The sequence below is a fragment of the Sorex araneus genome, chromosome 1 (assembly GCF_027595985.1).
Source record: "Sorex araneus isolate mSorAra2 chromosome 1, mSorAra2.pri, whole genome shotgun sequence".
NCBI classification, from domain to species: Eukaryota; Metazoa; Chordata; class Mammalia; order Eulipotyphla; family Soricidae; genus Sorex; species Sorex araneus.
In genome coordinates this window covers 126,133,480-126,194,427 of record NC_073302.1, presented here as the reverse complement: position 1 = coordinate 126,194,427, position 60,948 = coordinate 126,133,480, and the positions used below count along the sequence as shown (strand labels likewise).

The 60,948-nt window shown below is 40.4% G+C and overlaps 1 protein-coding gene across 1 annotated transcript; it reads left to right on the top strand.

Moving 5' to 3' along the window:
* The first annotated feature begins 211 nt into the window (after positions 1 to 211).
* C9 (complement C9) lies at positions 212 to 47,345 on the top strand. The gene is made up of 11 exons (XM_055146353.1): positions 212 to 333; positions 16,733 to 16,838; positions 17,345 to 17,489; positions 17,922 to 18,069; positions 27,540 to 27,678; positions 29,728 to 30,225; positions 32,821 to 33,061; positions 34,705 to 34,830; positions 37,218 to 37,393; positions 44,594 to 44,824; positions 46,996 to 47,345. Exons 1-10 carry the CDS (start codon positions 257 to 259, stop codon positions 44,807 to 44,809), a joined length of 1,872 nt encoding a protein of 623 aa, XP_055002328.1. The 5' UTR covers positions 212 to 256; the 3' UTR covers positions 44,810 to 44,824; positions 46,996 to 47,345.
* Positions 47,346 to 60,948: the final 13,603 nt, after the last annotated feature.

Genomic DNA, 60,948 nt, shown 5'->3' with positions numbered 1-60,948 from the left:
TTTTTTGTTTTTAACACAGCACTGAGCCAATCTGAGCCAATGAAGAATTCAAAGACTTGTTAGTATAAGAAAACAGTAGACCAAGAAATTACACAACAACTCTTCTCTGATTGGGTTTCCTAAGAAGCTCAAATTAACAAAAATTCAAATCAAAAGCAAACAGTAATTGTCCCCCAGTCCTCTGGCCCTTAACATTTGTTTAGCCAATCCACCTGGCCATTCCACTTGGAGCTGGGGGCTGACTAACTAGAGCGACATGTCTGCCAGCCAGAGTTTTGCCTTTGCCATTTTCATTTTAGAAATAAGCATTCTGGCAGCAGGTCCTACTCCTAGGTGAGTTGCTTTTGTTTGTTTCTGAAATCTCACTCTGTGTGTGTGTGTCTGTCTGTCTGTCTGTCTGTCTCTGTATGTGTCTGTGTGTGAGCGTGCACAAGTGGAGAGTGGGGGCTGTTGATATTTTAAGGTCTGCTTCTCAGCAGCAGCAAAATTAGATAAACACTGTAATCCACATTGCAATGAGGTCTCAGAATTGAGACTTTGAAAATAGGGAAGACAAAATATAAGATGTGTCTGAAAATTTTCTGAGCAAACCAGATACTCTTTCTTTAAAAAAAAAAAAAAGGGAAAAAAAGGTTAAATGTTAAGGCTGAATTGTTCCTTCTCTATTTGGGGGAAGTAAGTGTGGTTCATTGAGGGTCACACCTGGCAGTGTTTCAGGCCTATGTTCCTTGCTCTGTGCAATGCAGTGACCCTATGCAGTGCCAGGAATGGGGTTGACTACAACACAGGGCAAGCACCTTATCCCCTATATTATCTATCCAGCCCCTACATGTACTTTAAGTCATCTAGATTATGAGATAATGCTGGATTTTTACCAGAGTATGGAAGAAAAACCTCGCCTCTTCAGTTTCTAACATCTGAAGTTTAAAATTAAGGAAATTAACCTTCTTCGCATTCCATCTTAATGTACAACACTCTCAACTATCGGTTACAGCTCCTTTTGCCCTCACATTAGGCAAAAAGGAATCATTTTGCTTCTCCTCACTATCCTAAGATGTGTCTAGAAGTCCAACTTTGTTCCTGTGTTTAAAGTTCTGTTTCTTTCACTTAAGAACCTCCATGATATGGAGGGTAAGAAGCAGGATGGAATAGGGTAAGGTCAGGGTAGGGGGACACTGGGACAATGGTGAAGGGAAGCTGACATGTTGTTTGGGGGGTGATTCTGGAATCTTTTATGCATGAACTTCTACCCGTAAGTATTGTGAATCATAATGGCTAAAGTAAAATTAAAATAAGAAAGAAAAATAAAAACTCAGAGTACAGGACTATTGTCCATGCTTTCAGCAAAATCTCTTTCCTTTTGCTATGGTCCTAATTGGAAACACAGAGTCCAGGTGAGGCCCAGACTTTAGCAAAAATAAACTCGAGACTCACTCATGCTGACTTTGAATATTCACACTGTTCCCAGCATTGCTGGGGAACACATAGACCTGAGTCATCCCATAAGACGCGGTCCCATCGCTGGAAGAATATCCACCCAAATATAATTCTGCTTTGTGGACAATTGTGAGCTGCAACCTGATTTCCTACTGGTCATTTTCACTCTTTGTTTAGCCAATTTTCTGTTTTGGATTCTAGCATCCACCTCAAGCCCACCTTCCCCTTCTTCTCCACTGCAGCAGAAGAGATGACTATTCCCCAGGTGCCACTCTAGGCATATGGTTTCCTCACTGGCCTCTGACTTATAGGAGAAGGCACAAAGAAGGAGAAAAGTCCACACTGGTACCAGCCCCGGGCCAAGCTCTTCATCCAGGCTCTCCTTCCCATCACTTCCTCTTCCTGTGTTATCCATAACTACCCCTCAACTTCTTCATATTTGAGGACCTGTGCCTTTCCCCTGTACTGGTCCATAGAGCAGGTAGACCAGAAGTTTCAGCCTTTCTACACTGCAGATTTCTATCATGTTGTGGTTGAAGACCACTGATCTAAGAAACATGACTCCATTCAGCAAATATTTCCATTTACTGGGCAACAGATACAGTGGGGACTTGGGAAGGCAGTTAATGAAAGTTGTTTTAGCCCTCTGCACTTGTCTGACCTTTTCTTAAGCTAAAAATAATAATAATTTAACCAGCCCGCATTCCTGGACTGGGACAAATCCTGCTGATCAAAAATGAGAAACTATGGAAAAGGCTTATGTTGCTTTGATGCCTGTACCCCCTGAGTCCTGGCCATGGCTAGCTGTCTCCAAAAGATGAGAGACCCCTGACTGAGCCCCACCCTCAGTCCTGACCAGCTATAATACTAAGCCAGATTGGACTTCATGTGCTCGCCAGTTTGGGGAGCTTATCCTACTCTGAGCACTCCAGGCTCTGTCCCTTGAGACAAAATTGAGGTCAAAAAGGATATTCAGGTTGGTCAAGAAGTGAAACACATCGTTCTGCCAAAGAACTGAGGTACACAAATGATTTTTTAAATATTTTTTAACTATAAGCATGATATATATAAATACCGACAAGAATCAAGTTTGCTTTTGGTTTGTTTTTTAATAAAGTTTTATTGGCTTGCTGTTTCCTTATAATACTATGTAAGGCTGCGGGATAGTTTCACACCTAGATGTATGTTCATAACATGTCATACCCACCACCAAATTTCTAGCACCTCAGACTGCCAAACTGATCCCTGGACCTTTCTTCTTTGCCCTTTCTCTCTGTAACCACAATCCTTTTCTCAGCATCTCAGAGTCATTGTTGTAGTGTTTTGCTAGGTATTGTTTGTTGATAAACAAAGTGAGGCCACCTGGCATTTGCCTTTCACTTTTTGTCTTACTTCGAACAGCCTACTCACCTTGAGTTCAGACCATACTGTCACCACAGGCAAGATTTCATCATTTCCTAATAGCTGAAAAGCTTTGATCGTAACTGAGCGCTCTTCTGGAACGAGGCTCCCTGAGCTCAGGTCAGGACGCCGTTCCTTTCTAACCAACCATGTAATCTGAGCAAATTGCTGAAGCTCTCTGTACCTTGCACTCCCCTCAGCTATAAGAGAATGACTGTATTCATTTCTCAGTACCACCGACTGGGAGACTTTAAATAGCAGAAACTGAGTGTCACAGTTCTGGAATCCGAAGCTGAGGGGTTGGCAAAGTCGTACTTCCTCTGAGTCTCTGCGACCAATCCTTCCAGATGTCTGGTGGAGGCCAACAATCCTTGGCATGCCTGGTTGGCTATGACATTGCTCTCATCACTGCCTCTGTCTTCTTCAATCTCATGGTTAACTTCACATCATCTTCCCTCTGGGCATATTAGCTTGGCTCCAAATTTCCCCTTTTATAAGGACACCAGTCAGACTGGATTAGGACTGTTCTAATAACCTCGTTTTAATTCTATAACCTCTGAAAAGTCACATCCTGAATGAAAGGAATTAGAACTTCAGAATAATTTGGGGGGAAAACAGTTAACTCTGTGATGATGAACAATAATTGCATCTAGCTGATAGGGTTTGCAGTGAACAATGAATCATGATAAATGTAACATACCACCTCTGTGTTTTGCACATGGTAAGAACTCAGTCAATGTGATTTTTTTTTAAATAAAAACTTATCTGTTACTTTCAATTTTCTATGCTTTCTGGTTTAGAAGGTTTGGGGATGCAGTGAGCTTCAGAGAATGTCACCTTTCATCTTTTTTGTTTTTTCTGTCTTTTTGCATCACATCCAACAATGCTCAGGGGTTACTCCTGGTTCTGCACTCAGGAATTACTCCTGGTGGTGCTTGGGGGAACATATGAGATGCTGGGGATTGAACCCAGGTTGGCCAGGTGCAAGGCAAACACCCTACCCGCTATACTGTCACTTTGGCCCCTATACCTTTCATTGTAAGTCACAGTAATAGTGCTGCTACTGTTGAGGGATTTTGATGATCACTCATTTCCAAATATGTATGTACTCTGAGAGAAGATCAGGAGTGGCCCTCACCTTCTGTGTCTTTCGAGGTAGCAAAGGAATGTTGAAAACCACTGAGTCGGTCAAGTGATAGTTCAGAAGGTGGATTCTGGAGACAGGTGGCTGGAGTCTGATTCCGGGATCCACAACTGACTAGCCATGTAACCCTGGGCAAATTCCTTTCCTTTTTGAAACCTGTTCCTCATTTGCAAAATGGGCATAAAAATGTGACCAGCTGTGAGAAATCCCTGAGCTTATAAATGCAATGTGCTTAAAAGCAAACTGCCTAAGGGCTCTGTGAGCGTAGCTATCATTATATTTTACTTTTAGTTTGTAACTAATAAAATATTATGTGGTCCAAAGGTTAAAAAAATAGGAGAAGTCTTGCTTTCCCCACTCATAATTTTTCATGATACTTATGTTATGATGTGAAAAGTACTTGGAGTTTTATCACTCCTCCCTGTTCCTCACTTCTTTGATAGTCACCTTTATAGTTTCCATGTGTATGCCACAATTATTTTTCTTTCTTTTTTTTTTTCTGTTGTTGTTTGGGCCACACCTGGTGATGCTTATGAGATACTCCTGCCTCTGCACTCAAATTACTTCTGGTGGTGTTCAGGGGGCCATATGGCATGCTGGGATTGAACCTCGGTCAGCCATGTGCAAGACAATTTTCAGTGTGGATAAAGTAGTCATCTAAGTATCAGATCTTTTCCTTCCCCTTCCACATTTTTTTTAACTCTCTATCTCATACTTTTCTTTTTTCTTTTTCTCTTAGCAATATATCCTGGAAACTTTTGTACACTCCTATGGGAAGAACTTCCTCATTTCCCTACAGTCACCCCACATGTAATATCCCATGATGTACCTGATGGTGTTCAGATAACCCATCTCCTATTGAACTGTATGGTTATTTTCTACTTTCTGTTCTATAAACAAATGTTGCAATGAGTAGACTTATTCACATATCCTTTTGCAAGTGCATTACTGAATCTCAGGAATTCCCAGAAATGACGTAACAGGGTCAAAAGGCGTTCACCTTTGTGACTTTACTCAAATTACTCCATGGCCCAGTGGAGTTCGTATTATTTTACATTTTGCCAACAGAGTATGTGACTGTCTTTCCACCAGGTCTAACCAGCAGAACTCTAGCCTGACTCTTTGATAGTTACCAATCTCATAGATGAGGAATGGTGTCTTGGAATCATTTTGACTTGCCTGTCTCATTAAGTCAGGTCACACATCACCTCATATGTTTTAACACCACTGCATGTTTTTCTTTGTACACTGTCCGTGCCTTTGTACATTTCTCTACTGAGTTTCCTCTTTCTCTTATGGATTTCTAGACTCACTTACTAACTCAGATTTTTGTGTCAGATGTGAATTGCCAATGTGTGTTCCTCAGGGGCTGGAGCGATAGCACAGCAGTTAGGGCATTTGTCTTGCACACGGCCGACCTGGGTTCAATTCCCAGCATCCAATAGGGTCCCCCAAGCACTGCCAGGAGTAATTTCTGAGTGCAGAGCCAGGAGTAACCCCTGTGCATTGCCGGATGTGACCCAAAAAGCAAAATAAAACAAAATAATATGTTCCTCAGTTTGTCACTCTTTGGCCTATAAATGTGTTGTGTATTTGTTTAGCTGTAATGTTCATATTTATTTTATTCTTTTTTTTTCAAATAGTTTTTTTTTAAAAAATTATTTCTAGTCTGGGTGTTAGAAGTGTTGAAAGTGGCTCACCAGATGGGCTCTAGAGAAAAACAGCTTGGTTTGGAACCCCAACTCTGGCATCAAATAACTGCAGAAGAAAGGTACTTCTGTCTCCATAGTTCCGTCCTCTTCTTTAAAGTGTTACCATATTAGTAGCAGCTAGAGGGCTGAGGTAAGAATCAACTGAGATACTTAATGTAAGGTTTACAAGAGCTCATAACTAAGCACTCATAAGTGTTAGGTTACTTCATTTACTTTAATTATGTTTATCTCAGCAATCTCCAAACATTTCCAAACATTCCAAAGGGAAATATTGGGTTTAACTAGTAAGTTCAGCATCTCAGTTTCTTCTTTAAAAAAAAATTTTATATATATATATATATGTACATATATATATATATATATATATATATATATATATATATACATCACGAATCACAAAATCCCTTTGATTGTCGAATTTCTCAAGCGGTCTCAGTAACATCTCCATTCGTCCTATCCCTGAGATTTTAGAAGACTCTCTCTACTCGGCCTTCCCAATGATGCTGCATTGGAGGCTCTTTCAGGGTCAGGGGAATGAGATCCAGCTTGTTGCTGGATTTAGCATATGAATACACCATGGGAAGCTTGTGAGGCTCTCCCATGTGGGCAGGAAACTCTCAGAAGTTTGCTAGTTTCTCCCAGAGCGAGAAGTAGGTTATAAGATATCACTTCTGGGAGCTTGCTTTTAAGTCTCTGGATGTGGGGCGTTGATGGGATTACACACACCTGGGTTCCTCTGCCGGTACCTTCATGTGTGAGGCCTGTCCGAATGTGTGGAGAGGGGCCTCGAGCATGACTGTGGCTAGGTTCTGGAGGTCTTTGGCCACTGGTAGCTCTGCTTGGGGCGGGGAGGGAAGCTGGAGCCCATCCCCTCCGAGGGACCCCGGGGAAGACAGCCAGGCGTGCGGGCAAGAGACTCTCTTCCTGTGGAAGGATCATATATATATATATATATATATATATATATATATATATATATATAGTTTCTGCCTGTGTTTTTACATCCATGTCCAATATGTTAAAAATATTTATTTTGACTAGCAGCAGCCATGCATGGTCATTTGCTTATTCACCGCTTACTACAGCAAGTATTTATTAAGTTTGCAACATGGATTCGCTGTTATTTCAGGACCTGCAGTATAAAACTGCGTACATCAGCAGAGTCTTGGCTCTCACTGAATTTATATCTAGTGAAGAATATGAAGAAATAACTGGGGATTGCAGTTCAGCCACATTCTCTAAGAGAAGCCCAGCTAAGGAACCCACAGTCCTGTGGGCTTTCTCATAGGACTTGCTGACTTAAGGCTGCATCAAGGATTTGCTTCATTAATTCTGTCCCTGCTCTCCCACATCATCCTCATCTCTTTTAGGCCCAACTCTTTCCTGTCATGTAGAGACATACTGTGATGTATTTCCATGTCATTTCTTTTCAAAGTTGACTCAGTCTTCAGTCAAAAATCCAAACCTCCCAGGAAAAGGCAGCTTAGATAGAGAAGGGACCACCAAGTACTGGTTGCCAAGAGGGCCTGCTCGGGTTGGGAGATGCAGGCTGAAAGTAGACTACAGACTGAACATGATGCCATTTAATACCTCTATTGCAAACCACAAGATCCAAAAGGAGAGAGAGAGCAAAAGGGAATGCCCTGCCGCAGAGGTGGGGTGGGGTGGAGTGGAGGGGACAGGGTGGGGGTGGTGGGAGGGATGCTACAACCATTAGTGGTGGAAAATGGGCACTGGTGGAGGTATGGGTACTCAATCATCGTATGAATGAAATGCAAGCACGAAAGTTTGTAAGTCTGTAAATATACCTGACAGAGATTCACTAAAAAAAAAAAAAAAATTCAAAACTCCCAAAACTCGTTGTTTCCCAAAGTGGATGTCCCCTAGAGGGGTGTGCTGAAATAACTGGGCAGGAGTAGGGTTGAGGTGGATCGTGCGTAGTGGCCTCAGGTGCAATTGTATAACTACCTGTTAGCTGACTTAAAGAAGGTAGATTTTCAGGTGTACAAAGTGACTCTTTTGTTTTTTCTTAAAAGGGGGAGAGCAGACCATGAAAGTCTGGAAACCTCTGATGAACACACTGACTCATATTCAGTTTCGTGGTGTGAATACCACTTACATTCTAACAACTTTCAAATCAGTTATGGTGCCCATCTCTTCCCTAAGTTCACTGTCCAGTTCCTAGATCAACATCTCTTCTTGAAACTCTAACAGGTACCCTAAACTCTTCAGTCCAAAACATAGCTATGGATTTCTCCCTTTGTATGAAATAATCATTCATTAATTTCTTCTTTACATAATCTGTACCATTGATTCCCTGAACTATCCAGGAAAAACAATAAAGGAATCATACTGACTTCCCTATTTCCACTTGCAATAGAACAGCAAGTGTTGTTGGTCACAAATTACTCTTTATTATTATTATTATTATTATTATTATTATTTGCTTTTTGGGTCACACCTGGCGATGCTCAGGAGTTGCTCCTGACTCTGCACTCAGGAATTACTCCTGTTGGTGCTCAGAAGACCATATGGGATGCTGGGGATTGAACCCAGGTCGGCCGCATGCCAAGCAAATGCACTACCCACTGTACTATTGCTTGACCCTGTATTATTATTATTTTTTGAATCACCATGAGATACAGTTACAAAGCTCTCCTGTTAGAGTTTCAGTCATACAGTGATCAAACACCCAACTCTCCATCACCAAAAACCCCAGTATCCCTGCCATCCCAGCCCTCCCCTTTCCTCTGTGGCAGACAATCTCCTCCATACTCTCTTTTGCATTGCTTGTTTTGAATAGCATATGATGTCATGCGGCTTCAAGAGTGACCGCGTGCTTCTGAAACTACAAAATTCCAGACAATTAGGGTCTGGAGAAATCTCTGCAGCGAGCTGCTAAGTCCAAAGATTCTTTTGTATGTCTCTAGATCATGGCTGCCAAGGAGCTTAAGTAGCAGCCAGAGGCAATTTGTGGGCATGACCTCCAGGGTCCCATAGAGACAGGGGGATGAGAAGGACTGGCCCATCCCCCTATCCCTTGGAGGCCTGGAGTTTACAGTCACTGAACTGGCATACCCGCACTTCTCATTTGGTTCTGGAAGTTGGCAGCTGCTGGGGAGTTTTAGGCACCCTAGTGAAGTCAGCATGGCTTGAAGTCTGGAGGCATCTCTGCAGCAAGCTGCTCAGTTCAGAGATTCTATTGTGCATTTCTGGATCATGATCCTTGTGTCCATCTTTTCCAGAGAAATAAACTATTGGCACATGCCCTGCAGAGCGTGCCCACTCACCCCTCAGTGTGCTGCACTGCATCTTGCCGCTAGCCCTAACTGCGGTTTTTGATCTCATTCGAGATTTATGGATCTCTGAAATAAGGTCAATAAATGAGCTTGTATAGCTGAACCGGAGGTGGTTTGTGGGTGTGGCTCCCACATACCTAACTTTTGGCTTTTTGACTTCTTGGTAAACTTGGACCCAAGTTATTGGGGTCCAGCCAAAGGCACAGCGGCAATTTTGGGGTATCAGGAAGTCCGAAGGCATCATCAGGCTGATGTTGCACTTGCCCCGAAGGTACAGGTTGACCTGCTGGTGGCACCATACCCCTGGCAAATCACTCTTTTCTGGCCTGTATGTCCATTTCTGTACAAACACACACACATACACACACACACACACACAGTTTGCTATCCACCAACTAGAGCAATCTTTTGAAGAACATAAGTCTGAGTATTACCTCTACGTCATACTCCACTAGGGGTTCCCATCAAGCTCAGAATCAAATGTAAACTCCTCACAAGCCTACCAGAGCTGCTTCAAGCCTTTCTCTGAGAGCATCTGCCGCTCTCCTCTTCATGCACTCTGATTTGATATACCTGTTATGTCTCCAATATGACACCACAGGACCTTTGCACTAATTTTCCCTTGACATTCTAAAAGAACATTCTTCTTTTAGAAACTCATATAGTTTGTCCCTAAATTCATTCAAACAGCGAATTAAATACCACTTCCTGTTCTGGCCATTTTTGCTGTGCAACAAACCACTTCAAATCACTATAGCAACTAAAATAATGACACTTATTTCTTTGATTTATGAATTTTTGAGTTAACTGGAATCCATTGAGCATAGTCATGGTTCCCACTGAAATGCTGTCAGGTAGTGAGTGGAGTTGAGGCAAAAATGATGGTCTTTTTATGTATCTGTCTTTCACCTGAGCTGGGAAGACCCAAACAGCTGGAGTTATAGAATAACTTCTCCTTAGGAACTTCTTATATATCTTTACTGATATTGCATATTACATTTTCAAGTAGACTCATATTTATTAGATCTCACCCACTAGAATGTTGGTCATGATGGTCCTAGCCACCTAGTTTCTAGGACAATTCCCAATGATAGAGAAGACCTTCCATAGAGATTGATGAACAGAGCTCTTCACTAAGATGGAAAATCAGGAAAGGTCCTAAAACAAAATTAGAGTGTTAAACATCATTATTATATTTTCATCTAGATGAATCACCTAAACTAAACAAACACACAGATTCATGGGTTAAAAATGCAGTTTTATTTCTCCACTCAAAGGACTCACATGATATTATTTGTTGACAAAGCAGATTCCTTCCTAGAGCAATTGTTTTCCCGCATGAGCCCATGACAAAATGTCCTAGAGTGTGAGCAATGACTGAGGTTGTCTTTTTTTCTAAACATAGGAATGTCTCTTCCTGGCAGAGTGATGAGACCAGGCGTACACCAATGACCCTTCATTTCATGCATTGCTGACCCAGAGTTATACCTCCTGCTGTGTCACTTTGATCTAGAAAGTGACTGCAGTTGAGATGAAAGCACTTGTAGATTAGCTTTACTTAATAAACACACTTCATTTAAGTATCCATAAAGTGCTTTACAAATACTTTTTCACTTAGTCTAATAGTTCAGCAGGGTAAAGGACAGGTAGTAAGTATTGTACATACAAAGTCCTTGAGCTGCAAAGTATTATATGCCTAGTTAGTTAAGGGGACTAGAGTGGAGGTGTTGGACTTGAAAGGACCTAAGTTCAGCTATCATCTTTCTTAATTTGGGGGCTGTGCATCATTTCACTAACACATTTTATTGCATTATCTGTTTTTTTCTCCTAGTAATTCTGTTAAGTCCTGCTTTATTTAGTTTCAAAGTATATGTAATGCATTGTTTTGAGAATTTAGAAGTTTCATTTTTATGACATTTTAAAAATTATTTTTTATTGAATCACCTTAAAATACACAGTTACATTATTGGTTAGGTTTCATCATTCATGGTTAGGTTTTGGTGGCACAATGTTCTAACAACCATCTCTTCACCAGTGTACTTTTCCCACCACCAAAGTCCCCAGTTTGCCTTCATTCACTCCCCACTCTTAAATTGCTTCTACAACAAATAATTTTCTTCTCTTTATCTCTTGCTCTCTTTCTCACTTTTCTGTTAGACATTATAGCTTGCGATGCATGTAATACATTTTTAACTTGTCTTTTTAGATGACTGAAACTCTGATCAAATCTTCTGATTTTCTGCAGATAGAAGGCAAGCTCAGAAAAATTCATGTCTCTAGACTTGCCTTACTGACAATCAACTGTGCAAATATGATGTGAGTGGTTCAGTAGAAAATCATCACCTAGAGAAACATAGACCAAGTCTGTCCAAGCACACATTGTCAAAGACTTCCTTCCTCTTATTACACATTTTCATTTATAAAACATGTACAAAGCACTTACTATGTTTCAGACATTTGATATGCAGGCTGAGCAAGACTGAAAATTGTCTTAGCTCACCAATGTTTTGGGTTTGTTTCCTTCTCATCTGGGAGCCTTACTACTCGCTGTGACTCAGGGAACAATCCTGGTGAGCTCAAGGCATCATTCGGGATGCCAGGGATCAAACCTGGGTCAGCCGAGTGCAAGGCAAGTTCCCTACTGGCTGCACTATTTCTTTGGCCCTTCATTGACATTTTTTTATATTGAATAAAGAGCTCTGTTAGTTTGGAGCTCATGCTCTTTGTTTTACTTTATTTCACTGTTTTGTACATCATCACTTTCCCTAGAATATATTGCCTAGAAAATAAGAAATACTAAATGCTTGATAAATGAATGTATGAATAAGCCAATAAAACAAAAGTGCTTATGATATGGGGGATAACAGAGTGTAAAAAAAATTACCTAAAGACTAGAGAGATGATACCACACAGGTTAAAATATTCGCCCTATATTCAGACCTACTACAGTTTGATCCCTAGAACTTTATATGGTCCCCTGAGCCCTGTGAAGAATGATCCCTGAGCACAGTGCTAGGAGGAGACTTTGAACACTGCCAGGTGTGGCTCACATTTAAAGAAAGAAGGGAGGGAGGAAGGAAGGAAGGAAGGAAGGAAGGAAGGAAGGAAGGAAGGAAGGAAGGAAGGAAGGAAGGAAGGAAGGAAGGAAGGAAGGAAGGAAAACTGAAAAGTAATAACATGAAGAGGTTAAGGAAGACTCTAAGAGAAATAAAGAATTATATCCAAGGTAAATTTATTGTGGTGGAGAAGGAAAAATAGGTTGAAAAGCCTGATGTTAGAGGGGGAAATGGCTTGGGAATTCAAAGTGAATTTACTTGGATGGAGTAAAGTACATAAAGTGGGAGAATTAGAAAGGAGGTAGGCTAAGTGGAATACTCTAGGTCATGTGTTTTAATTTCCTCTAACAAATATAAAAATTTCCCACAAATCATCCACGAAAATAATGCAAACTAATCTGACAGTTCTATAGGTCAGCAGTCTGAAGTAGGTCTCACTGGAGGTAAAAATTAAGGTGGTATCAGCAGGACTGAACGTTCTGGAAGCTCCAGGGGAAAATTCATTTTCTTGCCTATTCCAGCTTCTAGTGGCTGCCGCATTCCTTGGCTCCTGGCCTCCTTCCATTGTCAGAGCCAGCAACAGTTGGTGGTGTCTTTTTCCGTGCTTTGAATTTCTTCTGCTTCTTCATTCTTCACATCTTTCTGATGCACAATTCTGCTTTTAAAAGCATAAATGATTGGAATGGGCCCACCCAGATAATGAAGTATAATATTTTATTAATCATATCTGTCTTATAGTCTTTTCTGCTGTGTAAGGTAATAATCACATACTTGGGACATTAAGTCAGAGACATCTTTGAGAATCATTTCTGCCTTTATCTATACCATACTAGAAAATCTGGACTTCATCTGAAGGACAATGGGTGGTTCCTAAGATGGATATAAATGATCAAATTTATATTTTCTAAAAGAGCCCTCTGAATGATCTTTACAATCTAAGTTAGAAATATTTGACATCTAAGAGAAAGGCAGTTTGGGTATAAATCAGAAGAATGCCTGGAAAACGTGAAACATGAATGGATTTGAGAATCATTTACCAGATTACAATAAAAAAATTTAAGTGGGAGATGAACATGGGTGATGCAAGATAAGACAAATAACGTGCAAGTCTCTGGCTAGAATGATTGCATAAATGGAAATGCTATTTTGTAAGATGGTAATGCAGGAGTAGGAACCGTTTTTGGAAGGACTGCTTTTGTTTGGGGAATACTACATTGTGTTCAATGGGCCGTGAAGACATCCAAGTGCATAAGCTCAGCTGAGAGTTATTTCTAAGTGTTTAAAGTTCAGGAGAGCTGCCTGGACTGCAACCTTATCTCAGGATGTCATTAGCATATACTTGGATACCAAAGCTCCGGGCCAAGTTTGGAAAGTAAGAAAAATTCAAAGGATGGAACGCTGAGGGAAAATAGCATTTTAGAATCTATCACAATAGACTAAGAGAAATGGGCAGACAAGATAAAAAAACATGAAAAGTTCTAATACTGATTAGTCTAAAGGAAGAGAGTGTTTTAAACAGCAAGAGTGTCAACCCCATTGACTCCTGAGAAGATACAGTAAAGTAGAATAGAAAAAAAACCAAATGAACCACGTGGCAATCACCATTGGATTTGGCTAAAACCATAATTTTGAGGGTGGCAAAGTAAGAAATAGAATAGGATGCCAATTAATTTTCACAGAAACATAGTTACAAGATGAACATATTCAGGATGTGGCTAAAGGGGCATGTAAGATTGTAGAGGTTACTAGCAGGACATGTACGTTTATAAGGTTGATTTTTGGATGAGACAGAAATATATACTATATAGTATTTAATTAAAATATATCTATATATTTAATTAATACATATTATTAATTGTATATTATTGTAAACAGAAAGTATTATTGTGAAGAACAGAAGTAAAATAAGTACCTGGGAAGAAATGTAAAATTTAGAAAGTATTTTCTTTATCTTACTTATGTACATATAAGATCCAAAACTTTGTACATATGGTATATGACAAATGGAAAGGAATAGTGAGGACACTTCATTAATTTTTTTGGTTCTTGCGCCACACTCACTGATGCATAAGGATCACTCCTGGCTCTATGAAATTAATCCTGGTGGTGCTTGGGGGACCATATAGAATGCAGGAAATAAAACCCGGGTCAGTCACACTTAAGGCAAGCACCCGACCCACTGTACTATCTCTTTAGCCCCAGTAAGGACACTTTAACACGGGAAAGATATTTAATTGACCTAAGTAGAAGCTGGGGAGGGAATGACCATCTCTTTGGAGTAAGTAGCTACTCTATTAAAAGGATAGGTGCCACTTCGGGGAAATTCATAAGATACTTATTTGGTAGCTTCCTTCTGTCTCTGAATGAGACAGTAATTCAAGGCAGTGTTATAACTGGAAACTACTCACCAGTCAACCAAGAGAGAAAGTAAAGTTCAAAGACAAGAAAAGCACTGCTGAGCATTGGGTTTGGAATGGGAGAGAAGACCAAATGTGCCAAAATAGATGATGTTGAAATTCAGAAAGATGAGAAATAAGTCATGAAGTGGTAACCTTCCAGTTGAAGACATACAAAATGCAGAGGCGGAAAAACTTGATTTATGAGGTGATTCTTATAGGAATGGCGGTGCCAGCTGGCTAAATTAAATTTGCAAGAGAGTCAGGCCCCTCAAGCTTTGCCAGACTTGCTGGGGAGGGGGGAGAGAGAACAAAGGGAAGCAAGATTTCTTTTTTGTTATGATTTCTTTTTAAAAATTTTACACATGGAGATTTATGATACTATTAATGATAGTTGTGTGTACACAATGAAACAGTGAATACCCACAGAATGTCCTCTTCTCCTGCCCCATGCCCCCTGTCCCCTACCATGGTAAGATCAGTTCTATAGACCACTTCGAAGGCTGTTGCCTTTGGCATTTGTTATTTCTTCATTGTATTTGTTGCATCCCACTTAGGAAAGAGGTCATGCTGCATCTGTCGCTCACCTTGGGATTGACTTCACTCAGCATGTTACTCTCTGATCTGTAGGATCAGGGCTGAGTGTAACAGAGACATTACTGGTGCCCGCTTGAGTAAATTGATGAACAAGGGGATAACAGTGATGTAGGAAGACAGTTAAAAAGACAAGCCTGTGGCTTGAGAGTTGATTGACTCCAGATAATATTATCTCCTGGACATTTGCTTTCTCTACTTAAGCCTCAGTTGTCCTTACTTCCTAGATCCACAAAAGCAGGGTCCTGATGAGGGACTGGATGGAGCCAGGGCAAGCAGTGAGCGAGGCATCAAAATTGGCCTGACCAAAGTGCCAAAATGCTTAACTATAAGTTAAGAGCTTAGTCATGAACAAATCTGTCATGATCCAAAAGTAACAACTAAATTTAGACCCTGCTGGGGTTAGAAGTGATTGATCTGGCCTGAGCACTGTAGTCTGGGTCTGCGGTGAGATGTCCCCAGGAGAGTCACCCTACAAGCCTAAAAGTGTCTATTGCTGAGTCTGTACAGAATGGTAAATATTAAGAAGGAGAATTAAAGATGTTAATTAAGTTGCTGGTCTAAGGAGAGGAGAAACACATTTTCAGAACTGTTTTGCCCTCGTGGGCTGCAAGTGGTCGTGAGGACTGAAAAAAAACATTTTGATCGCACTTCCTGTGGGGAGGCGTGATTGGGGAGGTGTGATGAGAGAAGAAAAAGAGCAGCTGTATGGAAGAAGAGGAAGGGTGCTGCGGGGGTAGAGAGAGGAAAGAGAGAGAGAGACAGATAGTTACAGAGAGACAGACAGAAGAGGACAGGAGATTGCGAGAGACACTGAATTAGAAAGAAGACTGAGAGCTGAGACTAAGAGTGGCTGGGGGGATGTTGGAGAGGAGTCGGAGAGAGTTGTAGAGCCAGTTAGAGAGAGGATTGCAGAGAGCTGGGAGAGATGAGAAGATTTAATGAACAGCAACTAATCAGCAATCAGCTTGGCCCTTGTTCTTCCTTCATCCAAGGCAACGAACGTCCGGGTGGGGAAGTGGTTTGAGAGCACCTAACGCCAGTGGCGAGAAAGAGAAAGCTGCCCTGAGAACCCTTGAACACCCTTTTAAGTGTAATCCCTGTGCGAAGGCGTTTGCAGAACTCTGCATGAGGGAATTTCACACTGACCCATCAAAGTCACAGCAGAAACAAGATTTATAACTTAGTTACAACCATAGACTAGTTAGAATTTTAAGATTGACCAATATGAAACATCTAGCAGGGTGGTTACTCGCTAGTTTTCCTCATCGCTAGCATTATATTGAAAAATTACAATACAGTTTGGGAAGTTAAAAAAACTGTAGTAAAGTGAAATTTATTAGTTACACAGGCGGGGGGGGCTTAGGGTGGGGGAGCTAGGGGCGTGGGGGGGGTTGGGGTGTGAGGGGGCGGGGTGGAGGTATACTGGGATTCTTGGTGGTGGAATATGAGCACTGGTGAAGGGATGGGTATTCGAGCATTGTATAACTGAGATTTAAACCTGAAAACTTTGTAACTTTCCACATGGTGACTCAATAAAAAATTTAAAAAAAAAACTGTAGAAAATACAAAATGGTATGTGGTCAGGCATCAAACTAGAGCAAAAGGATGAGTGCTATGATTTGGAAGAGGGAAAGTTTGGAAGCAAGCACACAAAATTGTTGTTAAAGGTTGACATGTTCTACTCTCTTAGTTATTCGACCGAGCCAGGAGGAAACGGAGGCACTCCAGCGCCCATAGACTGCAGGATGAGCCCCTGGAGCGCATGGTCAGAATGCGATCCTTGCCTCAGACAAATGGTAAGCATTCCTTGCCCTTGAAGTCCCCACATGGAAAGTCTAATGTCAGTATTGTGAGAAAGGAAGAAGAAAAATATTGAAGTGAATATGCTTAAAAAAAAAAAAGGAGGGGGGGAAATCTAGGGACTGGAGCGATAGCACAGTGGGTAGGGAGTTTGCCTTGCATATGGCCGACCTGGGTTCAAATCTCAGCATCCCATATAGCACCTCGAGCACTCCCAGGAGTAATTCCTGAGTTCAGAGCCAGGAATAACCCCTGTGCATTGCCGGGTGTGACCCAAAAAGAAAAAAAAAGGGGGGGAAATCTAAATGTCACTAGTCTACTATGAGTGTTACCGGAGCATATAATACAGAAGAACCTGCCAACCCAGGAATATGAATCTGCCTTTGTAGGTTTCATCCATTGACCTAACAGGATTTGAAAGGTTGCAGTGGTGTGGATGCAGTTTGGGATCATATACTTTATGGCATTAGAACAATCTGATGATTTCATTGGTTTTGTGCAGTTTCGTTCACGAACCATTGAGGCCTTTGGACAATTTAATGGGCAAAAGTGTCTTGATGCCGTGGGAGATAGGAAGCAATGTGAGCCCACTCGGACCTGTGAAGACCCTGAGGACGAGTGTGGAAATGACTTCAAGTGTGGTACAGGTAATCCTTACACTCTTTCTTTCGTTGCAGGTGAATGTGAGCACTGATAAGCAAAAAAGCCAAAGACTCACCCTTTTCCAAGTGATAACAGAGGGGCTAGAGAAGTATTACAGGACCCAATATGGTTGCCTTACTGGCTGCCGTCCTGGTCCAATCCCTGGCACTGCATGTGGTTCCCCAACCATCGGAAAGAGTAATCCCTGAGCACCAACAGTCATGCCCCACCCCCAAAACTCACAATCAACTATGAAAGGCACCCCAGAAAGGATTATCTAATCAATCCTGTACAAAAGAAGTCAAGTATAATATGTGTGTGTGTGTGTGTGTGTGTGTGTATTCCCTCCCCCTGCAGAATCAAAGTGTGTTTAAATTCTTCAGAAAGAGAAAGAGGCTGTTCAGCAAGATACAAGTATCCCCTGATTGTGATTGCAGGCAGGTGTATAAAGAAGCGTCTTCTGTGTAATGATGACAATGACTGTGGAGATTATTCAGATGAGGATAATTGTGAAAAGGATCCCCGGCCCCCTTGCCGAGAAAGGGTAGTGGAAGAGTCGGAACTAGCCAGGACAGCAGGCTTTGGGTCTGTATTCACCTGAATCTTTCTATTTTATGTTTGTTTTGTTTGTTTGTTTGTTCGTTTGTTTGTTTTAATGAATCATCGTGAGGTACAGTTAGAGACTTACAAACTTTCATGATCATGTTCCAGTCATACAATGATAGAGAAACCCCCTTCCACCAGTGCCCATTCTCCACCACCAATGTTCCCAGTATCCCTCCAGGGGAGGGCTGGGGCACATCCCTCGATGCTCAGGGCTTACTCCTAGCTCTGTGCACAGAGATTACTCCTGACAGCTCAGGGGACCATATGAGCTGCCAGGAATTGAACTCAGGTATGTGCATGCAAGGCAAGAGCCCTACCCACTGGACTATCACTCGAGCCCCACCACTTGAATGTTTCTAAGTGAAAAAGCTTGATAAAGATCTCAAGTTCCCTGCCCTGACAGAAAGGTAGAGATTCTGAGCTGGTACAAAGAATAGCTTTTGAAAGGCTATTTTGTTTGAATTGCATTTGAGTTGAAAGAAGGTAAGTGCTGAATAAGTATTTTGAGAGAGGGTAGACAAACAGTCTGTGCAGGAGAGGTCTCTCTTGGGTGTATTAGACAATCAGGATGTTAAATTACTTCTAAAACCTTCTCACTACTAAACCCTGGGAGACTATTACAATATTGACATGACTTATTAACATTTGAAATGAAGTTGCCAGTGGTAGTTCTGACAATCTGGTTAAAATATTTGACTTTTCAGAAAGACTGCTTTCCATTGGAATGCCTCTTGAACTCTACCTGGTCATAAATCCTCAGGAGATTCCAGCATTCTAAGGTTGAGTTCTGATGCCAGGTGTTAAATGGGCTAAAATGTTGGTTCTGCTGACTATTGAAGTGTCTCTTTTTATTTTTTTTTCCAAATACAAGCCATGGATGTATAGTCACAACAGGGTGATTATATATGCATAGTCAAAACATCTTCACATATCTCATATATACTTAACAAGTAAGCATATATGAGACATCTCAGGCAGTTTAGAATTCAGGATTATACAGAGCAGACTATTTTCAGAGATCTGCGTTCTTGGAGTTAGGAAAATATCTTAGGTCTGAGGTTCTGTTATGCTCTGCTTCACAGAGAATTTTCCAGGGATATATATATATGTATATATATATATATATATATATATATATATATATATATCACAGTCCCCTGTAGGATAACATGGGGTTTGAACTGTTAGCCTTGCCACAGGGAACTTAGTTTACCTTAAAGCAATGTCCTTTCTGTATGGACACAGGAAGACAGTTAATGTTATGCTTTGTAACTTGGGAGCCGATTGACTCCAATTATATTTACTCCCGGGCATCTGCTTTCTCAACTCATTTGCCCTTAGATCCTAGCACCCCAAAAGCAGGGTCCCAATGAGGGATGGAATGGACTCAGGGCAAGCTGTGAGCTACCTTAGCATCGAAATGGGCCAGGCCAAAGCACCCCAATACTCAACTATAAGTTGAGAGCATGGTCATAGACAAATGCTGTCATGATCCAAAAGTAATGGCGAGACTAGGACCCTGCTGGGGTTAGGAAGACTAATATGGCCTGAGGACTGTGGTCTAGAATATATAGTGAATGTCCTCAGGAAGAACCAAACTTTATGTCTGATATATCTCTTACTGTGCTCATACAGAATGACATTGCTAGAAATATTAGAAGTAAATTTACTGTAACTGTTTAAGCGGATTACTAGCTGAGGAAGAAAGAAAGGGACACACCCTGACACACCCTTGTTTGGACCCCACCCTTGAATGGATCTCCTAGTAATCTCCTTAGATGAGATTTTTTTTTTTTTTTTGCTTTTTGGGTCACACCCGGCAATGCACAGGGGTTACTCCTGGCTCTGCACTCAGGAATCACCCCTGGCGGTGCTCAGGGGACCATATGGGATGCTGGGATTTGAACCCGGGTCGGCCGCGTGCAAGGCAAACGCCCTCCCCTCTGTGCTATCGCTCCAGCCCCCCTCCTTAGATGAGATTTTGTTAATTTCCTCGAGAAATGGTTTTACCCTTCTTTGTTGATTTGTTAATGTTCACCCCACCTTTGTGTTACCACCCTATGGAATTTGCTATATAAACTAAGACTGTGGGGAAGACGGGGGAGACAGAAGAAGAAGACAGAGAGAGACAGAAGAAGACAAGAGAGACAGAAGAAGAAGACAGGGTAGACAGAAGAAGAAAACGACACAAGAGAAGACACACGGGAAGACACAGAAGCAAAGGAGACAACACAGATAGAAGAAGACACAGAAGCAGAGACAGAGAGAGGTCGGAAGAGACCAGAGGAGAGACTACAGAGACAGAGACAGAGAGATAGACAGAAGAGAGCACAGCAGCACACACAGAAGCAGAGCACAAGGAAGAGCCATCCTGATCTGGTCCTTACACAGCGGCTCGAGAACACGAACGTGAGCAACACGTGTGAGAGAGAGAGCTGCCCCGAGTGCCTGTGAACAACAGAACAACACAACACATCATTGTGTCTCCCCCTCCCATGTGTGCCGTCTTTGTGATTTTCCACAGCTCCCACTCACTATTATTTTCCTTTTTACATTTGGGAGCCTTTAAGTGTTTACTCTTGGCTCTGTGCTCAGGGATCACTCTTGTCAAGGCCCAGGAGACTATAAGACGTTCCAGTGATCAAAGGTTAACTGAATGCAAGAAAAGTGTCCTACATACCGTACCATTGCACCAGTCCCTTCTTAGATGTTTTCTCTAAAGGGCCCTTCAAAGCAGAGGGGAAGGATGAAACTGCCAGACATCCTGGCTTGGCTCCTCCCAGCCCCAGTCCCAAGAAACGGAAGCAGCACAGCATCTGGGCATTCTGTGTTCCTCAAGATCAGCATTTTGCTCCCTGGTTAGGAAGTCTGCAGAGGTGCAGCCAGGCACTTCTTCCCCTCTTTGTATCTCACCATGAGCATACAGAGACAACCTAACTCTAATCTAATGGCTAGGCGTAGCCATGCAACAGCATACAAGAAACACCTTCGGCTGCAAAAGTCGCAATGGGGAAGCAATACAGAACCTCACCACTCTTAGTGACTAAAGATGGTAGCCCTAAAGATTCAACCAGTAATAATAGCTATAGAGCCACTCTAATAGCTTTGGAGAAGAAATGTTGAGGATGTTTAAGGAGCTCCAAGAAACAATGGAACTCACTGCCAATAAAACAGAAGAGAATATGAGAGCAGAAATGAGAAAACTAGAAACAGAATTGACAAAACTGAAAATCCTGGTAGGTGAAATGAAAAACTTACCAGATGGCCTCACCAGCAAAGTAACAGCTTCTGAGGACAGAATCAGTGAGCTCTAAGATAAAATACAGAAACTCCCCACACAACAGCAAAAGATGGGGGAGGGGAGCCTCAAAATAAACAACAGTTGATAAGAGAACTTTGGGGTGAATTCATTAGGAACAACATAGGGATCTTCAGTGTCCCAGAGGTCTAAGAAGGCGACCCTAATGAAGAAGCACCAGGCAAAGCCATCCATCATTGCTGAGAAGTTCCTATGGCTGGAGAGCACATGCACCCAGACCCAGGAGGCCCAAAGGGGATCAGCGAAAAGAGATCCCAATAAAAGTTACTCCAAGACACATCCTAATCTGAATGACGAAAGTCAAAGATAGAGGTAGAATACTATAAGCAGCAAGATTAAATAAGGAAATTATAGGCAAAAGGCCATCCATATGATTTACAGCAGATTTATCAAATAAAATCCACTGAGCCTGAAGGCAATGGTTGAAAATAGTAGGAAGAAAGAAAGAAAAGAAAGAAAGAAAGAAAGAAAGAAAGAAAGAAAGAAAGAAAGAAAGAAAGAAAGAAAGAAAGAAAGAAAGAAAGAAAGAAAGAAAGAAAGGAAGGAAGGAAGGAAGGAAGGAAGGAAGGAAGGAAGGAAGAAGGGAAGGAAGGAAGGAAGGAAGGAAGGAAGGAAGGAAGGAAGGAAGGAAGGAAGGAAGGAAGGAAGGAAGGAAGGAAGGAAGGAAGGAAGAAGGGAAGGATGGAGGAGGAGGGAAGGAAGGAAGGAAGGAAGGAAGGAAGGAAGGAAGGAAGGAAGGAAGGAAGGAAGGAAGGAAGGAAGGAAGGAAGGAGGAAGGGAAGGATGGAGGAGGAGGGAACGAAGGAAGGACGGAAGGAAGGAAGGAAGGAAGAAAGGAAGGAAGGAAGGAAGGAAGGAAGGAAGGAAGGAAGGAAGGAAGGAAGGAAGGAAGGAAGGAAGGAAGGAAGGAAGGAAGGAAGAAGAAAAAAGAAATTTGTAAAAAATCTCAATGAAATTAATGTCTTACCAACAATATTTTACCCAGTAACATTCTCATTCAGATTGAAGGAATGATATACAACTTCATGAGATATTTCTGTAAAGGTACATTGGGTGGATTTATTAAAATATTGTCACAATAGAAATACCCTCTTCTCCCACCCACTGTCCCATTCTTGGTCATGCAGTGCACTTCATCATCTTCATAATTCTATAGTCTGGTTTTCAGTGAGAAACAACATTTTCCTAAAATACTGTTTATTGGAATCAGGTAAGACTAAATCTAGGAGCCTGGAAAGAAATTCAGATTCAGGATTGAAGATCTGGAAATGGGGATGGGAAAAGGAAAAAAGATAATACTGGAGTGAAGGGAAGAGCAAGGCTTCTGAAGGAACTAAGGTTGTAGTTCTCAACCAGCAGTGGGTTTCCACCCAGGGATACATCTGCTGGTCCCTGGAGAGGGTTTTTGGTGGTTACAACTCTAGGATGTGAAGTGGAGAGGCTTAGAGAACCCGAGCAGCTCTGCTGACAGCCAGGGGTGCAGCGGGCCTGAATGATGACCAAGCATCCTACAGTGCACAGGGCAGCTGGACCCAGACCTTCTGTCATGCTGAGGTTGAGAAATTTTCAGTACAATATTGGCCCTTTTCTGAGATCACTTTTATATTAAGTTTGACAAAAAAAAAAAATGGAGACATTTCCTCACTCTTCACCCCATGAACATTCCACTCCTTTAAAAATAAGAAGAAAAACTTCTAAGATAGTAAGAGTTATGAGCCAGATAAAGCATTTTACACATTCTTTACTCAGTTTCATAAAAATGTTGTCTGAATAGTTCAAGGTTTTACAATTGTTTCCCACAGTGCCTTTGACTAACACTAAGGTAAGAATTCTAGCCTAAAGGTAAGAATTCTGAATTAAATGAATAGTCTTGGCTCCCAAGCCCAGCATAGACCCTCTTAATACTTGGCAAGAAGCAGAGTGAGTATTGCCCAAAACTTTATAAATAGATCAGTGGCTGGCTTCTGACTCTCCTTGTCATTTTTATCATGAAGAACTTATAAGCGATGGTAATTACCATCATGCCTTTACCTGGCTTCATAATTTTCCTCCTAGCCTAAATAAAGGGGGTTTTCACAATGCAAGTTTACCTTTGTTTTATAGAGAAAGATGCCTCATGCCCAAGTTTTTGTCCACTTAACCGGGGAAAAAAATTATTCCTAACATATTAACTTTATTTGTTCATGGAGGGGGACATGTTAGTTAGAATTATTTGCAAGAAAATGTCACAGTGTGGTTCTGGCCAAGACTCTTGAAATCCCTCTCGCTTTCCCACAGTCAGGGCTGGTTTGGGGAATCTCCCAGGCTGAGCCCTCAGGTCGACAGAAGAGGGAATGTGCATGGGGCACCACCCTAGAGGAAAGTCAGATGAAGAGGTGGGAAATGAGCTAAGCACTGATAGAATTAGTCCAGCAACGATTTTTATTAAATTTTCCATGGCACTGAACAGCAATCTTTATTTACTTCTTATCGAGTTCTCTGGCAACTTTTTGTCTGAATGCTTTGGACTGTGCCAACTTGTTTGTTTGCTTGGTTTGGTTTGGTTGTGGTGTGGGGGGAGGGGTATACCTGGCAACAAAAAAAAATTTGTGGATGTTTAAGAAGCACAAAGAAACAAGGAACTGGAGGCTGGTGCTATAGTAAAACAAGTAGGGCTTTTGCCTTGCACACCACTGACCCAGGTTCAATTCCCAGCATCCCATATGGTCCTCGAGCACCACCAGGGGTAATTCCTGAGTGCAGAGCCAGGAGTAACCCCTGAGCATCACTGGGTGTAGCCCAAAAAGTGAAAAAGTAAAAGGAAAGAAACAAGGAATTACTCCTGGCTCTGCACTCAAGGGTCACTCCTGGTAGGCTAGAAGGGCTATATGGGGTGCTGGGGATAGAACCTGGGTTAACCACATGTAAGGCAAGCACCCTATTTGCTGTACTATCACTCCAGCCCAACAGTTTACATATTTTTTGCACTTATATTTATATTCCTTCCTCTTTAGGAACTCATAAGAACCTGTGAGATTATTAGGGGCAGGAATGTTTTCACTGTTCAGACAAAAACTGAGTGAAAGAAATAAAATATTTCAGCACATCCATTTCTAGCAGTACTAATGCTCACATTTCTCTGACTTAAATTTAACTTTTCTTCCTCACCAGGACATCTTATCTTACTCCCTTGCCTATTTCACTCCCCTCATATTACTGCAGACCCCAAAATTCAGTATCATTTGCTTCAAAGCAAAATGAGAGTGAAGGGAACTCCTAAAATATTTATTATCCAATTAATGGAATTAAAAGTACAAAAGGCCTTATTAGACATACAATATTCTTCATTACCGTTAACATTACATATATATTTACTAAACATCGCCATGGTACTTAGCTGAGATAAAGGGCCTGTATTAAAATAGAGGTTACAGACACATCCTACAAACTGCTTCTATAAAATCCAATCTGTCATACCTCAGCAGTCACACACAGATTCTCTTAAACATCAAAGTAACAAACACTTCTGGTAATTAATTTATGCTCTTATTCGTTTGACTTACTCTGTCATTAAATTCTTAACACAAGATTGTTCAGCTATATCAGAAGTGCTTTAACTTGTTCTATAGATTCTGAGATTCTCCAGAAGTGTTTAGGGAAATCCCCAACCCATCTTGCATTCATTGTAAAAACATAAGTGCAAACTGGCTGCAATGGTGTACAAGAGACACGGAATGCCATTTCTGTGTGATCTAAGCATAATATCACTTCTGTGGCAGGAGCTTTCTCTTTAGTTCACCTGGTAAATTGGAAGTTTCTGTGGTTCTAGATGCAGGTGTGGAAACAGCCATCTCTGTGCTTGGCCAAAGAACACATGTTTTTTATTTCCCAGGCGATGACATTCCATCCATGAGAAGTTTTCATGTTTCTTGGTGAAAAAAAAATTGGCTCATTCTAGACTAGACTGGCTGTCTCTTTAGCAGTGGAACCAAGTCAAAATTTTGAAACATTTCTTCCTTACTTGTGCTTTAGACTGTAGATCAATTGCATTGTAACTTTCCAGTTGGATCTAGCCAACAGGTCAATTTGCTGTTCTGCAAAATAAAAGCTTTCCAACTGGGATATTTGCCTGTCATAGGGTGCAAAAAAACATTCCAAGGAGGGATTGGCAAGTTTTAGGATTATAGCTAGGATGAATATTGCTTCACCAACTAATAGTAAAAACCTCAATCTTTATGTATAAAATTTGCAAAAAAATCCATGAGCCTGGTGACTTGATGGCATTTAGGATTTGAAACCTATTCTCCTTTGTCTTCTGCTCTTTATGGTCATCTAACTCCCATTTCTAAGAGAACACCCCTCACCCATCTCAACTTTCACTGTGGGATGTAACTCCAAATATTGGTACACAATTATACTCTAACATTTGTACATAAAGTAGCCTCCATTTTTTTTACCAAGTACATTGAACGATTTTCTAATCGATTGTCAGAAAGGATTATAAAATTATTTTTGCAATGGAATACTATGCAGCTGTTAGAAAAGATGAAGTCATGAACTTTGCATAAAATGGATTAACGTGGAAAGTATCATGCTAAGTAAAATGAGCCAGAAATGGAGGGACAGGCATAGAAAGATTGCACTCATCTGTGGAATATAAAACAACAGAGTAGGAGACTAATACCCAAGAATAGTAGTATATAATACCAGGAGGTTGGCTCCATAGCTTGGAAGCTGGCTGGCCTCACACGCTGGGGGAGTGTCATCCCAGACAGAGAAGGGAACACCAAGTAAAATGTGATTGGAGATCCTGCGAGGGGAGGGAAATGCGTGTTGAAAGTAGACTAGAGACTGAACACGATGGCCACTCAGTGCCCCTACTGCAAACCACAGCACCCAAAAGGAGAGAGAGAGAACAAACTGGAATGCCTTGCCACAGAGGGGGTGGGGTGGGAGGGATGGGATGGGGGCGTGGGAGGGATACTGGGTTCATTGGTGGTGGAGAATGGACACTGTTGGAGGGATGGGCTCTCGAACATTGCATGAGGGAAAAACAAGCACGAAAAAGTGTGAATCTGTAACTGTACCCTCACTGTGTACACTCACTACAAAAAAATTTAAAAACTTAAAAAAATTTTAAAAAAGTTTTGATTAAAGATCAAGAAGTGACTTATCTTTTGATATAAAACTTTGCTCAAATAATAGAGCAAACAAGAACAAATCCTATCAAATCCTAGTTCTGAAACTGTTGGTGATGCACCAAAAGATGATGATCTTTCCCTCCTAGAAATTTGTATAACACTTACCTTTGGTAATCATGTGACACATCTATATTCTTTCTTATACTATTTCTTGAAGTTGGTGATTGAATATCTAGCTCTCTACCTTGAATACATTTGTTGCTCCATTTTTTAAAATCTGCTTCATAAAAAATGAACTGCTTCTTGCTCATATATTCTTTTTAAACCTAAAAATCAAATGTAACATTCTTGAAGTGAAACAAGATTCCAAATACTGAATCAAACCTTGCCAAATAAAGACATTTTTTGCAAGGAAAAAAAAAATGCCGAACTTTTAAGAATGTCTTGTAGGAATGCTGAAATGTTTGTGTTCTTCTTAGTAAGTATAAAAGGAATAATATAAAAACCTAGAGGAATGTGGTTCTTGACAAGCTGTGAGACAGCTGGAGCAAAGGGCTAACGTATAGAGAGAAAGTGGGAGGGGGGGCGGAAAGAGCCACCAGGTTGTTTCACAAATTGAAAATTTCATGCATGTTATACTGCCCCTTGAGATGCAATGTTCTTAAATTATTTAAATGGTTGGTATAACAACATTGGCTCTTAGTTCTACTCAGGGACGTTGTCTAACAGTTACAGCAATGGAATTTAGTCCTTGGGAACCAAATGGTCCCTTGCTCCTGCGTTACTGCATTTTTTTCAATGTGGTTTCAACTGTGCCCCACATGGCTTAAAACAGCATGCTCTTTGCCAGAGACCAGCCCATGTGCATAGGCTCTCTCCTGATTGTGCTGTGTGTCTGTTGGACAAGGAGGACATGAACTCCTGTAGCTGCCTCTCTCCTTAGCCTCTGAGCCCTGTCTTGCATGAGCTCCTACGAGCTTCATACCTGGTGCTTCTCTCTTCGTTCTCAGCTTAAACATTTTAGGGATGGATCCGCTCTCCACCCCTTTTGACAATGAGTACTACAATGGTCTCTGTGACCGAGTTCGAGATGGAAATACTTTAAAGTACTACCGGAAACCTTGGAATGTGGCAACTCTGGCTTATGAAGTAAGTGTCCTCAGATGACAGTACACATTCGACTTGTTTTTGTTATTGTTTGTCCTCATTTTGTTTGGGCGTGGAAGCTCCTAAACATTACTCCAAAAGCCCTGGGTCCTCTCCTGGCACTGCTCAGTCAGGTCCAACGGTTCAATGCTAGGGTCCAGTATTTCAGTACTAAAAGGGCCCAGCAGAACTGGAGGCAAGTAGGGCACACTCAGTGATACTGGGGTGAGCAGATGTATCCTGGGCTGGGCATCAAATTCCATGCCTTTGCGTGCTTACCTGTATATTACTGAAACCCCCAGATGAATTAGTAGTAGTTTCATCACATAATCAAACACAGTATTTTTATAGGAAAGTAGTAGAAATGAAGATACAAATAACTTTTTATCACATAAATGGCCCAAGTGAGTTTCATTCCTGAGTGTTTTTATATTTTTTTAAAGCAGGGGTGAGGGGAATCATAGACTTGAATATTTTATTTGGTATCAATTGAGGAAAAGGCTGAAAAGTCGTGCTGGGAGAGAATGGTGCGTCGTGGCCTTGAGCAAGGCAAGTGACTTACTCAAGGTATTAACTCGTGGGTCCTTCTTTTTTTAAATGTACTTAATAACAGGCTTAGCTACAGGTGCGAACACAATTAGTATACACTTTGTAGATCAATTAGATCAAATTTACTGACCACTTAAAGTCAGAAGTAATGGCAAAGAATAACTGAAGCTTATGATTACGTCTTTTCAGCAGTGATGATCATATATATGAACTAATTCCTTTTTAATTGTGTTTCTTTGGTTCCCCCAAGCACATTTTAATTGCTGAAAGAATTCAAAAATGTAAATGATATTTTAAGTTTTTATTGTATTGTTTTAAACATGTATTTCTCTTAAATTTTGAGGGGTCTGGAGATATAATACAGGAAATAAGTCACTTGCCTTTCATATGGTTGCTTCAGCTGGCCCTAATTTGATTGATTTATGGCACCACATATGATCCCCTGAACACCATAGTATGTATCCCAGAAACAATAATAATAATAATAATAATTTTATTAAATTTATATTTGAAAAGTCAACAAAAATTTGTAAATTGTGCCCAGATTATAATCATCCTTTGGTCTCAAATCCTGCAAAAATTTCAACTTTTCTATCATATAAACTGCCAAAAATTTCTTGCTGCCTTCTTAATTTCCTATATCTAGTCTACTTAATAGAAATATCTCTAGATAGATACTAGAACTTCTGTTCATTAAAACTATGTTGCTCCTGGAATCCAACATTCAATCCCACCTCACCCAACGTGCACCCTTATTTATAACCACTTATATATTTGGATCCCACCTATATATCTGTTTCTTTATAATCCATTTATCACTTAATATCACTTATTCCTCCATGCTTTTATTCCTCTATCACTCTAGAACCATAATATAATTAATCTTGATTATATTATCGGTCTTCTTGCTTTCTGGTCTCGTATAACCCATGCTTGTATCAGCATTGTATGTTGTTATTTCCAAGGGACACTATATATGCTGTGCTTGCAGAAACTTCTTCTGCCTAAAGTATAAATGTTAGAAAAACTAAAATTCTGACCATTTTACTTAAGTTAACATGTATAAAATACAGTGCCCAGCCCTTAAAGACTTGGATATACATTTTTTAATAATTTTTTCTTTAATTACAAAAATGCAAAGTAAGATATAACGTGTATTTGTTATTCAAATGACTTTCAATTTTAATAACTTTTGAAAGCTTGTTCTTTTCTGTCCTTTCTATGTATCATATCATGAAATCCTCCTAATCTTTTGGTCTTGATAGATGTAGTGAGTCTAGCACTTACATAAAGTCATATGAGGCTCAGGAATAAGATCAGTCAAGAAAGATTATTGAGGGATAGCCTCAAAGTTATGGCGCCCGCACGTTGAAGCCCAGAGGTTGACTCCATTACCTTAACTCTTCAGTTCTTTGCTCTATGGCTTTTCAACTAATTTCTTGATTTTTGCTTCTTGCTATTTATTTTGGATGGACTTTTAACTATACTATTATTCTATTTCAGACCAAAGCTGATAAAAATTTCAGGACTGAGTTTTATGAAGATCAGATTGAATCATTCAAAATGTTTGTCCGAGAGAAGATAAAAACTTTTAATGCAGGTTTTAATCTGAAATTCACACCTACTGAAGCACTTAAACAGCTGAAGAAACAACAAGACTCTCCTGCAAACACAGTCTCCTCTCCTGCAAACACAGACTTCTCCCCTAATGACACAGACTCCTCTCCTGCAAACACAGACTCCTCCCCTAAAGACACAGACTCCTCTCCTGCAAACACAGACTCCTCCCCTAAAGACACAGACTCCTCTCCTGCAAACACAGACTCCTCCCCTAAAGACACAGACTCCTCTCCTGCAAACACAGACTCCTCCCCTAAAGACACAGACTCCTCTCCTGCAAACACAGACTTCTCAATTCCTTTAGGGTTTCAGAGTAAACTTCAATTTTCATATTCCAAAAATGAGACTATTCGAAGGTTATTGTCATATTCTTCTCTGACGGTAAGACTAAGCACTTAATCTAAAGAATATAATGGGATATTACAAACTCACCTAACCTTGCTTTATAAATTTAAATGTCTAGAGCAGAGAGGGATAGATCATAGGAAGAAAAGAACATTCGACAAATCCTTCTCAGACATGTCATCAAAAGGTCATAATGAAATAATGAAACTGAAGAAAAGTTTTGACTGAGAGTTAATAATAGACTGTTTATAGGATCCTTTGAATTATAAAGGAGAATGTAAAGAATTTTTCTAATTGTTCATACTGTCTTAGAATAATGACTACTCAGAAAGAGAGGGACAGGGGCTGGAGCGACAGCACAGCAGGTAGGGGCATTTGCCTTGCACGCAGCCGACCCAGGTTCGATTCCCAGCATCCCATATGGTCCCCTGAGCACCGCCAGGAGTAATTCCTGAGTGCAGAGCCAGAAATAACCCCCGTGCATCGCCAGTTGTGACCCAAAAAGAAAAAAAAAAGAAAGAAAGAGAGGGACAGACATAGAGGGACTGCACTCATTTGTGGAGTATAAAATAACATCACATGAGGCTGAAACCCAAGGACAGTAGATACAAGGGCCAGGGGGATTGCCCCATAGCTGGAAGACTGCTTCATGAGCAGAGGGGAGAAGGTAGATGGAATAGAGAAGGAATCACTAAGAAAATGATGGCTGGAGGAACCAGTTGGGATGGGAGATGCATGCCAAAAGTAGATAATGGACCAAACATGATGATCTCTCAGTGTCTGTGTTGCAAGCTATAATGCCCAAAAGTAGAGAAAGAGTGTGGGGAATATTGTCTGCCATAGAGACAGGGGGAGGGTGGGAAAGGGGGGGGGTTACCCGGGATATTGGTAGTGGGGAATGTGCACTGGTGGAGGGATGGCTCTTTGATTATTGTGAGATTGTAACCCAAACATGAAAGCTTATAACTATCTCACGGTGATTGAATGAAATTAAAAAAATTTTTTAAAAGAATAATGACTACTTATCACAGAGGATTTCTCTAAAGTAATGATGCCATGAAAGCATATTCTTGTCTCAATTTAATAATAATTCAAGGCCAGGAAGTTATCTCAAAGGCTGGAGCACGTTTTGCATGCAGAAGCTCTGATTTTGATCCCATGAACCGTGTCTCCTGAACTCCAAACTGGAGAAGCTCTAAGCACAGTTGAGTGAAGTTCAAAAAATAAAAACAAAAGCAAAAAACCCAGAAGAGAGCTCAGAGAACATGCTCTGCATGCCGGAGACCCAGGTCCAGTCTGCAATACCATCTGGTCCCCTGAGTTACTCCAGGAATAGCCCCTAGCCCCAAGTCAGGTATGGCCTCAAAGCAAAAAATAAATAAGAAGAATTCATGGAGCTGGAGTGATAGCACAGCAGGTAGGGCGTTTGCTTTGCACGCGTCCGACCCGGGTTCGATTCCCAGCATCCCATATGGTCCCCTGAGCACCGCCAGCAGTAATTCCTGACTGCATGAACCAGGAATAAGCCCTGTGCATCGCCAGGTGTGACCCAAAAAGCAAAAAAAAAAAAAAAAGAATTTATTCAGTTATATACAATTATTGCTAATTTCATAATTATTTTATGTTTCTTGACATTGCCTCTATATTCACACGTGTATTCATGATAGCATAGATATGGGTAGAAAATTCTTAGTCAATAAATATTTGTGGATTTACTATGTGTTTTTAGTTTTTAGGTCTTTGGGTTTTTTTTGGGGGGGGGTTGGGTTTTTTTTCGTTTTTGTTTTTTGTTTTTTTTTGCTTTTTGGGTCACACCAGGCAATGCACAGGGGTTACTCCTGGCTCTACACTCAGGAATTACTCCTGGCGATGCTCAGGGGACCATATGGGATGCTGGGAATCAAACCTGGGTTGACCGCGTGTAAGGCAAACGCCCTACCCACTGTGCTATCACTCCAACCCTGGATTTACTATGTGGACAGGCACATTGGTCTATTCTAGCGATAGAATACATTAGGGAACCATTCCCATGAAGTCCATTTCCTCATGACCTGAAAATTAAGTTGGGTACAGAGACAAAAATGATAAACTTGAAGCTATATAGTCTTTAGAAATGAGTGATAAGTGCAATGAAATAAAAGGAAACAGAGTAATAAAAGAAATAGAGCTGGAGGAGATATGGCAGTATTAAAAAGGAAGCTCAAAGGCCTGAGAGATAATTCAAGAGATAACCTTGCAGACCTAGATCAAGTCCACTGCACTACACATGGTCCTGCAAGTAGTACCAGGAGTCACTCCTCACCACAGAGCCAGGAATAGTCCTTGATAGAACCATGATAAACCATAAGGAAAGTACCTTAACCCTCATACTCTCTAGCCCTTTGGTGATACTTTTTAGTATCTTTTACTAGATAGCCCATGAGATATTGGGCTATCTCATGGTTAGATAGCCCATGAGATAGCCCATGAGATATTGGGCTTATCTTTTTAGATAGCCCATGAGATATTGGGCTATCTCATGGTTACTTCTGAAAAATATTTCTGCCTTATTCAAATTCTAAATGTTCCAGGTGTGTAATGTGAAACCATGGTAATGAAACTCTTGTTTCTCTTCTATGCTTTACAATAAAGGGGAAAGTATTTCTGCATGTGAAAGGAGTAGTTCATCTAGGAAGATTTGTGATGAGAAATCGGGATGTCATGGTGACAACAGCTTTCTTGGATGATGTCAAAGCTCTTCCAGTTACCTATGAAAAAGGAGAATATTTTGCATTTTTGGAAACCTATGGAACCCACTACAGTAGCTCTGGGTCTGTAGGAGGACTATATGAACTAGTATATGTTTTGGATAAATCTACCATGCGAAGACAAGGTATACCTAGAAACAGAGTTTCCAACTTCTGATACTGCTTTAACCAAACTTCGTTCATATTACTAACCTTTTACACTGCTTAAAGGCTTTAGACAGACCTGTAAAGAGCTCCTTGGAGGGAATTTTCTTCATGACCTTTGCATCTGAAATCCTATCAAGTGGCAAATTGACTTCTGCTTTCAATGTAATGATTTAGTGGTGTACAACTCAGCAGCATTCTGAAAAGTAAAAGGCAAATAAAAATTGCATTATAACATTATTATTTGATGATGCTGTTTTTAATAGAAATGCTGTTTAAAGGTTGATAGAAGATGTGAGCAGATAAGTTACATAACCTAACTTGACTCAGCAGCCTGATTTGATAATATGAATGACCATGTTCTTCTAAAGTACTTTCAATATTAAAAGGGAAATATTGTTCTGAATTTTCTTTGCTTTTTTTTTTTTGCTTTTTGGGTCACACCTGGTGATGCACAGGGGTTATTTCTGGCTCTGCACTCAGGAATTACTCCTGGTGGTGCTCAGGGGACCATATGGAATGCTGGGAATCGAACCCGGATCGGTTGTGTACAAGGCAAATGCCCTACCCATTGTGCTATCGCTCCAGCCCCCTGTTCTGAATTTTCAACTGAGAGGCAATATGAGTATTTTATGTGTAACATATTTTTTTTTAAAAGGGGGTAGAAAATTACCTTTACCTCATCTCATGACAATTCTAACCATATGGTGGTAATTTATTTAAGTCTGTGTTCAATACACTCCTGGTCACACTTAAAAGTGTATTTTTTGGTATTGACCAAGAGGGGACGAGAGAAATAATACAGCAATCAGGGCACTTGACTTGCATACAGCTGACCTGGGGCTCCATCTCTAAACTTTATATGGTTCCCGCAAGTTCAACAGAATGATCCTTGAGCACAGAACCAGGAGTCAGTCCTGAGCACCACCAGGTGTGGTCAAAAGACAAATAAAAAATCACTAGAAAGAGGATTTTGGTAACACACCAATGTCTTTTATATGTACAGGAGAGGTTTATGTCCTACAAAACTTCCTGACTCTACACAATTTATTAAGTTTGTAAAAATAATGTAAATATAATATGTCTATTAATACATTTTAATTGTTCATTCTGTAAGTAGTAATTACTAATTTACTGTATAATTACTAATTATTACCTCAAGAGGATATAAATAATCTTGTCTTCTCTCTTCTTCTGTTAGTTTTGGAGTACTTCTCTTAGGCTTAAATTTTTTTTTTTTGTCAAAAAAAAAAAAAAACACCTTTTTTTGTTGTCTCTGTGCTAGGAGCTAAGTCCTGACCAGGCTCAGGAGACCAGGAATTGAACCTGGGTCGGCTGCATATAATGCAAGAACCTTACCAACCATACTATCTCTCTGGCCCTTTATGTCTTTTTAAATAAGGAGTAAACTTTTATGCCCTTTTGCAACCAAGTTGATAAGTAAAGTAAAAAAGGAGGTCAATAGATTCTAATATGAAGATTCTAATATGAAGATAAGACCTTGTGTTTGAGTCTAGTAGTACTGTCTAGACATGTAAAAAATATCTATTTCTTACAAAATAATAAAACTGAAATGTATGAGTGAGGTTGATAGACAGTATGTCATCCTTTTCAACTAATACAGGTATTGAACTAAGGGATGTACAGAAGTGCCTCGGATTTGATGCAGGAGTTTCTGTAAGTTTTGGATTTGAAGTCTCAGCAAATATTGACGGCAAGGCTTGTCAAACGGAGGGTGAACGTAACCAAGGTAAGTAGTGCATAGCTTCTCAAGCCAAAAAAGTCCAGTCCAGGAAAGAGGTCAGTGAGAGCTCAGTTCTTTCATTCTGTACCCTCTTTGTTGTTGACCCTCTTTATTGGGAAAAAAAAAAAAACCTAAAAGTGCTAGAACTTTGTATGCATGAAATCCTATGGTGAACAGCTTTGTAAGTGATGGTACCTGACTGGGAAAAAAGTAAAAATTAAAATGGGAAAAAGATAAAGAAAGAAATATCTGAGAGCATTCTCAGAAATACAAATGTTTGAGAACCACTTTTATGTTTCAGTTTTGATCTTGATTTTGAGGCCACCCTGGCAGTACCAAGGGCTTACTCTTAAGTGTGTTTAAGGGTCACTCCTGGCAATGCTCAGGGAACTAGATGTGGTGAAAGGGTTGAAATCGGAGCTAGTCATGTGCAAGGAAAGCACCTTAAGCCTTGTATTGTCTCTCCAGCCCCTTAGAATCATTCGTAAAAAATCAGATGGTATCAGGGAGGCAACGAAGTGGACAGGTTGGTATTTCTAAAAGCATACTAACCATCAGTCTGTGACTACAGCTGGAAACCACCAATGAAATGACAAGAAAATGAAACATAGTTAAATGCCATGATTTTAATACTTCATTCTTAAGTTAACTGTATGATTTCATGCTAGTCATTTCATCTAAGTCTCCATTTTCTCATAATAAAAAAAACCTTGGAAAAATCAAACAAAAGCATCCTAAAATTCCTTCCCAGTTCTTAAAATACACAGCTAAAATATTCACCAAAAAGATTAGTATTTTGTAAAGAAAAAGAGATGAACAAGAATTTATAGTAGGAAGAAATTTTGAGGTTTTACTTTATTCTTTTTATTTTTATTACTTTTAATTTAAAACTTTTAAAAACTTGCAATGCCAGGTATCAAACCCAGGTCCCAAGTATGCAAAACCAGTGATCTACCACTGAGTCGCATTCCCAGCATATAAAAGAATTTTCTTTTTCATTTTTTGGATTTTGGCCCACACAGACTTCTTATGGGCTTACTTAACCCTGGCTCTGGGCTCAGTGATCACCCCTGCTGGTCCTGAGGAAACATATGTGGTGCTGGCAATCAAACCCAAGTTGTCTGCATGCAAGGCAATCCCCTTAGCAAATGTACTGCCATTCCAACTCCTTCTTTTCTTTTCTTTTATTCTCTTTACTTTTCCTTTCTTATTATCTTTATTTTTTGTGTATGTGATGCTGATGATCAAACCTACGTCCATGTATGCAGGCTGTGTGTTTCACATCTGAGTCACTTATCAGTTTTTATGCTCCAGCGGATTATGTTAATCTAAAGCAAGCCTATCCAAAATATCATTATAATATGATTTTTTATAAAATGATAATATATAAGATTTTTGGTTTATATAGTAAAATAAAATGTCTATTTATAGACTTTATATGTAAATATGCTTATTTGCAATATAAATATATATTTACATAATATATAATATACATAAAAATTTCTGCAATTTGAAAAATATATAATATGTACAGAAGTAACTTAGTTCACAAATATGTGAATATATGATATACAAGGTATCTAAATTCCAAGCTATCTAAATCATTCTATCATTTAAATTTTATCAGAAAGATAATTGAAATCTACAATTGATTACTAATGAAAGTTATCTTTACAAAGCTAGAAGTAAATTTTCATCTGTAACTTTTATGAACAACACTGGATAATTGGGTTTAACGAATTTTTGTCAAATATCACAGATTTTAGTTACTATCCTTTTGTATGCTTGATAATTTCTTTGAGAGTAAAACTTAAATGTTCTCATCATAACAACTATAACAAATAGTATGGTTATTATGTGAGGCCAAGAACATAAAACCTGTTAATTAATTGTGGTAATTATTTTGCACTAAATGTATACAGTATGAAACAGTAACAATGCAAATTTATGTAGTATTTTTGTCATAATGTACTTTGTCATGGGCTGAAGCGATAGCACAGTGGGTAGAGAGTTTGCCTTGCACGCGGACAATCCGGGTTCAATTCCTCCGTCCTTCTCGGAGAGTCTGATAAGCTACCCGTGGCATATTTGATATGCCAAAAACAGTAACAAGTCTCACTTCGTGTTCCTGGAGCAAGCAGATGCCACTGGGCTACACTAGCACACAACAGGGACAAATGGAGATGTTACTGGTACCTGCTTGAGCAAATCGATGAACAAGGGGATGACAGTGCTACAGTACTTTGTCATACTTTGACATTATGTATTTTATCATAAATATAGTACATAACTACAAAGTTAAAATCTGAGGAAAACGTAAAAGTAATTAGACATGTAAAATATATTTTTAAAAAATCATATACATGTAGTTCATTCATGTTTCCTTTTCTCAGAAAGCACCAAAGATGGTCAGTACATTGATGATGTTGTTTCACTGATAAGAGGAGGAACAAGCAAATACACACTTGAACTGAAAGAGAAACTTCTCAAAACCAAGACGATTGATGTGAAAGACTTCGTAAATTGGGCCACTTCCTTAAGTGATGCTCCTGTGCTCATAAATCAACAAGTAAGGAAAAGTTATTTTCCAATAGGTTATTTTAAAATTTGTTTTCTTGTTTACTTAATCACTATGGTTAATAAATGTCACATAGCTCAATAAGTAGTTAACTAGATTTGAAAGACATGCAGATACTCAAAGCCTCTCCTATCTTTTCCTTTGTTTTTTTGCCAAATATGATGCCAAGTTTTTGTTTGTTTGTTTGTTTTCTTATTTTTTATTGGTGAATCACTGTGAGGTACAGTTACAGACTTACAAACTTCCGTGCTTGTGTTTCAGTCATACAATGCTCGAGTCCCCATCCCTTCACCAGTGCCCATTCTCCACCACGGATGATCCCAGCATTGCTCCCACCCACACCCACCCCCATCTCCCCCCATCCCACCCCACATCTGTGGCAGGGCATTCTCTTTCGTTCTCTCTCTCCTTTTGGGTGTTATGGTTTGCATTGGAGGTATATAGTGGCCATCGTGTTTGATCTATAGTCTACCTTCAGCACGCATCTCCTATCCTAAGCAGGTCCTCCAACCACACTTTACCTGTTGTTCCCTTCTCTATCTGAGCTGCCTTTTCCTCCAACATGTGAGACCAGCTTCCAAGCCATGGAATCAACGTCTTGGTACTTATATCTACTATTGTTGGGTGCTAGTCTCCCATTCTGTTACTTTATATTCCACAGGTGAGTGCAATCTTTCTATGTCTCTCTCTTTTTGACTCATTTCACTTAGCGTTGATACTTTCCATGTTAATCCACTATGCAAAGGTCATGACTTCATCTTTTCTAACAGATGTATAGTATTCCATTGTGTAGATGTGCTTTCCTATCTTATCCTTGGAAAGGAGCATGCTGTAGAGGAATAGGGTTTTGGATCACACAACCCTGGTTGACTGCTGGGCTCTGTTCCTCACTGAATATATGACATTTTCTGACTTTGGCAAAACTAAAATCCCTGGGCTCCAAAGTTATTCTGAAGATTTAGTAAGATTGCTTGGAAGAAATTACAGCTCAGACTGGCACAAAAATCCTAGGGTTCCATGAATTATTCGTTCTCTTCCATCTGCGTCTAGCTATCCCTTGCCTTCTCAAAGCTTTGTACTAATGCTTTTGACACAGAGGGTTTTTGTGAAGGGAATTTCATACAGTCTGAAAGTAAGGGAAAGTTAATAAGGTCTCTGAAAGTAAGACCAAGGATAAACATCCTTTTTTGTTTGTTTATTTGTGGGCTATACCTGGCAGTGCTCACCTAGCTCTGAACTCAAGAATCGCTCCTGGAGATGTTCAGGGAACCCTATGGGAAACTGGGGATGGAACCAGGGCTAGCTGCATATAAGGCAAGTGTTTTACATGCTGTACTATCTCTCCAGCCCCAAGAATGAACATCCTTATGGTCAGGAAATTCTTACCATCTTATCTCTTGAATAGTCTTCTGTAAAAAATACAAGCACACGCGTGGAAGGTGTGCAATGATGTGTGTTTGCGGGCTCTCGGGGCGGCTCTCTCTCACTCCTTGCATTCGGTGCTCTGAAGCCACTGTGTATAGAGGATCAAGATGGCTCCTCCTTTGTGCTCTGCTTCTGTGTGTGCCGCTGTGCTCTCTTCTGTCTGTCTCTCTATCTCTGACTCTGTCTCTGTCGTCTCTCCTCTGGTCTCTTCCGACCTCTCTCTGTCTTTGTCATCTCTCCTCTGGTCTCTTCGGATCTCTCTTCTTCCAATCTCTCTCTCTGGAGCCCTTCTGCTTCTCTCTCTGGAGGCTGCACTAGCTCTCACTTCTGACTCTGACCCCTGCTTCTGACTCTGACTCCTACTTCTGACTCTCTTCTGACTCTGACCCCCTCCGTTCTTACAGTCTTAGTTTATATAGCAGTCACATAGGGTGGTGACACAAAGGTGGGTTGAACATATATAAATATGCATATATATGTTTTTATATATATTTATATATATATATTTCCCTTTATGATGATGTGTCCAGGAATATGTTCACTCATGCGTGAGGCTTGGCCCGAGTATGTGGAAAGTGGCCTGGAGCATGGCAACAGTTGAGTAGTGGAGGTCTACTGCCAGGGCTAGGTCCCTTTGGATGGGGAGGGCTCTCACCCATCCTTGTCTGGGGTGCCCTGAGTGGAAACAGCCTCCAGCACACAGTCCGGTGGCATGGTTACGGGAGCCTCAATTTATGCTCCCTTCTGGGAGAAGCAGCCGTGAGATCTTGAGGGTGGCCGATGAGGAGATAATCTAGCGCTGGCAGGAGGTGGTTTATGGGTGTGTATAATTATAAAATTATAGATTCCAGTGTTATTTAGTCTTATCCTTCTTTCCCCAAATGACTTTTAAAAGTTACTTATTTTCCTTACCTTTTTTTATTTTTTGGGAGGGAGGGTCACACCCAGTGATGCTCAGGATTTACTCCTGGCTCTGCACTCAGGAATTACTCCTGGCAGTACTTGGGGGACCATATGGGATGCTGGAGATCTACCTGGGGTAGGCCGAATGCAAGGCAAATGCCCTACCCGCTGTACTATCACTTCGGCCCATTTTCTCTAACTTCTTATTTTGTTTCAAAAATTATTAGAATGTGCTTTTTCCTACTTCCTTGGATAGCTTTTAATTTTCCCAGGAAATTTTGTCAGTTACATGTTTCAAGTCAGCTTTACTAGTCTAATTAACTTAATTGCAAAGATTTGACTTTTTTTGGCACAACTACTTATTAAGGAATTTTGTCCTCACGTTCTATTTTATTGTTTATAAGTAGTAAGTAAAAAATACCATGTAAAACTAACTCATGTGGGCTGAGAGTACAAGGCATGCTTAGCTGACTCAGGTTCAATTGTCAACACCACAGGTGGTCCCCAGAACCCAGCCAGGGGTGACCCCTGAGCACAGAGTCAGAACTAAGATCTGAACACTGCCTGGTGTGCCCCTCACTCCCCCAAATAAATAAATAAATAAATAAATAAATAAATAAATAAATAAAACTACCTCATTTAGGTGAGAAAGGAACTCAGAAACCGGAACATCTACTCCCTTTTAATTATGCAGACTAGTTATTTATAGATATGAAAAATATCTCTGAGACCACATAGTTTGTCTATAAAGCAGGATCAAAGCAAGAAAAACTTTGGTCAAATTAACATGCTCATATATTTGACTGGAGTCAGAAGAGACAGAAGAGGGTCCCAAAAGGAGAGAGGCAGACAGACAGACAGACAGAAAGACAGAAACAGAGAGACAGGGAGAGAGCAAGAGAGAGAGAGAGAGAGTGCTCTATGAATAGCTCAGTTACAGTAGAATAGAAAAAGTCTTTTTCTAATTCTCTTTTAGAGGGATAAAAGTGACACATTCTAATTTAAAAGCAAAACTCCACTTGACATACAATTTAAGTTGCAAGCCTAAAACTTAAAAATGCACTTAATATTCAGTAATATTATTTATTTTTATGTGTTTTATGATACCAAAAGGAAATTTTTATTACTTAAAAGTTCAAAAATGCAAGAGAAAAGGCTTTGACTACTCAGGAAAACTTCAAGGAATACATTTTAATTGTTCTTTGTCTTCTTGTAGGATTTTTGGCTTCAGAGTTCTTGGGTCCTTTGAAACCAATGCCATTGCATGGCCTTCATTTTTATCTATTTGAATGCTGCTTATGCTTTTTATCCCAATTATTCTTTCTTTCTCCATGACCCTTTATTCCTGTATTTTAGATTATCTGAACTTGGTTTTCCTTTGAAGGGTAAAACAAGATGAATTTCTTGTTTGAAACATCCAAATAACTCTACCACATGCTTATGTTGCTTGTGCCAATATGGCAATGTTGGTAAGATGTTTCTTTTTCCACATAAATAGAACATAGCTGAAATCTGAATCCTACATGTGAATTTATTAAAGAATGATCTGGTGTACAGTTTTTTTGGCTTTGTAAAAGTTCTTGATATAGTTTGTATATGAGTGCATTCTCTCCAAAAACTATTGCAAACTTCTCTCTCAAGATGCTTTTTGCCCTCTTAATGGAATCTTTGATTACAGTTGTCCTCTCTTACTTTTGATTTCGAAATAACTTTAGACTTAGAATAAAAGTTTACAAATGGTAGGCCGTAAAATTGCAAAAACAATACTGAGTTCACAAAAAGCCTACATCCCACAGCCCCAAAGTGTTAACTACATAACCACAGTGGACTTACCAAAATCAAAAACTGAACATGGACTGAGTCACAGAGCTTATGTGAACTTCACCAGTTTTAGGGGCTAGAGCGCTAGTTCAGCGGGTAGGGTCTTCTCCTTGCATGCAGCCAACCCGGGTTCGATTCTCAGCATCCCATATGGTCCTCTGAGAACCACCAGGAGTAATTCCTGAGTGCAGAGCCAGGAGTAACCCCTATGCATCACTGGGTGTGACCCCAAAAAGCAAAAAAAATTTTTTTCACCGATTTGTCCCCAGTTTGCAATACTATTGTTGCTGTTGTGCACAATCAGGACCCCATATTACATTTAGTCATGTTATATTAGTCTCCAGTCTATGACAGTTTCTCAAACTTACTGTTTTGACCTGAGTCCTTTGAGGAGTACTGATCCGTTACTGTGCCAAACATTTCTCGGTTGAGGCTAAGAGTAGCTCGTTGATAGAATATAAAATAAGAGAATATGAGACTGATACCCAAGGACAGTAGACACAAGGAATATTGCTCCATAGCTGGAAGCCTGTCTCTTGAGCTGGGGGAGAAAGCAGCTGGAATAGAGAAGGGATCACTAAGTCAATGATGGTTGGAAGAATCGCTCAGGATGGGAGATGTGTGCTGAAAGTAAAGGACCAAACGTGAAAACCTCTCAGTATCTGTATTGCAAACCATTGGTTGTTTTTGTTTGTTTGTTTTTTCTTGCTACTTTGGGAGATTAATAATCTCAAATCATCTCAAAGTAAACTCCAACAGTATTGGCCAAGAAAGACCAACAAAAAATGTTAAAGTAAAAATGCCCAGGTGAATTTTCCCTGAGGGACATTCTAGATCTGGCCCTGTGCACAGACATCCTCTTTGATCAAAGATGGCATGCATGAGCCACAAGTGCTGGATAGCACTGGGGTGTCTTTGCTGCTCCCGCAGAAAGCTTAAGGTTTATTGAGCCACTCCTACAACAGTGCAACTGAGGCACAACTAATAATTCTATATTGCTTTTCTTTTTCCTTTATGTCATTTGTATGGTTTATTTAGTAATGTCATTTTGTATGAGCAGAGTGAGAGATATATTAAGCTTGAAATTTGGTTCTTCCTGGGGACATCTCATTATATGTTCCAGACCACAGTCCTCAGGCCAGGTTAGTCTTCCTAATCCCAGAAGGGTCCTTATTCAATTGCCTCTTTTTTGGGTCATGACAGAGTTTGTCCATGACCGTGACGCTTATCCTGGCCCATTTCGATGCCACGGGAGCTCACAGCTTGTCCTGGGTCCATCAGTCCCTCGTAAGGACCCTGCTCTTATAGTGCTAGGAACTAAGGGCAACTGAGGCTTAGGTCAAGTAAGTATGGATACGTAGGAGTAAATATTATTTTGGAGTCAATTAACTCCCATGTTATGTAGCATAGTATCAATTGTCTTCCTGTGTCTATACAGAAAGGACATTGCTAAATAACCCATACAAATGACATAAAGGAAAGAGAAAAAAGCAATATAGGATTATTAGTTGTGCCTCAGTTGCACTGTTGTAGGAGAGGTTCAATAAACCTTAAGCTCCCTGCGGGAGCAGCAAAAAAAAAAAAAACCCAGGGGCCGGAGTGATAGCACAGCGGGTAGGGCGTTTGCCTTGCACACGGCCGACCCGGGTTCAATCCCCGGCATCCCATATGGTCCCCCAAGCACGCCAGGAGTAATTCCTGAGTGCAAAGCCAGGAGTAACCCCTGAGCATCGCTGGGTGTGACCCAAAAAAGCAAAAAAAAAAAAAAATCCCAGTGTTATCCAACGCACGAGATAAAACAGGGGAAGCAGGAAGGTATACTAAACAATTCACAAAATAATATGTCACCAAATTGACATTCCAAAAGTTTAAACCCGGATTATTTATTTTAAAAGTACGTATCTCTGGGGCTGGAGCAATAGCACAGCGGGTACGGCGTTTGCCTTGCACACGGCTGACCCAGGTTCGATTCCCAGCATCCCATATGGTCCCCTGAGTACCGCCAGGAGTGATTCCTGAGTGCAGAGCCAGGAGTAACCCCTCTGCATCGCCAGTTGTGACCCAAAAAAGCAAAAAAAAAAAAAAAGTACGTATCTCTATCTTTTGTAGCATCCATCACAGCTTTTTAAAATAATATGTATGATTATTTTAATATTCATTTCTGTGACCATAAAAATGGTAACTAGATTGAGTTACTGGGAGTCTTTTGTCTTGGGGACCAGTGGGACTCCTGATAGTTCTCTGGAGACCATACAGTACTTAGGAGACCATGTGATGCTGGGGTTCTAACTCAGGTCTTCTGTACAGAAAGCCTGTCCTCAGTCCATTGAACTATCTCTGTAGCCCTTTAGTATCACTGTAGCACTGCAGCACTATCATCCCATTGCTCGTCAATTTGCTCAAGCCGGCACCAGTAACATCTCCATTGTGAGACTTGTTGTTACTGTTTTTGGCATATTGAATACGCCACAGGTAGCTTGCCAGGCTCTGTCGTGTGGGCAGGATACTTTAGTATAGTCTTTTAAATTTTTTTTTCTTTGCACTGACTTGCTACTTCTTATATAGTTTAAGCAATATAATTGTAGTAGTGTTAAAGTTTATGGTATTGAGGTACAAAGTTACTACACCCCACCACCATGACCAATATCAGGGATTCTCCACCACTGTCCCTGTGTAACCAATTAATTTAGTCTTAATCACTAAAATTATAAGACCAGGGAGAAGCCTGAAAGGACTGAGTAGTCACTGAACAGGGAACACCCCCCACTACTGGTGGGCATGATTCTATCCCCCAAAATGCTAACATTACATTTGACATGATCTGAATAATAATCATTCAATCGTCATAACAATATTAATTCAATTTTGTTAAACTAATGAATAGATGTACAAATAATTAAGTGAAGCATCCCGCCAAGCTCCATCTGTGAAAAAAGAACCTACAGTATTTTTGGCTTTCTTACAGTTATTTCCTACATCCAAGAGATATTTTACTCTGCTTTCTTGCAATCTGAATAATCTAAATGTTTTATTTTTTTGAAGATATCTCCGATATATAATTTGGTCCCACTGAAAATAAAAGATGCCCACCAAAAGAAACAAAACTTGGAAAAAGCCATTAAAGATTATATCTCTGAATTTGATGCAAGAAAATGTTACCCATGCCAGAATGCAGGCACGGCGGTTCTGATGGACGGACAGTGCTTATGTATGTGCCCAGCCAACTTTGAGGGACTGGCCTGTGAAAGAAGGAAATAAAGCAATCTTTCTCAGGTGAGAACCACTTTTGAAATGTCATTAATTTATCTTTTATTTATTTATGTTGGCTCTTTGGGTCACACCAATGATACTCAGGAGTTACTCCTGGCTCTGCAGTCAGGAATTACTCCTGGAGGTGCTTGGGATACCATATGGGATACTGGGATTGAACCTGGGTCGGCAGCATGCATGGCAAATGCCCTACCCACTGGACCAACGCTCTGGCCTCAATTTCTCTCTCTCTCTCTCTCTCTCTCTCTCTCTCTCTCTCTCTCTCTCTCTCTCTCTCTCTCTCTCCCTCTCTCTCTCTCTCTCTCTCTCTCTCTTTTTAAAAGCAGGGCCATGATAACTTTTAAATAACTTTAACATGAGCTATTTATGTTAAAGACTCATTCTTGAATTAATTTACACTAAACTGCTAGATTCCATGTAACCAGCTGACAAAAACAGAATGCGAAGCTTAAAATGGGCACAGTCCCCTCTACTTGTCATTTGGCAAACAGCGGGAATATCAAACTCAATATTTAACCAGAACTCTAAATGTAATAAATAGCAATTGTCGGGAAAATATTAATGTGAAAAAAAGTTTGCAGGATATAGTGTCCAAAATAATACTCAGAATTAACAGATGCCAAACATACAGATTATATACATATCATATATATGCAAATTTATATAAAACATGCTATGTGTGTGCATGCTTACACATAAGTACTTTAAAGCCCTTTTAAGATGATAGATATAGTAAGGAGGACTTCAGATTTCATCTCTTCCCCTGTAAAACAAAACCCCCTACTGCCTCTTATCTCTCATATACATTATTCAGATGTGACTGTTTCCCTTAAGTTAGTGTGCCCACTTTTCAGCCTATACTTTTGAATTTGTATATAAAAGGACATATGTAACAATAAAACTATTTAATACTGCTTTTGACATTTTTTAACTTTTCACAAATAGTATTTGTTAAATTTTGCAATTTTAACTTTAGGAATGTGAAAATCTGAAAATGGATTTTTGCACTGAGCTAATCCTCTCAGATATATTTTTACTTCTTTACAAGGAAAAATAAAGTTTTCCTGTTGCTAGTGCCAAAAGAATTTACTAAGACCTTAGACTGTGATGAAACCTTTATCTCCAAATCGTTTTTCTCAGAAAAACTCTGCTGCGCATCGGTTCTCTGAAGAATGTCCAGTTTTATCTTCCCTGGCCTAAGTCCATCATGAAACTAAAAACTATACGTAATCTTTCTTTTTACATGCAATTCACTGAACGTGATGTGCTCTACATCTTTCTCTCCACTCAACCAATCCTACTTCCCTTTCCTTTATACACCGTGTGTGTTTATACTCCTAAACCGACGGTTCTCTACCTGGTTGCTCATGAGATCTACTTTACTAGCTTTTTAAAAGTGGCAAACCTTAAAGCAAAATAAATCAGTTGTTCATCCCAACTAAAGGGATGCACAATCTCTGAGGTGGATTTAGACATGTCTTCCTTGCCTCCCTTTCCTTCCTTCTCCCCTTCTTTCTTTTTCTTTTTTTTTTTTTTTTTTTTGCTTTTTGGGTCACACCCGGCAATGCACAGGGGTTACTCCTGGCTTTGCACTCAGGAATTACTCCTGGCGGTGCTCGGGGGACAATATGGGATGCTGGGAATCGAACCTGGGTCGGCCGTGTGCAAAGCAAATGCTCTACCTGCTGTGCTATCACTCCAGCCCCCTCCCCTCCTTTCTTGATTTCTCCTTCCTTCCTCCTTTCTTTCCTCCCCTCCTTTCTCTATTGCTCCTTCCTTCCTCCCTTCTGTTCTTTCATTTCCTAATCCTCTGATTTCCAAACCAAGTCACATATGAAACTTCTATTGCAGACTCAGGCCAATAGACATCTCTCTCATGAAATTTCCTCCACTATTTTCAGAAATCTATTCTATATCTGTTCTCCCAGAGCCCCTTTCTTCAATTACTTCTCCAGCACTGAGCCCTCCTACTCTGCCTACAATAAATAATTGGCCCCTCTGTTTCAGAAAGATATCTTCTAACTCAGATCTCATTCTGTTCCCAGGACCTCATTCTATCTGGTATATCACAATGCAGAAGTAAAGAGGAGGAATAAAAAATGGGTGGATGAACTCAAAGCTAACATTCTAGTCATCATTCAGATTTTACCATGCTTTATTTTTTTTTTTTCTAGAATTCGAATCCAAGAGGAGAATAGAGCTGTTGGCTTCCCTGGGATCCTATAAAAGGGGGAAAAAACACACTTGGATCACCCAGTATATGATCCTGCCCCTTGAGATAATTCTTGTTGCCAAAGGAAAAAGCAAAAAGAAAAGGTTTTTCTGAAAATCTCACCAGCCTCTGAAGTCTCCTCTCTCCTAGATCCAGAATGTTTCTTTTCCTCCTTAAGCTCCTATGATGTTTTCATTTGTTCTGCCCTAATGAGGAGAGTCAGCAGTGAAATATGCCAGCACTGCTTTCTCCCACAGGCAATGCCAATCTCTCCCTAACAAAACAAAATTAAATTAAAAAGAGAACGTTGGTTAAAAGGCTTTAAAGTCGGTGCCAAAGTGCTTTGTATGATTAATATGTTCCACTATTTCCATTACCACGTCTGGACTGTATGGCTTCGCTCTTGTTTGCATAATTGCGCCTTGTTTGGTCATCCGTCTATACGTGCATGTACTCATTTGGCAAATCCTGAGCACCCACCACGGGCACAACACTCTGCTCTTGTTAGTCTTAGTTCTCCAGCTCAAGACACTATTTCCAAGGAAAATATGTATTTGCAACAAAAAGCTATCAGCATAAATCATGTGAAATTACCTCTATTCAATCACATTTTATAAAAAAACATAAAGACGCACGCGGGAGGGTGTGATGTGATGTGTGTTGTGCTGTTTACAGGCTCTCGAGGCAGCTCTCTCTCTCTCTCTCTCTCTCTCTCTCTCTCTCTCTCTCTCTCTCTCTCTCTCTCTCTCTCTTCTCGCCGCTTGCGTTCTGTGCTCTCGAGCCACTGTGTATGGACCGGAATGGGATGGCTCCTCCTTGTGCTCTGCTTCTGTGTGTGCCACTGTGCTCTTTTCTGTCTGTCTCTCTATCTCTGTCTCTGTCTCTGTAGTCTCTCCTCTGGTCTCTTCTGACCCTGTCTGTCTCTGCTTTTGTGTCTTCTCTCTTGCTTCCGTGTCTTCTCTCTCCACTTCTGTGTCTTCTCCTGTCTTCTGTCTTTTTTTTTTAATTTTATTTTATTGAATCACCATGTGGAAAGTTACAATGCTTTCAGGCTTAAGTCTTAGTCATACAATGGTGAAACAACCATCCCTTCACCAGTACCCATATCCCACCACCGAAGACAAAAAAAAAAAAAAAAAACACAGTACACCTCCCATCCCACCCACCCCCCCACACCCCCCCCCCGCCTTGTAACTGATAAATTTCACTTTACTTTCTATTTACTTTGGTTACATTCAATATTTCAACACAAACCTCACCATTATTATTAGGAGCACCCCACTAGAGTCAGACCTGTTGTGAAGAGAAATGAGGTCCGAGACCGCGTGGTTTTGTATTTCTGTACTTTAACAACGAAGTCCAGGGAGATTTCTTTCAGATATTCGAACGTTGCAAGCTTGTAAACCCCATCTGTGGTCGTCATAATATGGCGGTCCCCACGCCCTTCATCCCCGGGAAGGGACAGGCGAGAGAGAGAAATACCTTTCCCCTCCTGGGCGGGCATTGGGTCGCGGCTTAGTTCTCTGGCTGGAGACAATCTGCCAGGAGCTGCCCGTGTTGAAGTTGATTCAGCTGGGTCTGGATTCACGCTCGTGCAGCTGCGGAGGGGCGGCACGCGCGTGCGGGCCCCGGGGTCACATCTTGGCAGCGGTGGGAGGGCCTGTCTTCTGTCTTGCCTCTGTGTCTTCTCTCCTCTTTGTCTCTTCTCCTTGTTTCTGTCTTACCTCTGCCTTCTCTGCTGCTTCTGTCTTGCCTCTCTCCTTACTACTGTTACAGTATTGGTTTATATAGCAATCATAGAGGGTAGTGACACAAAGGTGGGTTGAACATTAACAAATCAACAAAGAAGGGTAAAACATTTCTCCAGGAGATTAACAAAATCTCATCTAAGGAAATTATTCCAGACTACTAGGAGATCCGCTCAAGGGTGGGATCCAAACAAGGGTGTGTTGCTTTCTTCCTTCCTCGGCTAGTAATTCACTTAAATAGTTGTAGTAAATCTACTTCAAATATTTCTAGCAATATTATTCTGTATGAGCACAATAAGAGATATATCAAACTTAAAGTTTGGTTCTTTCTGAGGACATCTCACTGTATATTCCAGACCACAGTCTTCAGGCCAGGTTAGTCTTCCTAACCCCAGCAGGGTCCTAGTCTCATCGTTACTTTCGGATCATGGCAGCATTTGTCTATGACCATGCTCTCAATTTATAGTTTAGTATTGTGGTTCTTTGGCCTGGCCCATTTCAATGCCCAGGTAACTCACAGCTTGCCCTGGGTCCATTCCATCCCTCTTCGGCACCCTGCTTTTGGGGTGCTAGAAATTCAGGGCAACTGAATTGAGAAAGCAGATGCCCAAGAGTAAGTATTATTGGAGTCAATCTGCTCCCAAGTTACAAGAGCATAATATTAACTGTCTTCCTGTGTCCATACTGAAAGGACATTTCTTTAAGGTAAACTAAGTTCCCTGTGGCAAGGCTGAAAAAACAAACCCAATGTTATCCTATATATAATACTTTACTGAGAAAAAATGAGTTCAGCAATATCTTAAATCCAGTGTAATTCCCAGTTTTAGCCATTATTTTTTTTAATTTTATTGAATCACCATCATTAATTACAAAGCTACAAAGATATTTATGGTTGAATTTCAGTCATACAATGTTCCATCACCAATCCTTTCACCAGTGTCCACTACCCTCCACCAGTGTCCCCAGTTTCCCTTCTATCCCCCTCAACACTCCAGTCAGCTTCTGTGGCTATTGCCTTTAAGCTTTACAAATTTTAGAAGGTAAGTCTGCCCGAATAAGCAGCTGGTTAAAGGAATGGGCTATATTTTATCCTTTAGAGAATGTGGTACTTAAGGCCTGAAGATTTCCTAAAAGGTTTGATAATCCTCAAAAAGAGAGAGAAGTGAGAGAGAGAGAGAGAGAGAGAGAGAGAGAGAGAGGCCCAATAAACAAAAAGAGACATACTTAACCCCCCAAAAAATAATTAAAATCAACATTATAATATCAACCCATTGATTATTTTTCTTGATTGTTTTGTTTGTTTTTGGCCACACCGGGAGATTGCTCAGTAATCACTCCTGGCAGTGCTGAGAGACCATTTGGGATCTTGGCCATCAAACCTCAGTTGGTCACAAGCAAGTTATGCACTCTACCTGCTATACTGTTACTCTGGCCCCATAATTATTTTCCTGGATATTAACCAAGATTTCATGCATATATAGATCAATTTTAAGTACATTTTCCCAGCAATTCTCAAAATGCAAATGATTGCTCGATAATAAATGAGTTGTTGACAAACCATTTAATTTTTTTAATTATAGTAATTTACAAAAATCTTTGAAGTGCAAGTAAAATTTATTGAATGGGTCCACAATAAAATTTGCTTACTTATTCTCTTTGGGTTTACACCCAGTGTGCTCAATACTGACTCCTAGAGATTCTCAGGAAACCATAATTGGTGTCAGGGATTGAAGTCAAGTCAACTGTATGCAAGGCAAATGCCTTATTCACTGTACTAACAACCACGTTGAATTTTTCTCTGAGGGGTGATATGAGATGGAACTGTTTAACTAAAAGTAACAGGTATTTTATATCACCTGGAACTTTTATAAAAATATAATAGCCAAGAAAGTTCAAGAGCATTCCTGTTCCCTGTCATCAGACTTCAGAAAGAATTTAGTATTTATTCCATCCTAACACAGATCTCTGCTCTTTAACAATGCACTGGTTGAGAGTTTTTGACATAGGACATCTGGCCAAGGGAAAGTCATTCTAGTGACCACTGGAATTCTCTGCACCCTTGCAAATCACAAATGCCAAGGAAAAATAAAGTTAAGCCTGGAGCAGACCCTTGAGTCAGCTCAGAGATTTATCACGATCTCTTCACTGGCAACAGGGGTCGATGTAGGTTCACTGCAGGTAGATTCTCCAGCTTCCTCCCAAGGTGGTGTGTCTGGCAGAGCGTTTCCAGCAGGGTGCACCATTGAGACACCAGAAATTGCCCTGGAGGGATCAGCGTGGAAAGAAAGTCTCAAGACAGGAGTGAGACGGGAAAACTGGACAACAGGGAAAATTGAGGGAGATGAGATGTCTTGGCTGCTTTCCATTAAATGTCAGAGCCTGATTGTCATTGGGGAAAAGCAGATTCTGGAGGAAGGGATAATATGATCTTCTGAGTGTAGTGTAACTACCACCCGCACTCACATGGACTCAAAGCGATTCAAAGACATGCACACATGGGGAACAGTCCTCTGAAGTTCAGGGGCTACGTTCAGAAAATTGTATGAACCCTGACCTTTTCCAAAGGATTGGAGAAGTGGGATATACGCATTCATGTTCCCTTGGAACTAATGGGGGAAAAAGAGTTTTCTTTTACTTTTTCTTTTTTGATACTTAAAACTCAGGTTGCCTAGTCATTCTTTGGATCACCTGGGAGACAATCAAGCTAGAACTGCTGACTTTTAAGCTTTTATGGGAAGGATCAGCAACCTCATGCTGACTCTGAGCCACGGTCTCCCCAAGACCCAGAGATGGTGAACAAGTGGGACTCTAAGATTAGAGCCAAGACTATGGTTACAACTCCACAGCAGCAGCTGCCATTGGTACAATTTAGTAGCATTAAGGACATTTAGAGTATTGTACAACTATCATCACTATCCATCTCTAGGACTTTATCATCCTTAATTGAACCCCTGTACGTGTTAGGCAATAGCTCTTTCTTCCCTACTTCCTCAGACCTGCCTGTCAGTCTAATATCTAGCTCCATGAATTTGACTATTTTAGATGCATTGTATACATGGATTGATAGTTAATTGTTATTCACTAATCAATGAACAACTAATATTGTTGCTACAGCTCCACAAATAGCAGCTCTTGGGGTAGATTCCCAAAAGTTGTTTATGAAAAACAGCCCCAATGAATGATGGATAAAAGAATAGCCTCAACTTGGCTTATTTAAAGTAAATGATTTCTCTCTCTCATACTCACACATAAACACATATAATTTCCAGGACAAATATCTTACTCTGCTTGCTTCTGTCATCCCCATCTTTTTCACCTCCCCCCTTTTCATTTCATTATTCTCTACTGTGATAAAAAAAAAAATCAGTTGAATGGTTCAAGAGAAGTGAATGTTGACTGTATAACAGATGAGTCACTAAACAATCAAAAAGTACTGAACCCAAGATATCTCCAGAAACAATTATATCCATTTCCTTCACAGAATTGTTAGAATGATGTTGACTTTGGCACCTAAGGAACAAGCAACAAATAGTAGTTGCTCTCCTATTGCTCTCCTGCATGGCTGTAAGGCTGTAGATTAAAAACCCTTCTCATTTTGTTTGTAATATTTGTGACATTTAGTGGCCAAGATTACACCTAAAAACTGAATATAATAGCAGAGGTTTGTACTCTTCTCTAAATAAATCATAGGCTCAATAAAAATTTTAGAGTTGTAATTTTGTATTGTGACAAAATATACGTTGCATGAAAACTACCATACTTAATGGTACAGTCCAGTAGCATTAAGTATATTCGCATTATTGTGCAACTATCATTGCTATCCATCTCTAAAATGTTATTATCCTAAACTGAAACTCTGGACCTGTTCAACAATAGCTCTGTATTCCTCATTTCCTCAGAACTGGTCATCATTCTAGTTTCTATCCCTGAATTTGACTATTTTAGATACACTGTATAAATGGATTAATAGAACTCTACTCATTTTGCATCTGATTTATTTTACTGGGTTCAATCTGTACCCCCATGTGGCACCAGGCCTGGGACCCAAAACAATGTAAAACAAAGAATTTTTTTATGTTGAATAATATTTTATGGTGTATGTGTAATGTATTTTAAATGTACCTCTGCTTATGGACACTTGGGTTCCTATCACATTTCCTCTGTTGGGAATAATGTTGTGGTTTTCAATGTTGTCCATGGTGGTTTCTCATGCACGTAATTCCAACACCACACCCATCACCAGTGCTCTCACCTCTTCCCCAGTGCCCTTCCCTCTCACTCCCTCCACTGTGGATCCTGTAGACTCTAGAGTAAGATATAGACTATATCTAAAACCACCCAAAAAGTAACAAGTAAATTAAAATACAACATAGAGTTCTTCTCTAACCCTTAAATGTTTTTTATTAACCTTCCTCTCCAAGTTGTTTTGACAAAAGCCTTAAGCAAAGTTCTGATTTTTATCTCCAATGTTCTATTTTGAAGTGGGAAAATTAGAGGCAGAAGAGGGGAAATTAGAGGAAGGAGCTCTAAGCGACCCATTCTAGGAGTTGGGAAAATCACAAAGGCACAAGAAGAACCAGGGAGAGAGTCTGATCAGGTTGTGTGAGGGTCACAAAAACAATTAGTAACTGTCTATGTGCAACTTAGAGCAAATTGTACTAATCACTTATTGTACCAAGTATTGTGTATGTTAGCAACCACTGTATGTGTTGAATGAAAAGTATTTCCCCTAGAGACACATAGCCTATGTAGCCTGTAAAGTTCTTCGTGAACCTTCTTCTAGGCTCATGGTCCCATGTTGGCGACAGTTGGGTCGAGTCTGCACACACAGTGACACTCGATTGTCTCCTTTGGACTTCTCAGGAGTACTGTTTCTGGCCAGATTTCTCCAACAATTTCAGTAGTTCTTTTAGAGTTTAGTAAACATTTTTCTGGGATTAGGTTTAAGCTCTAAAGACAAATTGTTTCCTGTCCTTGAGTTTCAATCTAAAACTCGCTAGTGGAAGATCAGTTCATTTTTTTACTGAACTTGACAAGTTATTCTTCTGGACTATTGAAGCTCTTTTATTAAAAATACAAGGGTGGAAAAAAATACTTGGGTGAAAAAAAATCCATTTTGTTTTTAAAACAAAAAGTGAAAGAGAAACAAGCCCCAATCAAGGGACTGCCTGCTTCCTCAGCCCCAGCCTTTTTGACCACGCCTATTCTTATCCTGTTTTCCTTCTTTCCAGCTGCTAGTCCATATCTAGCCCAACAGGGAGACTAGAATTTCCTGGTACTTTTACGAGTCTATTTTGTGAGTTTGAGTAGTTCTTTGCTAGCAGGCATGTTGATTTAAAAAAAAAAAAAAAAAGACAAGTATGTCTTAGCTGACCAATATCCTTCTCTGGAAACTTGAAGGGTCCCTTAACATGCCTGTGCTTTAGCTCCATCATCGGAGATCAGTAACGTATCCCTCACCTCCTCATATCTGGCAACATTTGAGCCAAGATTTCTCCTACAGTTTCCCATAAATGATGGACTTCAAAATAGACTATCCAAATAGAATAAATGTGCAAAGTGTTTATTGCACCCATCAAATTCTGAAAGGAACAGGAAAGAAATATGATACCGAGACGGATCTAAAAATTAAAATCTAGGGTCTGGGGAGAGAGTACAGCAGGTAGGGCATTTGCTTTGCTCATGCAACCGACCCAAATCCAATTCCCAAAGCCCCATATAGCTCTCAGAGTCCTACCAGGAGTGATTCCCAGACCTCAGAGCCAGGAGTAATCCTTGAACAGAACCAAGTGTGCTCTAGAAACCACTGTCTGTAGCACTCTTGTCCCGTTGTTCATTGATTTGCTCGAGCGGGCACCAGTAATGTCTCCATTGTGAGACTTGTTATTGTTTTTTGGCATATTGAATGGGTATGCAATATGCCATGGGTAGCTTGTCAGGCTCTACTGTGTGGGCGGGATACTCTCCGTAGCTTGCCCGGCTCTCCGAGAGGGATAAAGGAATCAAACCCAGGTTGGCCACATGCAAGGTAAACGCCCTACCTGCTGTGCTATTGCTCCAGTCCATCCAGAAACCAAAATATTAAAATTAAAAACTACTGTCTTAAGTACTGGAGGAAATAGGAAAATTAATTCATCTTAGAGGAGTATCAAATCTAGTTGGGTTGTCAAGCCAAAGACAACAGGAGAACCATAAGAGGCAAACATATCAAAGTGCTTCATATCACGATACATTTGTTAAGCTGAAAAGGAGAGCAGAGATGGGCCTAGAGCAATAGCACAGCGGGTAGGGCATTTGCCTTGCACGCAGCCAACCCGGGTTCAATTCCCAGCATCCCATATGGTCCCCTGAGCACCGCCAGGGGTGATTCCTAAGTGCAGAGCCAGGAGTAACCCCTGTGCATTGCCAGGTGTGATCCAAAAAGCAAAATAAATAAATAAATTAAAAAAAAATAAAAAATGAAAAGGAGAGCAGAGAGCAAACAGTACATAGGCTTGCTGGAGGAAGTGAGACTCCACCTTCCTCTGTTCTCTTCTCTTAGGGGTCATGTTCAGTAGTGTTTAGTGTTAAGTGCTCACCATAACTGATCATGTGTTTCTTCCTCTATGACTCATCACTTAGAAAGCATTTCCAACCCACTATACTAATTAATTAATAATCTTTGTAAGATTTTATTTTAGACATTATGGTTTGCAGAACTGTTCTTGATAAGATTCAGACAAAAAACATCCCAGCACAGCGCCCTCCACCATAGTGTCTGCTTCCTTCCACTGTTGTCCCAGTGACCCCCATCACCCTTGTGGCAAGCCTCCTATTGAAGACTAGTTCTCAGTTTCTGTGGCCTTTGGGTACTTGTTATTTCCCTACTATGTTTCTTTATATCCCGCATATGAGATAGATCAATCTGTATCTGTTTCTCTCTTAACGACTTTACTTAGCAAGATATTCTCCAAATGCTCTCCATGTAACAGCAAATTGCATAATTTGCATGATTTCATTTTTTTATTTTTTTCTTTCTTTTTTTTTTTTTTTTTTTTTGCTTTTTGGGTCACACCCGGCAATGCATAGGGGTTACTCCTGGCTCATGTATTCAGGAATTACCCTTGGCAGTGCTTAGGGGACCATATGGGATGCTGGGGAATCGAACCCGAGTGGACTATAATGAACATAAAAGTAAAATATGTCTTTACTGAATAGAGTTTTGGGGCCTTTGGAATTGATGCCAAGAAATGGAATTCTTGGTTTCATTCAATCTCAATTCCTATTTTGTTTAAGGAGTATCTATAGGGCTTTCCAATGAAACTGAACCAATCAACATTCCCATCAGCAGTGAATGAGGGTGTCTTTTTCCTCATTTCCACACAAACACTGGGGTTATTTTGTTCTTTGTGATGTGTGCCAGTCTCACTGGTGTGAGATATTATCTCATTGTTGTTTTTTATTTGCATTTCCCTGATGATAAATTATGTGGAGAATTATTCACATACCTTTGGTTACCTCTATGCCTTACTTGAGGAAGTTTCTGTTCATCTCATCCCCCAATTTTTTGGAGATGTTTAGCCATGCTTTAAAACCTGATATGTACAACTCTGACAATGCTCTTTCTTTCTCTCTTTCTTTCTTTCTTTCTTTCTTTCTTTCTTTCTTTCTTTCTTTCTTTCTTTCTTTCTTTCTTTCTTCCTTCCTTCCTTCCTTCCTTCCTTCCTTCCTTCCTTCCTTCCTTCCTTCCTTTCTTTCTTTCTTTCTTTCTTTCTTTCTTTCTTTCTTTCTTTCTTTCTTTCTTTCTTTCTTTCTTTCTTTCTTTATCACACCCAGCAATGTTCAGGGGTTATTCCTAGCTTTGCACTTAGGAATTACTCCTGGAAATGCTTGGGGTACCATATGGGATGCCGGGGATTGAACCCTGATCTACCACATGCAAGGCAAATACCCTACCCACTGTGCTATCCCTCTGGCCACAATACTGACAATGTTTTCAAATGATCAGTAATTCATGTTCCCTTAAGAGTGTGTGTGTGTGTGTGTGTGTGTGTGTGTGTGTGTGTGTGTGTGTACTTACCTCTATCAACGTTCACAGTATACTTTAAAAATTAAGCTGGTATGGGCAAGCCACCAAGTTAGTCTAGACCTCACAGTGTCTATCTATCAGTGACTCTAGAGAGCACCCAAGAGGCTGACTCACTCTAACATAGCCTAGCCTAATATGGTATCAAAATGCAAATTCGGGGCTGGAGAGATAGCACAGCTGGTAGAGTGTTTGCCTTGCACGCGGCCGACCCGGGTTGTATTCCCAGCACCCCATATGGTCTGACGAGCACCACCAGGAGTGATTCCCGAGTGCAGAGCCTGGAGTAACCCCTGTGCATCACTGGGTGTGACCCCAAAAGAAAAAAATTAAAAAATAATAAAATGCAAATTCCTGGAAAGAGAATATGTCCCCCAAGATTCAAATAATTACAACCACTATTGCATTCTCCCTTTTCTCCCAGTAGGAATATTAACAGGGCCTAGAACACAAAAAATATAACTTTTCTTCCTATGATGGTATCACCAGGTTTGAGAGAAAATACAGTAGCTTGCTTGCCTTACCTGAGCAGACCCAGATTTTATCTGTAGCACTCCAGACGGTCACTCAAGCCCCACCTGGAGTAATCCCTGAGTGCAGGGCAGAGGCAAGAGCAAGCCTTGAGCACCACCTACCTAGTGTGGCCTAAAAACCACCAGAGAAAGAAAAGAGATTGTATCACTATACTGTCTGTCATTTTTTTTTTTTTTTGGAATCACTGTGAGATAGTTATAAGCTTTCATGTTTGGGTTACAATCACACAATGATCAAACACCCATCCCTCTGCCAGTGCACATTCCCCTCCACCAAAATCCCCAGTATACCCCCCTTTCTCACCCATCCCCTGCCTCCATGGCAGACAATATTCCCCATACTCTCTCTACTTTGGGGCATTATAGATTGCAACACAGTATTGTCTGACATTTTTACTGCATTTCCTGTTTTATCTTCCTGCTCTGGAACTTCCGGACTTAATGTAAGTGTACTTAAAGGAAGTGTACTCATATGATATTTAGAATATGGTTTTTGGGGTTTTTTTTGCTTTTTGGGGTCACACCTGGTGATGCACAGGGGTCACTCATGGTTCTGCACTCAGGAATCACCCCTGGTGTTGTTCAGGGGACCATATGGGATGCTGGGAATCGAACCCGGTAGGGCGCATGCAAGGCAAATGCCCTACCCACTGTGCTATTGCTCCAGTTCCCGTAAAATATGTTTTTTTAAAGTTAAGTGTTTATTCCCCCCCAACAAAAAATACATTGCTTGATAGATCATGTAGTATGGTTCAGAATCTCAGCTGTTAACTGCTTTTCTTAGTCACAAGGGGAAAAAAAGCACATAAACAAAAGAACTTCTCTTAAACACGTTTTTAATGACTGCTGAATTTGATTCAATAACAACTAAGAATTACCTTAACCTACATTGAAAACTAAGCTTAAATTGACTGGAATTCAAGTGAATGAGCTGAAATTCAAAGTTATATTAACCAAATTAGTAAATAAAATAGTTAGACTTCTGTTGAACAATTTTGTTGTCGTTTTTGGACCACATCCAGCAATGCTCAGGGGTTACTCTAAGCTCAGAACTCAGAAATTGCTCCTGGCAGTGCACCATGGATCATACAGGATGCCCAGGATTGAACCTGGGTCAGCCACATATAAGAGAAGTGCTCTATCCATTGTACTATAGCTCCAGCCCCCCTATTGAACAATCATTATCCAAGTTACTAGTATAAAGAGAAAACCACAGATGACTAAGAATAGGTCATTATTATTTAGCATGTGGTGAAATATATTAATAAACTCAGTCGTGAACAGTATCAGAGGGCCAGGATTATTTCCCCCTACAAAACTTGTCTGGTGGTCTGTTCACCACCTTCCATGTATGAGTTACTCATTCCTCCTTCCAGAAAATGGGCCTGTACCTTGGAAACACCTGGGGAGTTTAAAACAAACTGATACCTGGGTCTCAAACCTAAATGTTTTAATTTAGTGGCCTGATGCGTCCTGAGAACTGGAGATAGTTTTTGGTTTGTTTGGTATTTGAGCCATACCTGACAGTGCTCAGGGTCTGTTCCTGGCTCTGTGCCCTCAAGTGACTCTTGGCGGTGCTTGGGGATCAGAATCCAAGTAGGGTTGGCAGCATGGCAGCACTTAACCCCAGTACTATTAGACTCCGGCCAGGAACCAGATGGTTAAAAAGTTCCCTGGTGATTTAATGCGTGTGATTTTAAGGCGTTTGCCTTAAATCCTTCCAACTCTGGTTGAGTCCCCAGCGCTACAGATGGTCTCCAGAGAACCGTAGGAGTTTACCTGTGAGCACAGAGCAGGAGTAAGGCCTGAGCACTGACAGGTATAGCCCAAACCAAAATAAGAACAAACTTCAAATAATAGGGCCCAGAATGTATTCAGAGAAGTGTTTCATAGAAATCTTAGGAAATCAACTACTAGGGCTCAAGAACCATGTCTTCAACTAAATTCATCGTGTTATCTACTGTACCAGTGTAAGTCATTTGATGTCAATAAATGTTACCTAAACCAAACAAAAAGAATAAACACAACACATGAACCTAGATTAACATAAATAATATATGTATTTGGTTTGGGGCCATACCCAGCAGGAGCTCAGGGGCTGCTTCTAGCTAAGTGCTCAGGAGTCACTTTCTGTGGTGATTGTGGGACCATGTACCAACATATCCTTTATGCTTGGGGTGCATTTTAGTGGATTTTTCTTTTGCTTGTTTTGGGCCACACCAAACTGTACTCATGACTTACTCCTGGTTCTTTGCCCAGGGATCACTCCTGAAAAGCATGAGGGTTGGGGAGAGGACTCTATGTGGTGTCTGGTGTCTGGGATCAGTCAAAACAAGGCAGCCACATGCAAAGCAAGTGCCCTACCCACTGTCTTTCCAGCCTAATATGCCTTACTTTTTTTAATGAAATAAATAGAAGCCTATGATAAACTTATAATTGTTTCTACCACTTAAATATTGACTGTAGCACTGTAACACTGTCCTTCTATTGTTCATCGATTTGCTCAAGCAGGCACCAGTAACGTCTCCATTGTGAGACTTGTTGTTACTGTTTTTGGAATATCGAATACGCCACAGGTAGCTTGCCAGGCTCTGCCGTGCGGGTGGGATACTCTTAGGTTGCTTGCCGGGCTCTCTGAGAGGGACGGAAGAATCAAATCCGGGTTGGCCATGTTGCCCTACCCACTGTACGATATATTTTTGACACTGTTGATTAGCATTTTCATGATCTTTTATTCTTTTTAGTATTATGTTTATTTCCAACTAGTGCTCAAAAATTTTTAAAAAAGTATCAAAGCCCAGCACAAAACAAAACAATAATTATTTGTGATAAGACTTTCACTTCAGTGAATCACTGCTAACATTTTTGAGTGAGTATTTCATTTGTAGATACATGGCAGATAAATGATAAGGATAGATAGTGTAGGGGTAGCTGCTTGCCTTGCATGTACTCAAGTAGGGACTCAATCCCTAGCACCACAGGAGTGATCCCTGAGCCAGGATTAAATCCTGAGCATAGCTAGGTGTGCCCCCTCCCCCAAAACAGAAACAGACAAGCAAACAAATAAGAAGGTAAATAGATAAATAAGTAGATACATACAAATATGCATACATACTTACAGAGGCAAATGGATTGATTAATAAATACAGATTTTTGGGGGGAGGTTACACCTGGCAATGCACAGGGGTTACTTCTGGCTCTGCACTCAGGAATTACTCCTGGTAGTGCTCAGAGGACCATATGGGATGCTAGGAATCAAACCCAGGTTGGCCGCTTGCAAGGCAAACACCCTACCCACTGTACTATCATTCCATCCCACAAATACAGATTTTATTTGAAACAAGTTAATACTTCATGCTGAGCTTAATGCACAGGCATTTTTTTCCCTTTAAATTCCCTATCAATTTTTTAGACTTCAAAGCTTCCCCTGTACCTGTGCTCATATTGCTAAGGTGTAGTAACTGAATAAACCTGCCCAGTTATACAAATGCTCTGACAGCCGAGATAATATGCAAATACCACCTTACATATCAATGTGTGAAACTGGACAGACCACACCGTTCAAAAAA

Coding starts and splice junctions, on each gene's coding strand:
- C9 (XM_055146353.1), top strand. CDS start 257: ATGTCTGCCAGCCAGAGTTTTGCCTTTGCCATTTTCATTTTAGAAATA. Junction 16,839..17,344: donor ATCCTTGCCTCAGACAAATG/GTAAGCATTCCT, acceptor GGTTTTGTGCAG/TTTCGTTCACGAACCATTGA. Junction 17,490..17,921: donor TGACTTCAAGTGTGGTACAG/GTAATCCTTACA, acceptor TTGTGATTGCAG/GCAGGTGTATAAAGAAGCGT.